Source organism: Seriola lalandi, unplaced genomic scaffold, assembly GCF_002814215.2.
Source record: "Seriola lalandi dorsalis isolate HSWRI2012SDOR001 ecotype SW California unplaced genomic scaffold, Sedor1 jcf7180002054062, whole genome shotgun sequence".
Lineage (NCBI taxonomy): Eukaryota > Metazoa > Chordata > Actinopteri > Carangiformes > Carangidae > Seriola > Seriola lalandi.
The window spans coordinates 1,132,720-1,203,325 of NW_019524615.1; the positions used below are offsets into that span (position 1 = coordinate 1,132,720).

The 70,606-nt window shown below is 39.5% G+C and overlaps 3 protein-coding genes across 4 annotated transcripts; 1 reads left to right on the forward strand and 2 right to left on the reverse strand.

Annotated features, from left to right (window-relative positions):
- Positions 1 to 10,744: 10,744 nt before the first annotated feature.
- On the reverse strand, positions 10,745 to 13,406 carry ino80c (INO80 complex subunit C). Its single transcript, XM_023403072.2, has 5 exons — positions 13,135 to 13,406; positions 12,672 to 12,788; positions 12,467 to 12,578; positions 11,842 to 11,909; positions 10,745 to 11,733 (listed from the first exon to the last, which is right to left on the reverse strand). The coding sequence occupies exons 1-5, from the start codon at positions 13,309 to 13,311 to the stop codon at positions 11,602 to 11,604; spliced, it is 606 nt and encodes a 201-aa protein (XP_023258840.1). The 5' UTR covers positions 13,312 to 13,406; the 3' UTR covers positions 10,745 to 11,601.
- A 361-nt stretch (positions 13,407 to 13,767) lies between these two features.
- On the reverse strand, positions 13,768 to 21,491 carry LOC111652774 (SUN domain-containing protein 2). Its single transcript, XM_087173180.1, has 9 exons — positions 21,413 to 21,491; positions 15,630 to 15,720; positions 15,368 to 15,480; positions 15,158 to 15,246; positions 14,848 to 14,983; positions 14,612 to 14,727; positions 14,307 to 14,477; positions 14,096 to 14,185; positions 13,768 to 13,899 (listed from the first exon to the last, which is right to left on the reverse strand). Exons 1-9 carry the CDS (start codon positions 21,489 to 21,491, stop codon positions 13,786 to 13,788), a joined length of 999 nt encoding a protein of 332 aa, XP_087029306.1. The 3' UTR covers positions 13,768 to 13,785.
- Positions 21,440 to 60,352, forward strand: galnt1 (UDP-N-acetyl-alpha-D-galactosamine:polypeptide N-acetylgalactosaminyltransferase 1). Of its 2 annotated transcripts, XM_087173179.1 has the most exons (15): positions 21,440 to 21,807; positions 37,000 to 37,113; positions 41,573 to 41,728; positions 44,548 to 44,687; positions 44,840 to 45,008; positions 50,238 to 50,404; positions 51,066 to 51,193; positions 51,320 to 51,399; positions 51,900 to 52,070; positions 54,207 to 54,324; positions 54,612 to 54,792; positions 56,417 to 56,556; positions 56,780 to 56,878; positions 57,099 to 57,233; positions 58,027 to 60,352. In XM_087173179.1, the coding sequence occupies exons 4-15, from the start codon at positions 44,549 to 44,551 to the stop codon at positions 58,171 to 58,173; spliced, it is 1,674 nt and encodes a 557-aa protein (XP_087029305.1). In that variant the 5' UTR covers positions 21,440 to 21,807; positions 37,000 to 37,113; positions 41,573 to 41,728; position 44,548; the 3' UTR covers positions 58,174 to 60,352. The 2 variants fall into 2 exon arrangements, with proteins under 2 accessions (XP_087029305.1, XP_023258906.1); XM_023403138.2 differs by lacking the exon at positions 41,573 to 41,728.
- Positions 60,353 to 70,606: the final 10,254 nt, after the last annotated feature.

Genomic DNA, 70,606 nt, shown 5'->3' on the forward strand with positions numbered 1-70,606 from the left:
CATGATAGCCATAAGCTGCTCTCTTCTCTCCTTCATTAAGGGATTTTAAATTATGCATTCTAACATTTAAGCACATTTCATTTTTATTTCTCTTAAAGTTGCTCTAAGCAGTATTTATGTGTTTACAATAAATGAAATAACTAGATGTGATGTGAAAGGATTCAGTCATAGCGACAAACCGACAGATCATTATCACTTGATTCTGTAGTTCCCATCAGATCAACGGAGAGTTTTTGTGTCTTTCACCTCATGTTTTGATTTTCTAAACATAGAGGAGCATTAAGTGCAAATGATTCCTGTAAGGAGTTGGTGGACAGCAAAAGCAGAGATAAAACGAGGGTGTCTCTGTGTCTGTGTGTATGTTGTCATGTTCACCATAAGAACTTTATGAGGTGGTAATATATCAGTGTCATCAATGCAAATTGAACAATATATTTCTAATATTAAATATGTCAAATATTACACTATTTTGTCTCTTCATGCTTCTTAATGTGGCAGTGCATTGGCAGTGCTGTGCTTTACCCTGAAAGCTGATTTTATGTACTGGAAAACACCATTGTGTCAGCTCTCAATCAGCCATTTAGGAATTGTCGACACAAACAGACTTCTATACAATTGATTGCTGTTTAATTCAGATTTGACAGTTTGTCCTCTGACAGAGTCACTGAAGTTAAACTGTCATTCACTTCACTTCTATGCAGGTTAACAAGATGGTTCTATTTCTTAAACAAGCAAGTCAGCAGTCTTTGTGAAAGTCCTCTCCACAACGATGACAACGCTATAATTCACTTCCTGTGTCCCAGAGGGTCAAGCGTGACTCGATCCAATCAGAACCATGCCAATTAGACGCCTCAACTGGCACTTAATTACCACTCCGAAGAGGCTGATGGACCATTAATTAGCAGGACATTAACAGGGCTGATTGTTCATTAACAGCAGAGCATATTAGAGGAGATAAGACCTGATTGTAATGGACTCTGGTGGTGGAGAGAAAGGCTAAAGCTGCTTCCAGTAGAATTAGGTGACCTGCTACAGCAGTCAAGTCTGGGATAATAATGTTAACAATGGCCATTAAAGGGGAATACCACTTACTTTTAATGTAGGAGTATGTCACTCATATGGCTGAGGTCCGATCCCACTGGACAATTCCAGGGTGACTCATTTTTCCCCACTGCACTGCTACACTGGGTCCTAGGGTTCCCGCACCTGCCAAATCACACTTTAACCCCGTGATTCAACCCATAGGAACATCTCCTGAATCAACACCTCAAAATTTGAAAAATAGCCAACTATATAACTAATAATGTGACAGTGCTTTAGTAAAGGTGTGGTTAGGTTTAAGCACAAAAACAACTTTATTAGATTTAGGGAAAGATCATTTGGGTTAAAGTAAATACTTCTATAAGGTTAGAGGATCTTCGGTCCACAGTCAGCGACCAAACAGCAGTCTCTCCCGTGTTTAATTACAGTGTTTTGTCGACCTATCCATTCACCCAACCTTCTTCCTATGTGGACTTTGTCGCTCTATAATGACATTAGCTGACTTCCTCCTTCGCTTCTGTCAATGACACTGGCCTGAATCTCTGGAAATCTGAGGTTATTTTCCCAAGTCCACCCTCATCTGCCTGTCATGTCCAGCACATGACAAGGAAGCCTGCTTTGGCTTTCAGTTGGAGATTCCCAGCTCTCACAATCGTGATTCTGTGTGGTGGTCTGAGACACTTAATTTAGTTAATGGTGCTACAGATGAACTCACTTACCTTCAGCACTTGGTTGTGACACCAGCAATAGTGACTCTCCTGTAGTGCCTTAGGAGAGCTGCCGAGGATATGCCAAAGTGTTCATCTTCCTTGCCACAAGGGACATGTTGGTGCTTCAACCTTGTCCCGACAAAAGAGGTTAGATGGGCTCGACAGAACATCATACCTAGACCGGATGAGAAGTTTGATGTGAAATGGTTCCGTCCTCCACAACTTGGACCATAAAATCTTTCAGTCCATTGCTTGTTCCGATCTTCTCCATGCACCATGTTGCCCCATCTGCTACCATCTGGCTTGCATGTAGCTCCTCAACCCCAGCTCTCACTTGCTTCTGGACTAGATCTCATCTCTCTTTGCCCCTGAATTTGTTGAAGTGGATTGTTGGAATGCTGCCTAAACCTCCTCCGCCAACTGCCCCAGATCCCACCAGTGCTCTGAGACACAGCCGAGAGCCTGCCTAGTCCACTGACTCCTGTAACTTACACTTCCTTCCAGTCCTTTCGTCAGTGCCTGCACCTTATGGGCGGCTGAATTCGCTGTATTGCAGCACCTCCCTTGCTTCGGTAACCGAAATTCCCCAGCAGAGGCTGTTGATTGGGAATTTTACGGACGATGCTGCTCAAGCTTCTTGGTAGTCCCAACCACCTACATAGATGACAGCTTATCCTCCTTTCAAACCTGGACAGCGGGAATTCATACACCAGCAGTGGCCAAAAGCCCCAAAGGACCCATCTGCTTCATAGGACTGACATTGTTGTAACTGTCAGGTCATCCATAAATGCTCTGATGAAGGGATGCTGGACTCCAGACCTGGTTATTGGGCTTCTACACTGCACCCTGGCTGACTTGACCCGCATGTTAATGGCCATGGCAAAAAGGGTCACTGAGATGGTGCATCCATGATGATCCCTTTCAACTGACTGGCACAGATGTCCTTGATGTTACTGGGAACATGATGCCACTCTAATGCCTTCCCCACTAGTTCATGGGTATGGAACCATTGTATTGGTTCAGCTGATTAGGTGTGTTATCCGTCCACCGTGATCTAGGCATCCAAGCAATCCCTGGGATTTCTCCTCCTTTGGAACCTATACACCTTCTGCAAATCTCCATTGTTGGGCTACCTTACCCTTCCTCCAGATCACCCTCAGGATTTTCCAGTCAGTGCATGAGCTTGGGACACCTCTTGTACACCAGGTAAGGCACCCCACAACAGATTGAATTTCTTTCCAACTCCAAAGTCTCCCCCTTGTGCTGAATCACTATAGGTGTTTTGAAGATGGTTGTCTATCTCCCATTTTACTTAGCCCACTTAATCCAAAGGTGGTGCTATGCAATGCATAGTTCTTTGGCTTCTGGAGCTTGTAGGTTCTGGACACTGTGGGGCAATTCATGCCCTGGTTCCTTTTGCATCTCACCAATGTTGCTCCATCTGCATTGCTCCAGCTCCTCCCCCACCAAACATTTCATCTTAGCCTTGTAGATCTTTAGGCTCTGCAGATTTTTTCAGGTCTTGAATGTGGAAAGCAATACTGCACTCGTCATTGATTGTCCAAATACATGGGTCGTTGCCTGTTTGTCTTGGGTTCCTCCTCACAAAAGATGCACAGTTATGCTGCTGGCCCGTCCTTTCCCAATTGTCATCTTTCCAAGCCAGGTTCACATGATAGTTATATGCAACTAGTGATGCACTTGGACATGTCATCAGTGATAGAAATAGCAACCGTTAAGAAGTCACAGTCACAAAGGGTTTTGGAAATTTGGAAAACGTCACACTGTTCCCAATAGGGGGCATGCTGATTCAGTGAGATTGAAGGTTTGGTTTTGGCTGTCCTGATCTATCTTGGCCTGGTCTGTGTCAGTCCGCTGTACAGGTTCCCTGAGGAAGGAACGTTCTCTGACTCTTCATTTCACGCTTCATTTACCATCACACTCTCCCAAAACACTAACTGTGCATCAGAGTGTGAGTTTGTGTATGTGCATGCTCCAGGTCGTTCTTCCTGTTCATATATGTACTCTTTGTCTTGCTTTTCTATTACACATGCACACGCACATATGCATATACAAACAAAAAGCATATACACAGACAGTGATAGTGTGTGAGACCTGCCGGAGTCAATGGATGCTGTATTGTTCTCCAAGGGCAAGCAGAACATAACGCAGAATGGGAATGGACTAGTACTCTTATGCACAGTGATATGGATGGATGAAAGGTTTAAACACACACTGCACAAACACGCACACACTAAGCCTGTAACTGTTGTTTTACTTCTAAAGTCAATCCAATTACCTCTTTACTCTCTCTGAGGTGTATCCAGTGTATGAATATGGCTTAGAAACATGAAAGTGTGTGTGTGTGTGTGTGTGTGTGTGTGTGTGTGTGTGTGTGTCTGTGTGTGTGTCTGTGTGTGTGTGTGTGAGTGAGAAGGGGGAGTAGTTATTGGAGACACTGTAGCTCATAAAGCCTCTGCAGTATCAATATAAACTTTCTCTACAGCTACAGGGTGGAGGAATTTATAGCAAAGCGTTGACTTTTATTTTCATTTTGCAAAACTACTCTTACTTTTGCAATATATAAATAAAAAAGGGGAGTTGTGATGGTCCCGTTTATGTATTGCTGTAATGTGTGGATTCATTTAAAATGTTATGGTTTCAAAATCAGCATTATACACTCCCAGGGGAAACAGAACATTTACAAGTTCATTCAAAGTCATCCAAGATTATTTCTCCAGTCTGCGATTGAAATTCACACAACAACCATCAGACAGTAAATTGACTTTTGGAGCAGAGCTGGTGATAAAACATCAGGTCTTAGACACGGGTCCAAAGATACACACACACACACACTGACACACACACACACACACACACACACACACACACACACACACACACCTGAATGCACACAAATCCAGTCCTGACATGTAATAGCTTTAAGCACAGTGAAGCATTGAGTTGCTTCACCAGCAGCAGTGTGAATGGATGGGCACTATCATTACACACACACCCACACACACACACACACACACAAACACACTATGGTAGGTAGGTATGAATAGATGGTCTGTCTCGGATTGGTGAGATTGGTTCCATCTGACATGGAGAGGGTTGCAGGGTCACATCCCTCCTATTACCTCTCTCTCTGTCCAATGACACTTTATTCACCTGAATGTAGGTCCGCAATGGATGGAGCTAATCTGAGCAACAGAGAGAGACACTGGGGCAAGTAAAAGTAGGAGATCATATAGATAGATAGATAGATAGATAGATAGATAGATAGATAGATAGATAGATAGATAGATAGATAGATAGATAGATAGATAGATAGATAGATAGATAGATAGATGTTTAAAGCACTCCCCTGTTGATATAATGTGTTTGTGTGGAAAAAAAACATATCCAATTTATCATTGTTAGATTTTTTAATACTATCAAATATTGATATATAAGTCAAGTATGAAATATGATGCTGCTCTATTACAAAAAAAAGGCAAACCATGTAGTAGAATTAATCTAACCCAAATACTATACATAAAATAGAATTCAATTCTAACTCAATTCATAAACTTGGCAGTTTAATGTTGCCTTGCTACAGTAGGTGGTAAAATTGCTTTTCTGACCTTTTCTGAAAGATCTGATAAATTTGTCCTATTTAATCCAGTTATCCAGTTCATAAAACTGCTTGTAACAGTCTTTGAACTGGCCATTTAATTGCTGTACATATTTAAAGTGAATGTTGTTTCCTGAGGGTATTAGCCCCAGGCTACATGTGGTTCCAGAAATATAGTATGACTGTGCCAAGGAAAGAACTTTCTGAACCTCAAACAGGCTTAGCTGAAGCTCAATAGATAATTTTTTATATTCACACGGCAGTCACAGTACATGACAGACTTTCACACATAGAAACAGGCCTGATCCAGTACTTCTACTTCTGCTTTCTACAGATATACAGCATGTATGTGAGTGATGGGCAAAGAGAGAGGACAGGGGATGATACAAACATACAAGGTGAGAGATAGATAGACAGGGAGAGATAGACTGACAGAAGACTTATCAATCAAAGACCAAAGCAGAGTGCTAATCCTCTAGCCAGAAGAGACACAAGGAGAGCCAGGTGAGGAGAGAGAAGACAGGAAAGGAGAGGAGGGGAGATAGGAGCGGACAGGACAGGAAACCGAAGAGAAGGACGGAGAGGAGACGGTGAATTTGGCCCGTTGAAGGACAATCATTGTCTATCAACATGAAGAATTACCTTTCTCTCTGTCCCTTATGCCTTCATATGGGCGCACATACACACACAGAGAAACAAGCTGACCTGTGAGGGAACACTGATTGAATCTTCAGTGGGATTAACAGGGATTTAGCCCAGTGTAATGATATCTGAATGAATTGATTAGCTATCTGATGACACTTTGCTGTTTGACCTCTAAAGCGCAATAACAACTGGTAACCCGTCACATTTTCTCGGGCTGCATTTAAACTAGGAGAGAAATAAACTAATATGCAACCTCCTTCAGGCAGCGGTCGGTGTTTTTTCTCAGCGAAATGAACCATGAAACTGTGTGACTGTGTGGGCAGCCACAGCATGATCAGTTATGGTTAAAAATCGGTTTTCACATGGTTTGTTCCTGTTAAGAGAGTGACAAATCTCACAAGCAGTGACAAAGTGCAACCATGAAGGCAATGAAGGGCAAAGGTTTCCCAAGAAGGCAAAAATACGAGAACAAATATAGCTGCAAGCAGCGATTAAAGACACACATGAAGAAATTGTGATGATGTTGAACGAAAAAGAGGCAGGAAAGGAGTTTCGGGAGAAATAGCTGCCTAAGCACCACTGGTGCCTGGCCTCATAATACAGTACAAGGAAGAGAAAACCTTTAAAGGAATAGTTTGACATTTGGGAAATAGACTTGCATCCTTGCTGAGAGTTAAATCAGAAGATCAATACCACGCTCTTAGCAGCTGGTTAGTTTATCTTAGCATAAAGACTGGAAACAGCTAACCTGGCTCTGTCCAAAGGTAACAAAATCTGCCCACAAGTACCTTTAAAGCTCAGTGTGTCTTAAAAGTTTTAGTTTTTGTCAGGGGTCATATACCAGACTGACTTTTGGCTGGGCACCGTAACTCCCCAGAGTCTCTGCTGGTCAACTGGCGACTTCAAGGTGACCAAAGTATTCCTTTAATGGAAGAAGGAAAACATGCTATATTGATAATAAAAAAAACTTAAAGACAGTACAGATTGTGAAAATGGTTATCCACTGCATGCAGTATATTTTGATATGTAGCTTTGCTATGCCTGAGGGGTTAGGGTTAGTTCTGCAGCACGTTAAAATACAGATCACACAAAAACATAACGAAATACATTAAAAGGTGTTATAAATGTCTTAAAAATGCTGAAACCTGTATGTATGTAAAATGACAGCATATAAAACCTGGAGTATATCAAGCCTTCACCATACATATAACACTGACAGCATGAGAGATTAAAGAATGGTTTGCCCTGTTAGACCAGCCTTTAGTATTTTAAATTCACATCCAGAGGGGAGAGGCTGTCCCTGCTGTGTGAAACTTAGAATCAGAGTAAATATAGTCTGAACAAGTTCTAACAAAGTGAATTATAAAGTGGAAGCAGTCCTTGGTACAAGAGATCCATAAACAAAACTACAGAAGTTAAAATATTCATATCACAGGGATAGTCCAGTGGTTGCCGCAGTTCCTGGTGTAGGTTGAAGACCAGCTGTGATTCAAAAACATGGAGTGGGGTTGCCGGGAGGTTCTTTCTGTCGTCTCTAGATAGTTGTTAAGAAGTTGATTCAGATTTCAGCTGTGCTCCTCCCATCTCTAACAGAGAGGTTATGTGAGGACTGTGGAGACTTGAGTTTGAGAGCACTTGGAGATCTGCCCACTTTTCACATCTACCTGCACATTGCCATTTGCTGCAAAAAAGGAATGTGACTGGTGTGGCAGTTGGTTTCAGGAAGTTACAAAAACGTAAGAAGCTGGACTTTTTTTTGTCACTTTCTGACTGTCCCAACTTCAGTGGAAGTGTTGTGCTATAGTTCTCTTTGGTGTCTTTGCCTGGAGAGAAATCAAAGTTCAAAATCTGATCATTCCAAATATGTCTAAAGCTGATCCCTGTCTTTGACTTGGTGTTCAGTGTCATGTTGAAGCTTCTGCAGAACTGGAGTCCATCATAAACATTGTGCCTCAACCGCTGTAGAAAAATAATTCATACAATGAAGTAGCATCCAACAGATTCATAGTGTTATATCTTTGTTAACAGGCAGTAAAGAAGTTCACTGTGCTACTTGTGCTGTTCCAATAGGTCAAAAACATAAATATGAAAGTTCCCCTGCTGGCTCAGCAGGCACTGAAGCTGGTCTATCGATCAGCTTACCAGAGCTGGTGGTGCAGTCCATTTCTCCGACCTGACATTTTAGAGTAGTTCTCATTTTTCTTTTCATGTAAGACATGTCAGATGAGTAATACAAGATGGATTCTGTCAATGGTGTTTCCCCAACGTGTTGTCAAAGTAGCTGCTTCTCCCTGGCTGTGATGGCACACCAAGCCATGTTGGATAATGAAATCATGGATCTGATTTGGTCATTTAGCAAAAACTTTAATCAAAACCGAATGTGCATCCAATATGACCTGCTTGTCCACCAAATACCTCTGCAAAAGTTAAATTTGTCATATTTTCATAAGTCCAGGGACACAGTTGAAAGCAGTCCTGGAAGAACTGCATGTACTGGGAAGTGAGAGAAGCTATATAATTACTGTCTGTAGGCATTATACAGCACAGATGCCATCTCCATCATCACTAAAATGTGTCAGTGACAAAAACCCGAGGGCAGACAGGACCTGAATGAGCACCGAGATGACATTCGTTCACAGAGTGCATCTCCCTGGTGTAGCAGAAACTTGCCAGCAGAAGTTCTGCAAGTATAAACATGAAAACAAAATCAACAGAGGAGCCACTCGTTGATTTCAGCTATTGCTGTGCGCGCCCGCTGAAAACACACATCCTGTGCAATGCTGCAGGTGCCAAATCCTCCATCAAAGGAAAATGAGTCATTTTATGCACACCACAATCAATTTCTTAATGATGGTTATTATATGATTGAGCTGTAGTCCTAAATTGCTTACATCCATTTCCGTGCCCATACTAAAATTAGTAATGATTGTCATCAGCCTGTTTAAATCAGTGTGCTCATGTTTTTATTATTGTTTATTATGAATACTATATTCACTGCTATCAGTATGCACTGTCACTTCTATGAATGTTTAACTGTAGCAGTAATATTCATAATATTTATGATGTCATTTATATTAATCATATTACTATTTGGTGTGCTTACCTGATTTATGGCAGCCTTTCACTTATTGGTAGTATTTGGCAGTCTGACCTGTGATTGAATAAGTATAAATTCTCCTGCATCAGTACATGTTTATAAATCCTAGACTGTGAACAGAAATGGACACACTTGTGTGATCTCACTGACTCATGGTAGGACACCAAACACATTCAGCAAGGCTGGATGGCAGAATGAGCAGAGCTCTGGCGCTCCCAAGTGGTGATAAAGTGTGACTTCAAAAGACATGTGTACCTGCAGGATTTGTTGACTGCATGTTGGCACCAAGTGAAAAACAACTCATATACTGTATGTTCCTCTATTTTTCCATTTCTATTTTCATAGCCCTAAACAAACAGATAAACTGACACTACTACTTTCTTGGGTGGACACAATGCAGAGAGGTCCACAAATGTGAAAGCACATACTGTATACACACATGCTTGCAGACGCTCACACACACACACAAACACTCTATTGGATCGTGTGCTTGGGTAGCAGAAAGCCCTGGTGCTGTTCATTAATCACAATGTTGAGGTTTTGATGCCACAGCAGGAATGGAAATGCTGGTGTGACTCTCATAGATATACTATACTGCCTTCATCAGCTTCACTGAAGTCCAGAGCTGGGAGAAGTTACACTCAGACATGAGTAAGAGTGGTCATTTGTAGAAATGCTAATAATTCTATATTTCTGGAACCATGTGTAACTGTGTCGCTCATTTATGCTTTTGAAAAACAATGGAGGTCTTATGAGGAATAATATATATCAGGCTTCGGCCATACTTGTGAGTATGATCAATTCATTGATAGTTTTTAGCTTACATTTCATGGCATTTGTTGGTATGGAGACAAATATAGAATATTACCAGGCTTATTCTTAAATGCTAACACATTGCCTTATTATCCTTTATTGCAACGTGTATCCAAAGGCCTGTGTAAACTGTCTTAAATTATTATGTAGATTGATGAGTCACTAACTCAACAGGTAAGGACTTATAGCTCAGTGGTTAGAGCAGGGGACTTAAAAGGGTTGCAAGTTTGATTTTCTTCTCAGGGCTTTTGTCATTTTCACAAGCCTTGATCCCCAGTGACTGTGCAGGTGCCTTTATTCTTAGTATTTGCATAATAGGGATCATTCTCATGAGAAATACATTCAACCTCATTTGTCAAGTTTTTGAAAAATAGCATGAAATATATGATCCTGGATACCTGCCATGTGTGATGAATGAGACATTCTCACTCTACCAGTTGGATAGCAAATCATACATCAAATGTAGCTGTGGAATTAAAACCATGTGGAACCAATTCTACATTTACATATGACATATGTTAAATTAGGCCTGCTTGCTGAATCTTGGCTTATGAAAAGACAGTCTTGGCTCTGCTATATTTGCATAGCTTACATACATGCAGGCTGCTGCATAAAACAGAAGAGCCAAGGTGCAGCTAAGTACCATAGCAGGTGTGGATGTTTCAGTTAAGGCTCATTATAAAGAGAAGTGTTTTATATCAATGTCCAACAAGTGTGATTACAGGTTGTCATATAAGCAAAATAGGAAACAACCAAGTTAAGTCGAAAATTTAGTCTATCTCCATTTTCCACTGAAAAATTGTAAATTTACACAAAGAATGATGGAAAAGAGACACACTCACTTTTAATAGGTACATTATAGAAAAGTAACTGACAGTCAGTCTGAAATGGACGAACTCTTTCCAACAGCTGTGCAACATCTTTGTAAACAAGTTTTCTCTACACCAATCAGATTGAACTTCCACTGATAGATATTAACATTTTTTGTGTAGAAGACATAAGAAACTTGCACCACTGGAAACAGATGTTCTACCACAAGGGGGCAGACAGCATCCTAACCAGTAATGCTTTTTATTCAGTACTTGTTCCACAGTGATTTAGAAGGTCCCAAACTTGCTCAAGGGTTTGTAGGAACACTTAATTAGAAAATATATTCCAGGACTCTGAGAAATACAATATTACAAATAAGCAAAATAATAGCCTATTCTCTCTTTTCAGTTATATTTAACTATGTATTAAATTTCTTAACTTTAAGGAATAAAACATATCCAGTTTTGTCCATTTCAGAATTGTCCAGTTCACTGGATGTTCTCTGATAGTGACATTATAACTTCCAGCTATTGATGACAACACTATCCAATAGAAACACGCCTCACAAACAGAGCAATAAGGCAAATCATTTAAAGTTTTTTCTTCTTTCTAAATGGAAAAAAAAAATCACACTTGTTCCATTTATTTTGTCATAGTAACAATTATGATTGAGATCACTGTCTTAATAACAGCAGGGCAGATGTTTTTTTTTTTTTAGAGGTCAGCAAAAATGTTTGCAGTGGTATTCACATCTGGGTTGCCTCTCTGAGCTCTCAGAGTCTCCTGGCCTCCCCAAAAGGCTACTACACTGACATGAGTTCAGTTCTGGTTTGAAACCACCTCTGGTTCCAGGCATCTCTCTGCTGTCAAGGTACGATGCATGTTGCCTTTCGAAGGGCCAAGTAGCCCGTTACAACATCAGTGGGGAGGAGACGGATGTAGGAGAACTCTTCAGAGGATGTGAAGCGTAGTTTTGTCTGAGGGTCTGTGTAGTTTGCCTGAGGAAAGACAACAGAGTATTCAGTGTTTTCAGTGTTTTACACAAGACCTGGCGAAAGTCAGGCTGTTCCTTGTTCGATCACATTTTTAGCAGACTAATTACTCACTGGGAGTCCAGAGATGTCAGAGTATTTCTTAGCTGGCTTCAGGGAGGGAGGGGCGTCGATGTTGTAGTCTGTAAACACAGAAAAATCATGCATTCAAATATTATTAAATATATTATGTATATTAAATACATTATCTAATACTATCAGATATGTTATATTATTAAAACTGTACCATTATGGCTATTTCTTCTGACTTATCACTGCAGGCTTATATTTAATATAATAATATACTACAGCTTAAACATACAGTATACTATAAAGAACAGCAAAGAGAAAAATTTAAGCCTCTTTTTGCACAAACTCAATTTCAAACTCATTTTGAAACTAAACTAACTTTTAAAACTAGCTAACTCTACCTAAGCAAACTAAACACATAAGTCTCTTGACCCAACTTGCTATTAATAAGATTCAGTTTCTAAATGGACCTTGGTAGAATAAAGTCAAATGGCAAGAATACCTTAAAAAATTATAAATGTTAGGTAAAAAGGATTCGTGTCTAAGCCATTATTCTGTATTAATATAAAAATAGAAGTGGTAGAATTTTGAATATACAAATAGGACCCTAATTATTTAGAGCTAAGAAATATACAACATGTACCAGGTAAAATAAGATACAAACACTCACAATTGGGATCATTGAGCTTCCAGGGTAACGTCCGCTCCAATGCCAGAATCTGTTTGAGATTCTTCCAGGTCCGGTTCTTTTTGCCTGCTGCCGCTCCACCAATCCCAGAATGCTGCCAAGATTGAAACAGGGAAAAAAAGACAGAAATTGAGGAAGAAGCAACAGAAGCAGATAAACTTAAACCAAGACAGGCACAGACACTCACCATAAATGAGGGGTCTTTGAATGGTGGAGGCTTTGCTGTGGACTCTGTGGTGGCCGTTGGACCGCTGTCTACTGATCCCGCCGGCTTCACCTCTGACACCGTCTCTACCACTGTCATCTAAAGATACATGAAGCAGTACTCACATTTGATGTCAAGCTACTAGTTTACATGTTTTGAATGTAAACAAAGTTTCAGGTGGGTAGTGTAACCCGAAACCTAAAGATACATTTAAATGGTATCTATACCTAAGATGAAACTTAATTAGCATTTGAAAATTGTTATATAAAAACCATGTGTACAACTCTAATCATGTCATTGTGTGTATTTGCACTAAGAATGCAAACGACACACACTATAGTAGACCTATACACATACTTATACTGCATTGTGTGTGTGTGTGTGTGTGTGTGTGTGTGTGTGTGTGTGTGTGTGTGTGTGTGTGTGTGTGTGTGTCTACCGTCACCTGTGTCTGTGCTGTCGGTGTCGCTGTCTGCGGGGCTTTCTTCTTCTTGCTGCCGCTCCCGGTGGCCTGCTGGACGGCTGACACCGCCGGACTCCCGGCACGTTTCTTCCCCCGGAGAGCGGCAGAGCTGGCGGCTGTCGGTTGAGCCCTGATGGTTATTGGGATCTGAGATGCCATTTGTAGCGATACGGCATCAAGGTCGTTGTGATATACGAAGTAAATGCAACCTTCTCGCTCGACATTAGCCGTCCATCATCCGGCTTGTAAACATCGCTCCACCCGGATGTGGAATTGTTTCACTTCCGGTATATCAATCGTGTGAAATTATTTTATAAAATCTTCGAAATAATATGTATTAATCATATTTATATATTATCTTTATTAAAATGTGTTATAATAATCAAAATAAAAACTCAAAGTCATTTGAAGTCATTTTTGAGTGAAAACCCATATCCAAAACCTTAAAGAAATTGAACTGAGTAGCCTATAATACACACACAGCATGTGTTATGGTTTGATCTATAAACCACTGGAATCAAAGCCACAGGTAAATATTTCATAAATAATTTTTTATGAAAAGCGTGAGCTCTGAAATCAAAACATTGATGCATTATTTACAGTAAGTGCAGTTATCGTTTATTGCATTTCGGCTCACTCTGCCAGCTTTCCATGGACCCTGAAGCCGTACAGACAGGAGTAGACAGGATGGCCCCAGTTGCTCTCAACTTGCAGCTTTATATAGTTAAAGAAACCTTGTTTGTTATCCTGAGGGAAGAGAAGAGAAATGAGCAGAGAGTTAGTTGAGTGGTCAAAAATGAATGTCCCTAAAAAAGATAAAATGCCATCAGGGATATAGTGAATACAGCAAGGAAGGCAAACTGCAACCCCTTGTATTAGCTTGTGGGTGAAATTTAAAAATACATGTGCATATGTTTGGTGGTGGTCATGGTGTAATACTCACAGATGTTTTGAAAGTCTGAACTGGATCCCCATTCTGATCATAAAGAAAAGTTCCAAGATGGGTTCCCTTGTCATCTAAATTCTCCATTCCCTGATAGAAAGAATGAAATAGACATCCAGTTGAACACTTTGTTGTTCTCTATGTATGTAACAGTTTTAAATCAAATCGAGTGGATTTCTTTATTGTAACAATGATAATTTTGTGAACTTACATAGATGGTAAACTCCTTGGGGGCACTGGTGATGGTGCCAGTTGGGGTCACATTCTTTGAAATGTGTTCCAGTGTCACATGACTGATGGTGACTCGGTGGGAGAGTGCGATGAGCAAGTGACCCTTCCCACCTGCAAATGCCCAGCAGCGACCTGGAAGAGGTGAGTGTCCCTGAGGAGAGAAAGCGTGAAAAGCAGTGTGTTGCATGTATGAAAAAGAACAGGCAGTAAAAAAAATAAAATAATCACAATTATAACATCATAGTCATACTGTATAGCATTCTGTTTCGTGTGTGTATGTTCCACCTGAATAACAGTCCTTTGGTGAACGGGTGGTCGCATCAAAGGTATTCCGAGGATTGTTGTGAATGTCTCTTTAGTCTGGTGCGCTTCAGATGAGAGATGGAGTACAACTTTTGCTCCTGCACACAACAACACACACACACAAAGAGAATAAGACAGCAGTCTCAATTTTTTTTTAAGTACATTCGTGAATTACAATCTGGCAAATGAAGATAATGAAGATGGTTTAGATGTCTCACCTAGCGATTGTAGAGCAAAGTTGGGTAATCTGTCTGCTGTTAGAAAATGAGAATTAATCTCCTGCTTTAACCTCAGCAGTTCGTTCTGCAGCTCTCTCACTCGCTCCTCCATCTCCTTGCATCGTGCAGTTGGGTCCTGTTGGTGAGAATAGATTAATTTAACATTGCATGTAGACAGATTTGGGATATTGAAATGCCTACATCAATATGTGTTTTGCACAAAGACAAGAATATCTTTGGTTGTGTGCAGGAAGAATAAAATGAAGTTTCTATTCAAAAGAGAAAGTCAAGCAGCTTTTGTGGGTCAGACCGTCGTATTGATTATAGGTGAGATGGGTGATTCCAAAACTCCTGGATTCAGGAAGTTGCTGTTCAGTGTAATAATTGAGTATGCTAATCCTGATGGATGGAGAAAGACAATCAGCAGGTCAGGGTTGTTTTATCCAAAAGATAGACACTCTACAAAACCCACAAGCTTCTGTACTAGGTTTAGTTGTTTATGGAAGAAGAGGTCACTTACCAAAACACAGGGGGAGTATGAGGAATATAAAGTGTCTGTTGCCATTCCTATTGTTGCTAGTCTCTATTGCTTCAGGCTGAATATGGCGATTAATCTTACGCCTTCTGAAAATCCTGGATGTTATGAAAATGCGAAAAGAGCTTTGAGGATGTATGAAGAACAGGTCACTGTGTTAAACACATACATACTGTGGTTACCATGTGTGCATATACAGCATGACAGTGACAAACACACAAATACACACACATACACTCCAACGTACCTGTGCAGGGTTTCCCTATAAGAAATTAACGGTTCTCTGTCAATGCCGTAGTATCCTGAGTCCTCCAGCCGAGGGCTTCGTCGTGACATGACTGTTAACCAAAAGAGAAATGAGGTCGGTCATTTTCTGACACAAGGCATGTCATGCACTTATTCTAACTGTTACTATAACTAACCTGTTAATATTTAAGGGCTTGCATTCCTTTATCTTTATCCCTGTCATTCCAGTGGCAGTTTACAAAACGAGTTCTGACTCTTGTGTCAACAGTATAGTTTTGCGCTGAATTCACTGTGCGTTCAGGTAATGAAGCCAGAAGTGAGATCTAAACCACACTTGATGTGATTGTTGCGTTAACGTTCTATTCGCGTCATGACTGTAGAGCAAGAGGCCGAATGTTAGACACACACCCACGTGCACGCGCGCACACACACACACACAAGCACACGCAAACACACACACACACAAAGCCTGATTTATGGCTTTAAGGTGAATCGAAAGTGCTTTACATAAGGCACAGAGATGTACTAAAACAGCATTAAAGAGAAAAATCAATGAATAAAATAATAAAACAAAATTGTGTACATGAAAAAATATAAAAATCAACACTAAAAGTGATAATACAGTAACCGTAATCTTCAAGCTCAGTATGACACAGAAACACATTCCTATCAGTGGAGTGTTGCTGCCACCATGTGTTTGAGAACGGTTTCTGCACACAGAAATCTGTGAACACTCTGCTGTTCAAATAAACAAAACAGGAGGGGGAGGGGGTCATATAATGGATGAGCTCTCAAACTGGAGACAATTAGCTCCTTAGTGGACTTAAATGATAAAGCTGCTAACATTCCTCTAAAGATACATAGTGCACTTGAGTTTTTAATTACCTGATTGCATTTTGCTTTGCATGCCTGTTATTGATCGCCTATATAACTTATTAAAGAAATAACTAAGGAGAAAATTTCTTTCCAATTCTCTTCAGTCCAAGTTTTATCCTTAAAATTTATAGCTAAATATAGCAGCTACAGGCACTTAGCCGCTTCTGAGGCCTTATTGGATTGATGGTAGCCTATTTTTGTAAGTAGTGACCCATAAAACGGGCTACAGTTATGGCCCTCTGTTCCAGTTCCAGTTGTGCGTTGGGATTTATACATGCTGTATATCAACACAATATTTCCAATTATCTTAAATTAATAACTTGTAACTAACCACAACCTTATACACAAAAATGAAGTATACTGTCAGAAATTCATTTTTTGTTCTGTCTGTATGATATGGTTTTGTTACAAAGATTTCTGTCAGACGACTGATTTAACTCTATTTCCACAAATAAAAGATGTATAATCAGAACTATGTTCTCCTTGTTGCTTTAGTCACGAAAGAAAAATAACATAAAAACAAATAAAGCTGTAAGAAGTGCATTTAAACCAAACACACAATATATACAATTCAACATACAATACAATATTGACTTGTCTAAACACCAAAGGCCAATTTGGAGAAAATATTTCAGAGATACATCCCACCTCCTGTTTCCTGCAACCTTCATTTCAGCCTAATCTTCTTTGACAAATGATGATAGAAGTGAAATGCTCAAACTATTCACTCACTTCTGTAAGAGCTTCTTCAGATGACTTGCACTGCGACTCAGAAGCAGGTCAGTTATTGTAAACTCTCCCTTCAGAGTACAATGAAAATTATCCACCATGTAGATACAGTCTTTTTAACCAAAATCAGATTTTCCCCTGTTAACCTTTTTTTTTTTTTATCTTAATTTGAAAGTGTTAGAGCCCTAAAGAGAGAAAAAAAACTATCTGGTATTTTATCCAGTTCAGAGAGTTTTCAATTGCAGGGCCAAAACCCCCAGGTGAGGAAGCACTGCAGTAGAACATTAGTTAGCCTGTATGTGATCATGACCAAATACTTATAAAAGTCCTATTTCAGCGAGCAAAGAAACTTAGTTGGTCCTGACGTGAAAGAGTGGAAGTGAAAAACCTTCCCTTACAGGAGCCTGTAAAGTAGTTCAGGTAAAATTAAACAAGCTTAGGTGTCAGAATAACTCTGCAGGCTGAAGTGGCCTGCAGTTATCTGATGGCTGATTAGAGTAGGATGCCATGCCCTGGGAGGTACATGGTTATTCTCTTGTCCCTAAGTCACAGTGTTTCGCACAAACACCTTTGAGGGGAGAGTGCCTCCAGCATATCCATCAATCTATGCGGGCCCACCAGGGAGGGCCCTGTCAGCATCCACACATCTCCACACAACAAAGACATATCATATCCAAATTCAACACACTGCCCTCTGAGCTGCCGCGGAGACCGTGATGAACTGAGGGATGCTGATGTAATACTTGTATGTGTGGAGATGTATTTGAGACACACACAGGAAAGCTTTACTGCTACTTTTCTGTCCTTGTCTCGTCTTATAGTGACTAGAGGACCACACTCGCAGGGGAAATGCTGATTCAGAGGAAGGTCTTTCCAAATGTCTCATTCATATTTCAGCACCAGCATACTGCTGCTGCCAGCTACATGAATAAAGTATATCTAGAGACTCTGTGTGAGCTCAATTGCAAACAGATATGAATGTTTTATGGGTGAAGTTAAACTATGAGCTGTAACTGTGGGGCATTGGACCCACACACCCCATTTCTTATGAACACATCACCTATACTGTATGAGCCAGACAGCAGGCTGGAGCAGCATGCTGGAACCAGCAACATCAAAGTAAAAGATTTTGCACCAGCTGGACTCAAACTTATAGTCTAAACACACCTGTGCTACACAGAGCTCTTCTGTCAAACAAGAGAAGCTGTTCTCAGCTGTCTTTTACGCTCTTGAAACTGTCCTGTTGCTACAAAAACCATAGAAAAAGCATTTTCACCATGAAGTTGATTTTCAAGTTGACACACAGATATACAGTATGAATATATGCTCCTAGGGATCTAATTTAAAAGCGTATTGCGTAAGCTGTTTTCTGCTCTAGTGATTCTGGGTGGTATATGGAAGCCAAACATGTAAGCCACAGCCTGAAGCACCACTTATTGATCAGCAGGCCATTGACTGGTGCTGGATATGTGACAATGTTTGTAATGGGAATGGATAGCTCTCACGTGTGTGAATGCATGCATGTGTGTGTAGGCATATCCTGCCTAGTTTGAGGACATTTGTATACATGGAAAGATTGTTTGAATATGTATGAGTCTGTGTGGTGAATAAGAGAAAATGTACACGAGAAACAGTGTGCTTGTAATCTTTTGGCTGTAGTAACATTTGAAATACATACTTCAAGCATATGCAAACTATATATTTGCATATGTAAAGACAGTTATCAACAGAAAGATAAGTGGTATTTTTCAGTTTAGCCTTACATCACAGTTAAACACATTTGTATGGCTCTGATAAATTATGGGATGTCTAGTGCCTTGCTCAAGGACGTATCAGTGGTGGTTTGGCCAGGAGGACAGAGCCCTCCTTTTTTCCTACCTGATCTGTGTTTAAAACTACTACTTTTCAATCCCAAGCCTGTGTCTTTAATCTGTATTCATTCAAAAGATAAATATTTATTTTGAAAGAATAACAGAAATCAAACTGCTTTATCAAATTAAAGCCCTCGCAGCTTTAAAGAGGATTTGATGCAGCTGACAGTAGGTTTTCTCTTCCAAATGAAAGACATAATTAGAGATGACAAAAAAAAAACCCAGGTTGTGAATGCCTTTTGCAGATGTATAATGACTAATACAAGATGGCAAACTTGTTGAGGGAGAATGCAAATAAGCTGGGTGTATCACATATTTAATCATTCACTGCACTGAAGCTCGCTTCCCGAATACATTCTGCATGACCTGACCTAGAAGTGAAGCTGTATTGCTATTCACATCTCATCAAGTCCAAGCAGAGTGTTTTGTGTCTGTGCAGGTAGAACGTTGAGTCATAAAAATGAGACACGGCTCCTCACTGACTTCATTATGTGCAACAAGAGTTTGGCGGCGATGCTGACGCAAACCAATTTGCACATGTAACTCTGAGAAAGTGGGCCGACACCATATCTTGCCCATCATATCTTGGCCACTCAGAATTACATCTTTCTCAGAATTACACCCAGGACTGCATTGCCAATCAGAAACAGAATTTACCATCCCTGTGAAAGAGCAGTCCATAAATTGGTATCAACTGAAGAAAATGAACTCACTGAGTCAGGCTGCTAGCTCTGCCTGGCACTGGCAACTGTCTGAGCACTCCCAAGTGCTTCTCTTATTCTGGTAATAAATTGTGACGAAAAAAAGGTTACGCCTGCAGTGAAGACATTTAAACACTCCCTTGATGGAACAGGTAATAGTGAGCAATACTGTTGACATCTTATTTATAGCGTCTTGTAACCCAGAGTATCCCATTTGCCATAAACAGTTCTCCTTTCCCTTGTAGAGGAAAACAGGTGACAGTTTTCTTTTTCTACTCTCTTTTCTCTGTTTTTTTTTTCTTTTTCAGATAGTAGTATGACAAGCCCTTAACTGCATCAAAGGTCTTACTGGATTTATTGTATGTTTGCAAGTAGGGGGCAAAAATTGTAGTGTTTATTATTTTGACATATTCCACCACACAGATCAGCCTATATTTTAAATGAATCATAAATGCTTATAGGAACATGCATACATCTTCCTGTTGGAGCTAACAGGCAAATGTTTCTGTAAACAATGTTGAAGTCTCCCAAGTAATTAAGATGTAAAACTTTTCACCTCTACCAAGGTTGTATCATCTAATGATGTGATAAGGATTTGGGGTTTTATTAAAACAGTTATAAGTTCAGGAGATGGATAGCTGGATCACTAAGAGTAGAAAAAAAATAGGACTAGGATGTTGGATACAAGAGCCACTTTTTCATATCCTGTATTTGTAGGCAGTGGAATATTCCACTTTCTCCAAAATGTGAGTTGCCATGACCTCAAATTTAGAAAGAACCCTCCATTTCAAAAACAGACATTTAACGCATACATTTTTGGATAAAACAGGATAAAATAGGCCTTCTAGCCACTATATAATCCAATGGAGGTCTTTACTAATACTTACTACTGACTGACTCATGCAAAAAGGTGGATGACAAGGATCTTTGTTTCACTCGGATATAGCTATGCTTTGCTCACCACTTAGGCCGGATCACTATCATTTTGAACAGTGATTCTGTCTACGCTTTCTTTCTTTTTCTCATATCTGAAAATGCTAGTTGAAATTCCTATCTTGTAAATGTGGAGCAGCAGCTTCCCTGAGGGTCATATGGTATGGCTGCAACTGAAGCTGTTCCCACTTTGCATCAAACAAGATAAACTGTGAGGTTTACCCTCTGATGAATTATAATGTCTGATTTATAAGTAGGCCTACATATATTCTGACTTGGCCCTTGGTATGATTTGTGTTCTGTTATTAGCCCATATATTACTGTTACTCGTGCAGTCCATCTGCAGCTGCATCACTATCCTGTTGTACAGCTTTTCTGTCAAATAGTCTAATGAATCAAATAATGTATAAATACATATGTTTATTGTGCTCTGTGGCTCCTTCGAGATCCTGGATATCAGTTTTGCCAAAACCGCTGGCCAAGAGTAATTTATCTTGGAGCACGATGCAGCTCTAGACACATTTGAATACAGTTGTAACACTTCTAGACTATGTATGGGATCAGTTATAGTATTTCTTCCGGGTTGAGGTAGTGACGGGAGGGATGAGCAGTGATGCTGCCTGTGTTTGCGCCGCACATCAGCAGCCAACCTCCTCTCCCTCAGTCAGACATACCGAGGCAGAGGCAGCACGTCCGTCGGTAGAGAGGGAGCTCAAACGGCATAGCGTTGCTGCCGACTGAACCGACAGGCATATTCACGGTCTTTCCAAATGGATGACTCCTCTCACACAGCCTTTTGACACTGGACAATGCTCTTGTAGCCGCGTTCAACGTGAGAAAAACCTCATTCCCGTCTGGGTTTTTAAGGTAACTGGTTTGTTTCGACGACACGGAGAGGACCACACTCCCCCACCACCACCACCACCACCATCACCGTTAGCTCGCTAAGCTAGCTAGCCTGCTAACTTAGCTGTGACACTTTGAACCGTTCGGCGTCAGTTTTCTGCCTCGCAGCTAGCCTGCGGTCTCTTGCGCCACAGCGGCGGATTGAGGTGACCTGTCTCTCTAGGTAAGCGAACAATATGTGAAAAACCTTGTATCATCGTTGTTTTTTTTTTTGGCCACATTTTCAACCGCAGGCTTGTTTCTGGCCGGTGAAGCAGTAACGTTATCTAGGAGCAGCGGACTGGCGCTATGGCAGAGTGGTTCTTGTTGACAGAAGCAGCCAAGCAACGGAGATGTGATGCGACTCTGTTAAACACACAAATTGTCACTTTACGTCGCAGCTAACTGGCCGGCAATTGCTGTTTCACAACCACTCTGCAACACGCTTGAGGAAAGAATAGCTGTTTTTTCGATAAGAAAGCTCTTAAATACTTTTCACCAAATGTTAGCGTTCACTCTTGACTGTCGATTTGTGGTGAATGGGCCACTGCCAGATTAACATTATCTTACACTTGCCGCATTTGACTGCAGCCAGTTTTCCTAATGGTTTATCTAAATTGAGAGTGTGTTGAGACAGTTAACAGATAGCCTGCCTTGACTTAACGGTCAGGATATCACCAATGCAAAGAAGTATAAAGCAATTGATGTTTAAAGTTGGACGTAATTTTCTTAAGGGACTGTAGATGTAGACTTCCTCATTTCTCTCCACATATTTCACAACCTGGAAAGATGAGATGTACACTAGGAATTTAACCCCTGGTTCGTACTTGTTATGTCTCCTGTGTCCTGATAGAGGTCAGATGATTTAGTTTAGCTTGATACAAACAGGGAGAAAAAAAGGCTGGTGACCACAATTAACCCCTTCCCTTCCTCTGGTGGACTGCAGATTTTTAGTCTCCCCCCCGTTTAACACAGGATAATCACGTTTCACCTAATTCGATCAATAAGAGACATTTTATAGGGTTTGTTTGAAGCATGTGGTGCCTGACCTGTGTGTGTCTGTCTGCAGAGGAGGAGAGACTGAGTGAGTGAAAGAAGAGAGAATGAGCATGCATGAGTGAGCATGCATTAACAATGCTGTAATTATCTCCAGTGATAAGAAAATGGATTCACTATCAATCCTGCAAGAGGCAGCAGTTGCTGAGCAGAGCAGATGAAGACGTAGGATCGACAGAGAACCAGTTCAATTTATCTGTCATGTTCCTTAAAGGGAGAGAAAAGAGGAGCATGTACTATTTATCCTGTGTGTGTGTGTGTGTGTGTGTGTGTGTGTGTGTGTGTGTGTGTGTGTGTGTGTGTGTGTGTGTGTGGCGTTGCTTGTGTGTTTGCAGTAGGAGAATAAGTTGCTGTACCTTTGTGCTACCTGTAGCATTGGTTCTTCGGTGCCTGAACCTGAGTTGATGACCTTGATCATGTTTCGAGCATGAATATCTGTGGTACAGCTGAACCACATAAAAGGAGAACTGACATGACCATTAGGACAGTATGGCAAAATATGTATAATATAATATTTGCATTCAGTACATGTGGCTTCTCAGCACATACAGTTTTCTGACCTGTGTTGTATGTGTCATGTTTAGGACCTTGCCTCAAAGCTATATTTCTGAACTCAGCCTTGTGTTAAGGCATGACTGTCTACCACTGAAAGGAAATGAATCATGTTCCTCATTTCAAGGCTGTGGATTTGGCATGATGTATTTCCTGACCTGTGTGTGTTGAATGTGTGTTCAGGCCTCAGCAGATGTGCCTGCTTTTGTGAATGTGTACCTCATTTTCTATATTTGTGAGGGCTGATTTAAGATATTAAACTTGAAACATTTTGGCCACTCTTCAGGATCATTTTATTAGTGTTGAATATTTGGACTATGATAAAATTAGGTTATTTGTCTAAGAAGTGAATGACATCAATCATGGCTGTCAACATATATAATGATAAAAATTTGCATGTGTGTGTATTGGTAATACAGGTGGTAATAATCATAATAATAGCATGCTTTGGAATGTAATTAGTCTAATATTTACAAAACTCCAATTTATTAAGCATGTGCACAAACGCAACCAAACAGTTTTTTTTTTCGCTTGATTTTGCTGATCACTGTGAAATTGAAAGTGAAAGATATTCACTCTGTTTGTAAGTGTATTGGTATTTGTGAGTGTCTGTGTTTGTCATCGAGGGTGGCTGTGGTGCATTTATTGCTCTGAGCTGGTCTGGAACAATAGCGCTATTCTGGCCCATGTCTCCGGAGGGAGGCAGCAGCATTCGGCGTTCCCGGCACTCTGTGTGCCAGCAAGGCTTGGTTTGGGATTGGGTTTCCACAGCCACCTGGAGCTCAGAGCACAGGAATGCCATTGTTCCTCTTTCCAGACTACGGCCAGATCAGGCACACATGCAGACACACATTCACGTAAACAGACACATGCATGTACACACATTAATTACACAATATGCAAGAGGAGCTCATACCAGCTTTCCTGTCCCCCAAAACTTAGATCACCCTGATTTCTTACATTGTCATTGCTTACATGACTAGACAGTGACCTGTGCCAGCACACCCTCTGAGAGCTGATATTAGCAGCAGAGCAATATGCTTGTCTGCATGGCTGGTTAGTATTTTTAGCTGCAAAGCACAGTAAATATGAGCTGAACATATTGTAGTTCCACTTTTTGTTCTGTTGATTTAATCACCTGATAATCTACACCCTGCTTAAGACTTATCACAGGCATGTGAAGTGAGTGAGTTGCTGAAAATGTCACTTGTGTTAATTAATTAATCAACAGCAAAGATGAAAAGAAGTTAATTGGTTTAGTACTTTATCAAGCTAAAATGGCAAACCTAATTTGAAAACCTCACCTTGGGTGATGTAAATTTTTAATGAACAATTTTCACTTTTTTCTACACCAAACATTTAACTGATTAATCAAAAAGATCATGAAAAAAAAAAAAATTGATCATGAAAATAATAATTGCTTGCAGACAAAATGCAACCAAACATGAAGAACTGTGACCTTGAAATTAAATTTTAACTTGGTAATCTGGATACATATTGTCATAGAGCCTAGAGCAAACTTGGCGACACCTCTGCTGTTCTAGATGGTGAAATGTCAATTTGACTTTATTTACTTCAAAGTCATCTCTTTAATCAAATCCCCCTCTCTCAAGAAAACATTGATGAGTGATTACTTTCCAGGCACATCAGACAGACTTATTTCCACACTTTGCATCAATTTGGTGTTATAATGTGGCAGTGTAGAAGAAAGCAGAATTGCTTCTCACAGATCCACCCATTACAAAGTTTCTTTCTCACTAATTATAATAATCTCAACAATCAAGAGCCACATTAACATAAATATACTCTGTTTGTGTAGAGTAGTGGAACAAGCATCTTGTGTGAGTGGTCTCATTTTTAGTTAAAATTTCATGTCTTAACAAAATCGTAAAGTATTTTTGGTGCAAGAAAGCTTTTGGTGGACTCGAACCAGGGACACTGTTATTAATTAAATTTATAAGCCCCGTTTTTCTTCTTTGTTTTAAATTGAAATGGCTTGTAGGTGCTACCTGTTTATCTTGCTTTTAATGTTATTAAATCAACTTAAAATCAAACATACAGAAAATCACTCTAGATGTTGTAGCTACTTTTGCAAGATCAGATAGTGGTTACCCTAAATGGTTGATCTTCAGACAAAGTGAGAGTAAAAGAAAACAAAGAAGGATGAGAAGGAGAGAGATAGCCATCAGAAGCATTTAGCGTTTTTTTCTTTCTGACTCTCAGTTCTCTAGGGTTTGGAGCCAGGCAGTTTCAGTTGTATGTGTGTGTGTGTGTGTGTGTGTGTGTGTGTGTGTGTGTGTGTATGTGTGTGTGTGTATGTGTGTGTGCGTGTCCTCTGGCTTTCCAACGGGTCACATTAGGGATAGAGTTGCACAGAAGTGGGTCAGCCAGTGCCACCAGGGAGTCTTGCCAGCTCCCTGCTCGCTCTCAGGCTGGAACCAACTAGAGGCCAACACAAACATGTGAACCTTAGTTGTGTGCATGTGTGTTCAGTATATGTGTATGCATTGTTTGCGAGTAATAATTATTGGTGTGTGTTTATATGCAGAGTCGCAGAGTATGTGAAAGAGAGAGTGGTCTTCACAGAGTGGTTTGTCATTCATTGACATAACATGTTCCTGCCTAGTCCACTGTACTTTGACTCCTCATAAACAGCTTTGCTGGAAAAGGAAATATCGTAAAGCTCTGAAGGCAAAAAGAACAGCAAGCCTAAGCTATGGCGCAGTATGTTTAGACTGCATACAGGGCCTCTACAGATGATTCAGAGCCTGTCACAATCAGTGTGTCTCAGCTGGATGGACACAGTGTTTCTGTCGCCATAATTATAAGAAAATAGGATTAAGCCCAGTATTCAGAATTAGTTTTTGCGACGTGTGCAACACTGTGTTGATGAAAAGTCGACCTTCTCAGAGAAGGGGAAGACACAGTATTGTTTAAATATTGGGATAGAATTAGTTCTAGCTAAAAGGAGTGTGAATGTTTGACATAATGATGTTGATCAGTGATAACTACACACATTAAAAAGATCAGATGCAGCTGAAATACTGTGACACCGTACATGTGAGATGAGTGCCTATTTTGGAGATATTATTATCATGAGTGTGAGTAAAATGCATGTAAATCCTGCCTTTTGTGAGGGAAAAGAAAGGAGTTTTAAATGTGTATACAGAACACATGTCGCTGTTGAACACTGCTGTCATTCGTATCATCAGGATAACATGCAAATCCCATTCTTTCACTTTTCAATTACACCTGGACATGTCAGTGCAACTTCGTTAGCTTGAACAAAATCCAAATGGATGTGCAATTGCAACTAACTTGTTGTTGCAAGTCTAGTTGGCTTTGGCATACTGTTGTACTCCCATGGTTTACTTCATAATCAGATCTTGTCCTTGAGTAGTACAGAGCTTCCAGAGTCACCTTCAACACCTGAATAGAGTGAAATAATATGGATGTCAACAGCTCACCTGGAAGCTTTAAGTAACACTGTACACTGTGTTTAGCTTAGCTCCAACAATTACCTTCTTTGTAAGAGTGTGCTGTTGATGCGTCTGTATGTTGCTCACAGCATCTGTTTAAGTCTGAGATATGACCTGACAGGAAAAGACATAGTTTCCATGGAGACAGCCGTGCTCCTTGCCCACCTCCCCACACACCCGCCATCGGAGGAAGTGGAATATGTCCAATTTCTGCTGACTCATGGAGAAACAATTGTGTGACACACACTTACACACAGATGTCTCTCCTCACTCTGGCCTGGAGTAATTGTTTGTGTGCCTCTTTTACGTGTTTCACAGTTTGCTAGTGTATGTTGGCTTCTCCGTCCAGCTCGAATGCTGGCTTCAATGTCGGGAATTATAAAATACTATTTTCCTGACTCTTTGTTTTTGTACAGTAAATAGCAAAAAGAATAGTACTTTTTCGAGTAGCTGTGAGTAAAAGGAAGGCTATTTTGTGTGTGCAAGGTGGTTTACCTAAATTACACTTCATTTATGCAGGGATACTACTCTGCATTTGAGTCAATCTTACTGTCCAGGAGCAGCAGGCAGCCACAGTACAGTGCATAAGCATTACGTCCAGTTCTGAATCCATTGCCTTGTACTAGGAGTACTACTGTACTACTGTACTGTACTACTGTAGCATGCTTGTCACCACTGGCCAGCCCTAGTAGTTGGCTAGTAGAAGGGTTCAAACCTATGCTCTTTTTGATTTCAGGCAACACTACTAGACGCTGAGCCACTGTATCCACAGAGCTGTCAAATCTGTAAAAGCCCAGAGAGGATTTATAGAGATTTAAGACTCAATTCTCTCTGCTTTCATCCAAAAAAGAGTACCTGGATGACAGCTCTTAATGGGTCTTTGTTCACAGTACTTTCACATGGAGGCCTTTACTACTTAAAGCACTGTTACAAGAAGTACCTTGAGTCTTGCATGATGCTTATTAGTGGTAGTGTCCTTGATAAAGATTTTTAAGCCAAACCCATAATCAGCTGATAAAAAACAAATATTACTTACCAGATACGCAGTCTAGGTAAGGGATGAAGTGAAAGGACTTTGAAGGTCATCGAAGAAAGTACCATATGGATAACAGATGACACCCAGGGCTTATATGATAAGTGAATGACAAACAAGTGCATGTGATTTATGGTGAGCTTATGTATTATGCTGTAGAAATCAACATTGATGAAAATTGACTGTCAAATATGATTTCTATGTTGGTGCTGCACACTCTATCACTTATGTCAATCTATATGGAATATGGTAATACATACCATGAGGCAATATAACCCTCAGAGATTTTCACTACTGTTTATACTTTGGTATCTATCCCTTCAACATTTCTTCGCATATAAGGGCATTGTGATTACTGTATTGTACTACTGAGCAGGACTGTTAAATGGAAAGAAAACTTAATGGTACAAAAATGGTTGAATGGCTTAGATAACCTTTGAAAAAACTTTCAGCATATTAAGTTTTGTTTGAATGAATTTCAGATCAAATAGTTAAATAGTTAATATGTTTGCCTTTTTAACTTCTTCTAAGAATGATACAACTCACTTGTTGTCTCTGTTTTCAGATTGTGGTTGCATAAAAAATGACTATAAACAAAGTTGATCAAATACTGATATTCATTTTCAGCTTTTTCTTCATGCGTTCTTGGCACCAATGAAAGTAAATTGTGGTGAAGACCAAAACCAAATTGGCAACCAGTTCAGTTTTAATTTGATCTCACCCTATCAAAACAGATAATGATGAGATTATGAAGTTTTTGTTTACTTGTCCAGGGTTTCTTCTAATTCTGAACCCAAACTGTGAACCCAAAAAATTCAGTAGTGTAAGATGTTTCCACAAAGAAAAGAAATCAGAATGTGACCACACTATCAATTGATAATTGATAATTAAATGTTCTGAACATGGCTGTAGTATGTGTCTGTAACTTTTTTATACAGAGGAGAAAGAGCACTAGAGTAGGGCAGAAAGGACAGTCCCCTACTGTGGCAGTTCTGTGCTCAATCTTAGTTGTGTGACAGAGCAACCTATCTGCCCCAGGCTCACCCTGACCAAGGTACAGCTCTCCCCTCTGGGCTTACATACACACAACCATCCATCTCTGGCTCTTATCAGCTACCGGGCTGCTACTCTGAGTGCCTGTGTGCAAGCGTGTGGGTCTGAGGACTCTTTGAGTGGAGTTGTTCTAGCCTCGTCACACTGATAGCCATATCAACAGTTACTCCTAGCTGATGAACTGCAGAACAAAAGGCCTATTGTTTATCTGAGTGTGTGTGCATGTGTGTATATCGTAAGCCACCAGAAATTGCATTTCTACAAGACACAAATATCAAGCACACTGCGCTCATGTTTCGTGTGTGTGTGCATGTGCGTGCGTGTGCATGTGTGTGTGTTGTATGTGTGTTGTATGTGCTGCAGTGTAATCTGCCAGAGGCTGAGATGTGGGTCAGTGTGGTTTCAGCTCTGCGGGGAGAGACAGCAGCAGGATACTGCCTCTATACTTACTGTAGGGGGACTTGCCTGGCGAAACAAGTGCTTCACAACAATTCCAAGTGAAGCAGGGGCTACTCTGCGCTTGAGATTTGACCTTTTAATTTGTGCATTTTCTGTGAATGTTCATATATATGCATAGGCTTTGGATATTTTAGTAATTCTAGCCTTTTTCTGTGTGCTTAGATAGATGTGCTCACAGTATGAAACATGGGCATTTGAAACTGTGTGGAACTGGCCTTATTAGCATAAGATCTACAGAGGCATAGGGATAGAAATACAGATGAAAATCTGTGTGACTTCTTAATAAGGCTAGATTGGAAAGAGGATGGACAGATTAGTCATGCCTGGGGCTCATAGTGGATTTTACCTGCAGTCATTAAGCCAAAATTATTGCTGAACATTTCGAACCCACAATGAAGCTTATTGGAGGTTATGTAGTGTGTGTGTGTGTGTGTGTGTGTGTGTGCGTGTGCGTGTGCGCGTGCGCGTGTGTGTGTGTGTGTGTGTGTGCGTGCGCGTGCGTCTAGAGGCTATTGACCTCATGGCGGAGTTGCTTAAATGAAATATTCATAGCATTAGCTTGCTTAGGAAATGTGTGTGTATATGCAAGTAAGTTATATGCATATTTAGAGCTTTGGCCAGTGATTGAGTGTCCATTTGTAGGGAAAAAAATGGTCACATAGACCAAACCACTTGAACTGGTCCAGTAGTGTTAAATAGCAGGATTAATGAGGACAGAGCGTGCAGACAGACAGGTATAGGTCTGTTACATGATACTGCTGACTGCCAATGACAAATAGCAGCTAATGGAGGGTGTCTTCATTTGTTGATAAGTTGCTTTTAGTGGCACTGTGTGAACAGTGAAAAGAAAAATGTCTCTCTCACACTTGAAAGAACAATAGATTTGCTTTTTATTAGAGGCTGAAGAAATGGATACCATACATACCTGCAGTGACTCAGCACACTTAGCTTGCCAGTTATATTATATGGGGTCTCAAGATGCCTGCTACACATGTATCATGTCGTCCAAGCTTTGCGCCTTGTGACAGTGTATTACATGCAGCCAGTTCACTTCCTGTGGGACTAATTCCATTGAAGTATCAGTCAGAGCTTATTTTCAGTTTCTGTGTTTCTCCCAACAATCTCCATTAAACAATTGAAAATTAAAAATTTGCCACAGATTTCCAGCTTTTAAAAATGACATCAATTTCTTTCTTGCAAAGTAAAAAGGTGCTAAGCGCATGACGGTTCCTCAGAAAAGCCACTGGATAGTCAGTAAATTCTAGTCACAGGCTTCACAGAAGAACAGTGCAAAATCCTGGTTGAACTGATTAAGGAGGTAAGTTTCTCTCTAGTAAGGAGATGAGATGATTTTGAATGCAAGCTCTCCTTTTTATGTTGTCATTGTCTGAGCACTTAGAAATGTTTTCTGCTGTTAAAATCTAATCCAATCCCCTGAGTCCTGCATTTGGGTCTAACTCCATGTTACAGTTTGCGATCTTCCTGATTTTATTTATTTATTTTTGAAAGGGAAAAAAATTCCAGTGTTTTCCCTGTGGTATAGCTATAAACTGACTTTTAAAAAGGTTTAAGGGGAGAAAAACTTATTATTTTATGGTATGAGCGATATCTGTCATACCTGCCTCTTGCATTCAGTGGTCTTGAATTTATGTAATTACTTCCGCCGAGGAGATTTATGTTTTCACCCATGCCCATTTGTTGTTTTGTTTGTTTGTCAGCAGGATTATGCCAAAACTACTGAACCAATTTCCACCGAACTTGGTGGAGGGATGAGACATGAGCCAGGGAAGAACCCATGCAATTGGCCAGATCCAAATTATTTACTATGAATTTGAATTTTTTTCTCTGATGTCTTGTGTATGTTGTTTGATATTTGCTTTGGCAGAGGTCTGCACTTCTAGTTGTTTTGATTTTACTCCCCTTTTGCCTTTATTTTTGTTTGTGTTCTATGTGTTCACTTCTTTTTAAATGGGTTCTGAAGATGTTTTTGTAGAAATCGTCTCCTTATATGTACAATGGGGTCCAAAAGTCTGAGACTATTTAAACTGGTCTCACACTTTTTATGCATTTTCTTCACTCCTTTGTTTTATGTAGATTTTAAAGCTTTTACATACCCTGCTTTTTGTTAAGTGCTACATGGAAAATTAACTTTAAGATCATTAATGTTATTGCAGCTAAAATAGCTTCTCTTTTACACAGAATGTGTTGAATCCACTCTTTGCCACAACACCAAAAGAGAGGGGGATTGCATGCTGCGTAGAATTGCTAGGAAGTCTATCCTGGATTGGGAATGTTGCCGGGAGCGTTTGAACACACAGCTGGGGGCATGCACGCACTTAAGCTTGATCCTGTTAACACGGCTGCTGGCCAGAGCAGCGACAGCAGGAAGACATGGAACCAAGAACAAATTTCAAATCTCCAGATGTCGCCAGGACACACAGAGATAGATGGGAAAGTTTTGAGCTAAATCTGTGCGATGTAATCACTCAGGACACAGAAGAGGGAAGGTAGTGAGTATGTGCGTGTCTGTGTGGTGTGTGTATTGTCATCACTGTCATTCCCGTTAACAGGGGACTAGCGGCCTGCTGTTCTGTTTCCTGTGCTCTCTACTCTCCATAAACAGGAAGCAGATCTCTCTCTGTGGCTCTCTCCTTTTATCTGTCGTTTTCTGTCTGTTCTCTGGTCCCTCTTTCTTCCTCTTCCTACCCCTGCCTCCCTCTGTGAATACATACAGTGTATCTAGAAAGTGACAGGCTCCAAGAGCATGTCCTTATTATGGAAAGCAAAACACGATGTTGTGGGGGCTGTTTCATCCAGGACAAGTGTGACATAGTGGCGTGTCCAGGGACGTTGCACCAGCTGCTTCTTACCTATTTTCTCCTTACTCTATTCCTGGCATTCCTGTTTTTCCTCCCTGTGCTTCCCCTGGAAAGCTGTCAAAAATGGTGAGCTACGGCCACAGATGCTTGTGATACTGTTGTTGTCATCTTTTGTTGCCTTTCCTCTAGTCTGTATTTAGCATGGATTTGGTGTTTGTGTGTGCACAAGTTGCTGCAGGCCCTTCAGGGCCTTCCTTTCCCACACCACTGGAGACATGAGCAGGAGGTCGAAGAGAGGGCTTGAAGGAGGTGAATGGGAGGTGCAGTTGGCACAGGATTGGCACAGCACTGTTTGTTGTTGCTATGACCAAAGATGTCATCTTTGGACCCCCTCTGGTACAACATACGCTACAAACAGACTCACATAACACATACCGAAACTCTGGCAAGTAACCAAACACACACACACATTGCACACACATGCTTATAGCAAGCTATCACATCGTCTCATGAAAAGAGACCTTTCTTCCTGTCTTACCCAGTTTCAGTTCTTTTTAGTGTCTTTCTCTGGCAGTCTTTAGAGAGAGAGCGGAACAGTTAGGTTTAATGCTTGGCCATGGCTGGTTGGTCACAGTGTGTTCTCTCTGAGCTTGGGGAATTGTGAAGGACTGATTTGACTGTCTGTTAGTCTTAGCTCAGCCCACACCACCCTCTAAATTGTCTGGAACAAAGGTCGTTTCAGAGCTCCTCAACCTTGTTTGGCTCCAGTCCTGCTTTGAAGCCTCAGAGCCCTCAGGTTTTATCAAAACAACTTTAGCTCGGAAGGTGTTATGTGGGTGCAGACATGCATAAACCACAGGCTGTGTGTTAAGTGATTTATACTCGATGAAAGACTTGTGTTTGCTAGCAGAGATTTCTTCATCAGTCCACCCATGAGCTCATCATAACCTCTGCATTTGTTAGACTGGCTCAGTCACTGGACTTTTGGATTTATGACAGGAATTACCTCGACCCAGACTGAATGGAAAGAGGTCTGTGTGGGAGAAGACAGTAAGACTTTGCAGATTATTCACAGGGAGTGTTCAGTAAGGTCGGAGATACAGGCAAAAGTAGAGTGGGATGATGAGGACCCAGCCTTTTGGCTGCCGTGCTGCATTCTCTGCGTTGATTCTCGGCTGGTCACAGCTGGAACGAAGACAAGTAGCTAAGGAGGGATAGCAAGGACTGTAAGAAGCAGAAAACTTTTTTTCTCCCTGATAGCTAAACTCAGGGTATTAAAATCACCATATCACTGCCTCACTGTCTTACTGGAAGTGTGGATGTCCATTTTTTGTGCATGTTTTAATTGGGGGCGGGAAAGTCACAATACGTTCCCCACGATACTGATGGTATCACAATACAGCGATTCTGTGACACTCGATATATTGCCAGAAAATACGTCACAATATCTGTGTAAGTGAAGAAGAAAAATACCCCTAAAAAGGCAAAAAGCAGGAATCATGTATTTATTCACTTCATTATGGTGTCAGTTTCACAGAATTTGACAACTGAGATGAAACAATGTACAACAAACTGCACAGTCTTAGTGCCTCTTTAACACACACACACACAAACACACACACAAACACACACACACACACACTGACTGCAACTTGTCCATGTCCATGTGTGCCCTCACTCTAATGTGAAATAGCCTTTGACTGGAAAAAGGCCTAATTGCCAGAAAACACACATAAACACACATAAAAATACACATTCAGTGCTTGAAAAGCATAATCAGCTTGTTTTATGTAAAGCTGGAAACATTTCTATCACATTGCAGTATTCAAACTTGCAGACTGCAGTCTCTCACTTTCCAGCTATAATTTAGATGACAGAAAAATGGCTAGTGTGTAGGTGTTTGTGTATCTGTGTGCACATTCAGTCTCATTAACATCAGACTGCTGACCAGTCCACTGCTCATCATGATGCCTGCGTGTGTTTATGCCCAGGTGTGTGTCGGTGTGTGAGAGTGGCTGTTGACACAGTGCTGAGTAGTTAAAGTGTATGTATGTGTGTTTGTGTCTAGGACAGCGGCTCTTGTCTGGCAGTGTGCATGTGTGAGGGGGGCATTAATGTCACATTGTCTTTATCGACGTTATTTTTGCAATGAGTGTTGTAAATGCCAAAATGGGCCCAGACTTTCAACTTGAAAGAATACAGTATCCCTGTGATTTGTTTTCTCCAGCTGTCCGTGCTGTCTGTCTAGTGAGTTTCTTTTTCTTCTTCACCTCAATTTTACTGTCATTCGTTTGACAGGCACGACCATGAGGAGGCATGAAGTAGTGACTGATAAGTCAAATTAAATCTGTAGTATCAAAGTATAGGTATTCCCGGATCGATATTTGGTCCCACCCCTAGTTTTAATAATATTCTTCCAGACTGCGTATGAGATTTTATACTTACTATGCATCAACACAAGTTAAATTTGACCACATTGTGACTTGAGGGCATAAAGCATCAAAATGAGCTCACTGCAGCAAATAAATGGAGCAGACAGAAAATATTTAATGTGGATCAGTCACGTCTGGCTAATATCTGATCCCCTTAATAAGGTTAGTATTGGTACACACTAATACCTAATTCCTGCAGAGAACGGGTGTTTTGGGATTGAAGAAGAGAGAACTGTAAGAACTGGTAAGAGTGGTGATCATCATAGGACTGATTCAGGTGTTTTTTGGTGTCATTTGAGAGTTACTGGCCCTCACAGCAACACCTGTCCTCTTAAACTGCATCAAAGTGGACACACATGGAGTAGATTTCTGTCTCTGGTAAATGGACACTTGTGTCAGTGTGGTGTTGGCCGACATAATGTCATGTTCCACTAGCACAGCTCACTGTTTGGACAGGTCCACCTCTGCTCACTTGCTCTGCATTACACATCTGACTAAGTGTCCATCTGTTAGCCTAACCACTGAGACATCACATCTTGATGTACTAGGGGCATGAGCTGTGTGCGTCTTTGGGTTTGACAGCCAGCAAACTTGCGAAATCAGGTCTGTCTCAGAGCAGCAGTAGCTATTATAGCATGTTTTTGTGTTTTTAACAGTATGAGGTCAGGGTTTACATTTTATAAGAGAACAATTCATGCCCAGGTGTAGGAAAAGCTGAGGTAGCTGCATATGTTGGAAGACCTCCCAACTTTGCTGCACTGCTGGACAGGAGCCCAGTTACACAAAGACATTCAGTCTCTCTCATTCAAACTTTCAAATTCAAATTTGGTTCAATAGCACAGCAATAATTAAGTACAATATTGTCAAACCATGTTGTGCAGTGTTCACTTACTCATTCTCCAGAGACAGACAATAGAGATTGCCTCTATTGTCAAGATAGAGACTGCCTGTCTTGTTCTTTGTGGTTGTTCTCTTGGTCTGTTTCTTTCTCAACATACGCCACTCATGGAAGGACTAGGACACAAAATGGGCAGAGGAAGAGGTTTGCTCTGCAGTCACATGGAGAGATGGGTTACTATTTGCACTGAAGTGTGTGTGTGTGTGTGTGTGTGTCTGTCTGTCTGTCTGTCTGTCTGTCTGTCTGTCTGTCTGTCTGTCTGTCTGTCTGTCTGTGTTAGGTCTGTAGGTTTATTTTGTGATTGTCAGGGGAATCTGATGAGTATTTATAGAAGCTCTTGCTTGTCCTGATACCAATTTGCAGATGGATTACATTCCACTCAAACTGAGGAATTGCATGATTGATAAAGGGACAGAAAAGAGAGATGGCCCAAAAAGCAATTTGCAACATCATTGTGTAAGAGAAGAAGAGAAGGAGAGAGAGAGCAAGAGTAAGAAAAGCAGGGAGGAGATGAGGAATGATGACTCACCCAGGAGGAGACAGAAAGACACCTTTGGTGGCCACGACCCTTCACATACTGAAGCATACCTGCACTGCAGTACAGCTCCTAACACTCACTAACGCAGGATTGTGTGGGCTGGCAGGAAGAGATTTATGGTATAGCTTCTCTTGTAATACAAAACTCTTAATACACACACATACACTGGCTGGCAATATGAAGTCCCACTGGACCAGAATGATGACTTGGCTTTAAAGTAGGCCAAGGACCGGATTGAAGGACACACAGACACACAAACACATACACATACACCCACACTGAGTCATATTCAGTCTCATCTTCATTCTCTGCGGATTTTTCAAAAATAGCAGATTAATCCAGTGAAATGAGCAGTTCTGAGAATCCGTCAGTTGTCCATCCCTATTTCTCTTCCCCCTTCATCCCTCTGTCTTCTCCCTCCCTCTCTTTTTATCCTGCTCCAAGGCTGGCAGAGTGCCTTTAGCTATGTTTAACCTTTGGGTGGGTGTGGAAGGCAGTAGGATGATGGATTTATAACACAATACAGAGAGATACACAGCTATGCCGACAACTTTGTAAGTGAGTGACAGCTTTCCCAAGTCCGCTTTTCAGACACGTTTGATGATGCATTTCCACTAATGCCAGGAAGTGTTGGCACAACTGGAAACCTGCCTGGTGACATTGTGACTCTGACTGTGATTATATGAGAGGGATGACTGTTGTTATTGTGCGTGCACAGCCAGGAAGTGTGTTTGAGTCAGTTGAGTGACAGCTTCTCTCTCGTCTTCCTGTGGTTGTGTTTTCAGGTTTTGGTCCCCAAGGTGTGATAAGAACGCTCTGTGTCCTTTCCAAGCAGTTTGGAAAAATCACAATCCACGCCCGATTTAATGTAACTGGAATATATGAGAGAGAAATAAACAAAGAGACACCTTTCATGTAGAGTGTTCTTGACTTAGATCTTTCAGATGACACAAGAGTGATGCATATCTCTCCGACTGGTTAGTGCGCATGCTGCTTTTTGACATCTGTAGTTAAACAAATGTTTTTTTTCTGTTTGTTTCTCTGTTGTCTCTTCAAGGAGCATGTGTGAGTGACAAGCGAAGGAGGAAGTGGGATCTCTGACGCTCCGCCCCCTCTGCTGGTGGAGCACCTTGTACATCTGAGCAGAGACCCCCATTTGTCACTTGGACAGGTATGTGTCCAGGAATGAAATGAATATTATTTGCATCAGCTGTTCTGCTATCAGTTGTGTCTCTCATGCCTCAGTATCAGTAGCTCATTGATGCACCAGATAAACAGCTTACATACAAGTATAGAGGGCAACCTTTATGAGTTGAGCTGAGTCAAAAGATAGGTTCATGTCTCTTTGAAGTCTATCTTAAAACAATGCTCACATGCCCATATGTACAATGAAAGAGTCATGGTTAATATGAGGTTTCAGCAGTGACATGAACCAAAGGAGTATTTTCTGAAGCGCTGCATGATAATGGCCAAAATGATAATCCCAATTATTTTGATCAATATTGAGATCACGATTATGTGTGTTACTTTGCGGTACAGACACAAGACTCATGCACTCTGTGCATATGATTTGTTCTTGTATAACATCACTTGACCTTAATCTGAAATACACCAGATAATGATCCATTGCGAAGGACTAGTTCTGTTGTTACTCTTCTACTTTAAACTGCCGCTTCAGGGTGCGTGCACAGCAGCACTATCCCAAACTTCTCCGTTTGTGTTGGAGATTTTATTATTGTTGAAATAGCTGATATTGTTTATGTATGTTTAAAGCCATCTCTGAATTCTATATGGTTCACGTGTTGTTAGGTGGTGGGTGGGGATTACTTCTCTCAGCAGAGTCATCACTACTGTTCAGATGCTTTATTGGCTCCCTTACAGAGCAGATGTTCTTTGATTACTAATGGTTCATTGCATGGAAGATAGACTCAGTGTAATCATTGTTAATGCTGTGGCTGGATTTTCAAAATGATTAAGATGTGATATACAGTGCAAACCAAATCCATAGTTGGTGATTGGTTTTGCTCCAGCACATTGCAGGTGCTTGCTGACCAATGTCCTGAATGTGGGGCCTTTAGTTTAAGGATGATCTCTGTTCCCATTTTGCTGCCCTGCTAGTTGAGAATGAAACTCTTGATGATGTCCGGCTTGCACCAGCCTGTCTGGTTAGGGTTTATAGATTACTCAATAGTTGCAGTTGTTGGACTGTGTTTATCAGGTGTGTTCTTTTAGTTCTTACAGTAGGTAAGTAAGTGTACACAACAAATACTATGGTTTTTGGATATTGTTTAGAAGGCCCAAACAAGGAGTTCGAGAAATGTTCAAGAAACAGATATTCATTGGTGAGAGTAGATGAAATAACATTGCCAGGGTCAGGGTTCGATTTTCAAAGAACCACCAATGTAAAACATGACTGTATTAAGACAGATTTGGATAAAATCCGATGTGGGTGGTTGTGGGTGGCATACTTATATAAACTCATTGTTCTGTTATGATTTATCATTGTATAATGATGCAGATTAACAACAGTGTAAGAAAACTTGGCTCCTGAACAGTCACAATTTTAATGCAAGGAACTGTCGAAACCATATTATCCTTTTAGTAATGTCCATGGTTTGGTTATTGTGCAGTTTTCCTGGGTTTAGGTGTTAAAGGGTCTTGCGTAACGTTCATACTGTATTAAAATTAATGTTAACCAATGGCTGCCTGGAAAGCAAAAAATGTTTTCTAGTGGCCCATAGCTGTTTATTTGTTCTCTCCTCGAAGCATTTCCAGTACAAGTAATGCTAAACAATTCATGACGAAAACTTTTTAAAATAAAATTACTTGAGATTTTACAAAATACTGCATTTAGAGAGATGAACATTGCCCTTATTTGCTCATGGTACTGTAAAAAGATTAATTTGAATAGCCACAAAACACTGTGGTTTTATGTTTAGAAAAAAAAAATCAAAGTAGACTGTTTAAGTGGTTAGTAGGCAGGGAAACCCTGCTGTGATGCCAGAGCCTCGTAAATCCTGCCTGGTTGGCATGAGCAGTTGCAGAAGGAGCAAAGCTGAAATACAGCAGAGGCCAGACACAGAAACCTGCTCTGTCAAACAGCTCAGACTGTACGTATTGTGATTTTAACTGCATGTGCACACACAGACCAAGGCAGATGATGCTGTGTTTTGAGCGTTCTTATGTCTTATTTTATTTTTACACATATGTTGTGTACCTGTGTGAGTATCTGGTGTAGCCAGGCAGCTGTGCTCTCTCCACCCGTCAAAGGAACACCCTCTTTGACAGTAATGTGTATTGATTTTGGCTGAAAATGCAGAGTGATTGGAGATTGAAGTGTTTAATTCCACTTTGTGCCTGTGCCAAATTTTGCATTGGTAATCAATTTCAACTGGGACTTTTACGCTGCCATGGGCAGTCCTATCTGTTTTACTCTTTGCCTTTTTTTATACTGTTTTCTCCTTCTCCACCTGTCTCTCTCTTTCTGATAGAAAATGGAATTAACATGGTAGCAAAGAGAGTACAAGTGTATCAAGTCCAACCAATACTTGATGTTTGAGGCCATTACCAATATCTGTGTTTAAGAGTTTAAAAAATATGATTATGATATATAAATTGACCGACATTCACTTTTTTAACATAAAGACAAAGCACTTTCGAGAAGCATCCCTTAAGTTTTAAAATATATGTTAGTCAGTTAGTAAAAATGCAGCCAATAAAACTTTGGTTCATCATTGACCTTGGAAAATTACTTTGTCAAGTGAGTAATTTACACAAATCAGGGGTTTCCCCCATGAAGATATTTCGCCAAGATGGTAAGCCACAGAGATCCTGGCTTGTGGTTTACTGCCTTGGCTTGGGATTGATTTAGTCACAGATTACATCTTAAACAATAGGCAGACTCATGACATATATGTTTATGGCATTTGCCGTGAGTAATAAAGCCTCTTCTCTTGCACTCACTAAAAGTTAATGTGTTAAATTATAATAACTTTTGTGATGTTAGTGGGGGGGGGGGCGAAGTGACCCACCTGTGCTCTAAAACACTGCATTTGGATGCATTACATAATTATGTTAGGTTTTTCTCTCTGTCTTTCTCTGTCGAGTCCTTGTCTCAATGTCCTCCTCTATGGGACCAGTCTATGTTCTGCAGTCGAGGTTATGACCTGGAAATGAAGTGACCCAAGCCTTTTTGCCAGGAGCAACTGTGTACCTCAGCTACTCCGCAGAGAGCAACGGAGATGGGGCTTCAGGCCACCTTGTTCTGTTTCGCTTCCCTAATATTAGCCTGTGCCTTGTTCTGCTCCAGTTGAGAGAGGCATTACAACTGTTCAGACCCCCCCCCCCATCAGCAATGTCATGCAAACTGTTGAGCTTATCAAGCCCACATAACCCAAGGACACCATGATGGTTTTTCCCATTGCAGATGTGTCAAGCAGCAACGTGCATTTTTAGACACTTGTTTATGACGGAGGAAGTGGTCAGAGGAAAAGCCATCTTGTTTTGTAGAATAAAGAACGAGGCTGTACAGAGAGCGAACAAATAGACTATGATAGTAGTTTATTATATGAATTAGCAGCACAAACTTTGTGTTGATTAACGACACGCAAATCCTTCTCTCTCATTGGCACTCTCTCACATAAATACTATCTCCCTCTCTTCCTCTTAATTTTCTTTCACAGACATAAACATAAAATCCCCAGAAGGGAGGCTCCTCGCTCTCAGTTATAAATTGTGAAGCGAGTGAAGCCCTGGATCCTCTTCCTTTGCGGAGTTTTTCCAAGTGGTTGTGAGAAACACTGGTTGTGCAATCTCTAAAGGGGGATTAAGCCTGTGGAGAAGAGGAGAGGAGGGGATATGAAGAGAGACACAGAGAAGGATGTGAAGGGGGAAATTGTGTTCTTGTAGAGAAGTAGTGATGGCAACCGCTCTTGAAAGGAGACGACATCCCTAAGAGACGAACAGGGGAGTGGGGGTTGGGTGGCTGAGAGAAAAAGAATGAGATGGATGGAGATATAAAAGAAAGATGGAGGGAACGTGATATGTTAATGGATTAGGGAGAGAGCACAGAGATGTAGGGATGGAGAACTGTGTCTGTTTAATGTCATAGGCAGCCAGGCTGTTTAAAAGAGACTTCAAAGAGACTAGCGACCAACATAAACTAAGCTGACGCACACTCACACATATGCAACACACACAGAGAAGCAGTGCCTGGGGCTGCTGTGAGCACAGAGGAGACCTGAGGTGTCCTCTGCCATGCCCGATTAGAAATACAGTGAGTGGAGAGGCATGGCTGAAAGACAGCAGTGGGAAGGTGTGTATGTTTGCATTTAGTCAATGTACATGCATATAAATCTTCTCAGCTGCTGCTGGGAGCGCTGCTGTCTACTTCTTTTACGTTCACTGTGATCAAATTGCATTCGGGAAAACCAGTTGACATCCCTCTGACAGCATTTTAACACGACTTTGTGAGCAAGAATATGTGTGTGTCTCTCTGACAGAGTGCTTCCATGTCGGTGTCTGTCTCTGTCTTAGTGCGCTGTTATATGTTTGGCATATGTGCCTAGCTCTGTCTGTGCACCAGGAAAGATGAAAAGAGAGATGTATACAAGCTTCTGCTGTGTTATCAGGTTGTGTCATGTTACTGTGTGGAGGTCAAACGAGGCCAGTACAATCCTGCAGCGGTCAGAAAAACAGAGAGGAGAGGGATTGGAGAGCGAGGACTGAATATCAGGCTTCCCACTGGTCCTGGAATTTCAAGAATTTTGAGAGGAGTGATACAAACAGTGAGTCAAGCAATTTGATTAAATCTTTGAGGATATCTTGGAGGATCTTTTCTTCTCTTTTCCAAACAGTTACCTTACAGGAATATATGAAAGTGGGTTTTGTAACTACTCTGTTGTGTTGATTCTGTTTTATATTGGTTTTCGGCTGTTTTCCTGGCTGTCTTTGAATTTCAAGCATGTCAGGGATGAGGTGGGAACCCTGAAAAATGGATAAACCTTGGTGCTTTACTGAGGCTTCCAAGAAAATACAGAGGTTATCAAAGAAAGTAGATGTAGAAAAAAGCAAGGGTGAGAGCTATGAAGAGATACAGTACCATTCAGCATAGCCTGGCATTTTGTTACAGCACTCAGACATCACCCATGTGCTCTCTCTACACTTACTGCACTAGGAGTAACACCTGTGTGTGTGAACCATAACCACAGAAGGTGGTGTGAAGAGGCTGCACAGATAACACCATAGACAACAACAACACTGCAGAACCTAGGGAACCATTTCCTCTCCCACACACAACTATAAACAGGATGCCAAGTGTCGAAATCATCACCAATTCAAAATGAAATTCTCGTGAAATGATAAATAAATGCATGTTACGTATTTACAACTGCTTAAAACTAACCTTTATTGTAGTGATTTGATTAATCTGATGGTAACTCAAACAAATGAACTATTTTTTTGAAGAAAAAAGGACGATTTTTTACAACATGAATACAACCACAACAACTTCATTTAAAAATCAAAATATGCTACAAATATGACAGTGATAGAGATAAAATAACATTGATATGAATGCAAAACATGTATTGATATGAAGTTGTACATTAGAAAGTGCATTGTGTATCATAAGAGCATCTTAAATTTGTAGTTGATGAAATAAGTTTGACTCAAGATCCACTTGCCATCTTTTTCTCTGTGTTTTCATTTCCAGTTTCTCTGAACCAAATTCCCCATTTTTTTTCAACTGGTAGTAAACAGGTTTAATTTGCTTTTTGAACCATTTTGCGTTTCAGTGTGTCAGAGATTGTTTAGGAGGTAGTTCCAGAGGTTAAATACTGATAAAGTGAAAGAGGTCAGTGTCTAATGATCTGTCATGGATGGTTCCTCATGTAGATGCCAGATCACCAAGAGACTTCTTAACCAATGGTCAGATGTTAAATTCCATTCAATCTACTGCTTGCTACTTACCACGGTGGGGATTTGTAAACTGATATTACATAATGCACTTGCATGCTTACACCCCTCATTGCATGTTACTATAGTTTAATTAATTTGATTATTTTCTTCCAAGGAGGGACTGGAGATCACAGTAGTGACACAGTTGAGGTCAGCTTTGCATTTGAGACCAGAAGTTTCTTTTCTTTTTTTTATCAAACTGCAGCTGCTGTAACTTAGTTACATAACAGTGTTCATTGTTATTGGCTGTTTTCTTGCAGCATTCACCTGTCATTAAAAGTAGCATGATTATTAGCAATTTGTGGTAGATCCCCGTTAAGTATGTTTGCCTATTTTTTTTAAAAATATCTCTGCCCAGAGATAACGCATAACTGTATAAACATAACTGCTGGTGTGGCCTTCATGCTCTGCTGCAAACTAGATGCGTAAAGTACATAGATTTAATTAGTCAAACTACCGTATTGTCAGGATATTGAAACTATTTGGCTCTGCAGGCACAAAAGTCTGAAAAAAGACAAACTTTGAGAGAACAGACAGATCCTCACTCTTGTTTTCTGCTGCTCACGGCACTTTATGCTACCAGAATCCTATCAGGTGGAATTTAGAAATGCTGCTCTGCCGTTCTCCCTCCTGCGTGGCTGCTAAGCAAAGCTAAGCTAAGCTAAGCTAAGCTAAACTGGCTATGCACAAGCACCTTTTTTTTCCTCCCAGGGGCACGAGAGAAATCACCATGGCCAAATTAATTTTCTCCCTTCTGCTGCTGCAACCTGAGGGATCATTGAGGCAGAGAATCGGAGGGAGAGAGGAGAGACAGTGCTGGAGGAGAGAAGGAAAGGGGAGCAGAGGAATTTTAATGTGTCTGTCTCTCGCTGCCTGCCAAAGAAAAGCAATTACTATCACAGCTCCTCTTGCTACTCTGTGTGTGTGTGTGTGTGTGTGTTGTGTGTGTGTGTGTGTGTGTGTGTGTGTGTGGGCGCACACTTACCTGCGGGGGGGGGGTGTGTGTGACTGCACTTAAGCACACAGGGATTTGGTATGTTAAATGTACAAAGGGCAGATTGGTTTGTACACTGCAGGGTATTTGGGAACTCTGATACAGTAGATGTCTGTTTCTGCCGTGTAACTTTGCTTGTCACTTGAAAGCAGCTAAAGCACTGCTTAGATACCATAAAACATCCATTCCAAAGCACAGATGTTCAATGTTTTTATAATGGCGCCAGACGCTAACCAACTGATAAACTTTTACAAATGCCATCATAGATTTACTGTTTTTCTTCTGGAGAGATGTAACACAGAAAATCAACAATGCACAGTGTCCATTTTGAGGCTCTCTCTGAGTGTGGAGGTGACCATTTGGAGAGGCGCTGACAAACAGCCGACAGATAAGAGCCAAGAGTCAGACAGACAGAAAGACAGGCAGGCGGAAGGACAGATGGAGGTGTTGAGAAGATGCTCAGGCACAGAGCTGTGGGAGGGGTGGAGGTTGAATGGAGTGAGGAAAAAAGGAAGGGAGATATGAGAAGAAATGGAGAGTGATCTCTGCAGAGCTTTCGAAAAGGCTGTGATTGCGTGTGCAGCTCACCATCACTCCTCACCTCAGGCAGAGCTTTAATATTTTTGTCCTCCTTTCCTTTCGTTACATTTTTAGGATGCGGAGGTTTGCCTACTGTAAGGTGGTTTTGGCCACCTCTCTGGTGTGGGTGATGCTGGACATGTTCATTCTGCTCTACTTTAGCGAGTGCAACAAGTGTGACGACAAGAAGGAGAGAGGACTTCCTGGGAGAGACGGTGAGTGTATATTGACACACACATACATGTGATCACAGAGCCACACTCTCACATCCTATAGCACCCTCCCTGATCAACTGTGTGTGTGTGTGTGTGTGTGTGTGTGTGTGTGTGTGTGTGTGTGTGTGTGTGTGTGTGTTTTTCTACTGTAGATGCCCTCACCAGGCCGCGGGACGGGCCCGGTGAAGGGGGAAAGCCTGTGGTGATACCCAAGGAGAACCAGGAGAAAATGAAGGAGATGTTTAAGATCAACCAGTTCAACCTCATGGCCTCTGAGATGATTGCTCTCAATCGTTCACTGCCTGATGTCCGCCTGGAAGGGTAGGCAGCATCCCTACAGCTAATCATCTGTCCTATCACTCAAAAGGCTGTCACACTGGCCCAAAGCCTACAACCAGTCACACAGTGTATGTGTACATGTATGGATACATAAGTCAGGATAGAGAGTATTACCAACAATAACAATTATAATTACATTTTATACCTATATAAATCTGTGACTGATTTATTAAAGGACATGAAATATATACAGTATATAGAAATAGGATTAGGAAACGTTCAGATTTACAACATAAATGTGCATCTTTAAAAATGGCACTATTGGTAAGACTATAGAAATGAAACAAGTATATTTTAAGAAGTGATTAAACTGTCATACTCGGTAGACAGTGAATTAGACAGGATGTGGTGGCCTTGAACTTACTGAAAAATAAGTCTTAACTCTACACTACGTATATACTAATTGTACACAGTATGTACAAAATACTGTTAGTATACTAATAAAGATATCTTTACACTTTTTTTACTCTACTAACATGAAATAATACAATGCATGCGTATCAGTCTAGCTTCAATTTTGATATACCCACTGCCAATTAAACTTCACACATAGACAGCATAATCTTTTCCAAAGATTTAATAGATTTTGGTGTGTTTTCTGTTGCCTTTCACGCAGCTGTCTCACTATCATCCCCGATTTGTTTTAATTTTTTCCAGCTATGAGCAGCTCCTCCATTTCCTTTATGCAATGCATTTTTGGACTGTACAGTCCATGAACAGCACATTTTTTGGGTGCTTTCATACTGGTTAAAAAGAACTCTGGTGCATTTGCCCTTTTAAGTGCAATTTGTTCGGGCTGGTGTGAAAGCTGTCAATTACACTCTGGTGTGGACTGAACTACCTGACCTAGACACCTGCAAAGGAGGGCCTGGTGTGCTCTGTGGACTCTGGTACAGTTTGTTTGTGGTCTGAAAGAAAACCACTCAACCACAAGATTAGTACATGTAGTTGTAGTGTGATTTCAAAAACTAAAAAGATACTAACAAAAAAGATACTATTAAATGCACTTGCTGTTTGAGAAATGTTCATTTCTTATGTTCTTATAATAAGCAACCTGTATATGCAGTATATATATAAATGTAAATCATTTGGTAAATATGGCAACACATACTCATCAGGGATTTCCCTGATTAGTCAGACAGACTAAATGTATCCTGCTTACATCCTACTCTGTGTACTCTAGTAGTTCATTAAGTCCATTTAAATAGTGTGACTTATGCATCCATAGTAAGTACTGTTCTCTGTGACACCAGAAAACATAAATTAACACATAAGAACATTAAAGTGAATTTCCCCATATGGCTCCATATAGCTCTGATAATTACCCGTCAGTCTGTATAACTTCAGTTAATAGCTCTTCGTTCATTTTGAAAATCAGTTTGAACACAAAGCACACCAGAACCGAAAGGCAACCAAGCATCATTTTTATCCCTTGTTCTGGACCAAATGAACAAAACTACAGGTGTGAAAGTCCCCTTTGTATGCATATTGATTGTTATTAATATGTCATCACTTAGTATTAGTATATGCTATGGAACTGGGACACAGCTAGCTGGTACATTTATATGTGGTGACCTCATGCTGCATCAGTGGGTGTTGTAAAAAGGTCTTGAGGCTAACAACACACATTGACCTCTGGTATTCCATGCCTTAGGCTAACTGCAGTTTTATGACGTTTTAAGACGTAAAGAAAATTGAAATCAAAATGTAAGAAAGTAGTTTATTTTGTTTTAATAATACTAGGTTATATATGCAATTAAGAGGTCCTTCTTGTCTATAATGAGGATTCTAGTGTTACTTAAGTGTCTGTCAGTACCAGTGGTTGCAGGTTGTTCAGTCTTAAGGCAGGGTGGCAGTTGGTGCAGCAGATAGACATGCATCTGGCCAGCAGCATGGAAGACATGTCAAGGTTAGTTCAAGCAGGTGGAAACCAGCTCAGCCTTCCATCCTCCTTTGCCCCTTTTTTCGCTTCAGTTGAGGAACATGCAAAGATCAGTAACGAAGGTTTTGAGAGAGACGGACAGAAAGACTGACTGACTGACTGACTGACTGACAGATGCAAGACTGACAGGCAGGGGCACATGCACACTAGACGGGCAGGAAAGAAAGGACATTGATCCGTGAAATGGGTTTTAGTCTTTGAGCGAGAGTTGATTACTAGGTGTGTTTTCACTCAGCCTTCCCTCCGTCTATCTGCTTTTCCAATTAGGAGATAAGAAAGAGTCAATATCGAGCAAGGGAATGTGTGCCTGTTTGCGGAGGCACACATACGTTTGTGTTTATTTCTGTGTATGCATGTTTGTGTGTGTGTCTGTGTCTGTGTCTGTGTCTGTGTGTGTGTGTGTGTGTGTGTGTGTGTGTGTGTGTGTGCTGCAGGTTTTTAGGGAAACTATGAATGAATTCATCATAGCCAAGCAGGTTGCCACTAGCTGGAACTTTGAAGCGGAAACTCAGTGATGGTTTATTTTCATCATTGTTAGCAGTAAAGCTGTTGAGTGTAAACGTGTGTTTTTTGTGTGTGTGTGTGTGTGTGTGTGTGTGTGTGTGTGTGTGTGTGTGTGTGTGTGTGTGTACATGTGGTTGGGCGGATCTGCAGTATATGAAAACACTTTATAGGACCACACCTTTCAGAAAACTTGACATTTTCTCCTTTTTTTAGATCCTGACTTCAGCATTATTAGAACATGCTGTATATGTAGACGCATGTGTCTGTGCATGTTTGTAATGTTGCAAAAGTGACGCTGTTTAATCAGAACCAGTCTGCCCGCCCATCCCAAATATCCCCACAATCCACTGGCTGTAGACACCAGGGCTTTAGCTCATTACCCTGTTTTGCTGTTGCCAAATGTTGATCCACCACCCCGAATGTTTGGATACACAGGACTCACAACAAGTCCTCAGTTTTTAAAATCCACATCATGTGACATACTGTGTGTGTGTGCTTGTGTTAACACATGTTGGTTTGGTGGAAACACAGAGGTCTTGTTTTCCATCAGCTGCACAGCAAAGATCATGTGCAGAGACTGGAAAGTCTTGGTTGGTTTTTTTGTGCTTGTGAAACAGAGGAGCGAGTAATAATGAACTGACGTGAATACATTTTGAAAGACTCCAAGGGTGTCTCTGTTTTTACAGTGAATCATCTTGTGTGTTCATCAACCTCCCTTCCTTACAGAGGGTATTAGCATGCACACCGCAGCCTGTGAATCACTGTGTGTGTTATTTAACATGCTCCAGAAGCAGCTGCAGGATGGAGTATAAGCTTGACCTCCTCTACTCTGTCGCTGTTACATTCCTTCTGTCAGAGTCAGCAGCAGAAAAAGAGGAAGCGTTCTAGTGCTCTGGAAGATCACGGGGAGGGAGGGCGTTATGAGGATGGAGGAAGAGAGATCATATTCCATTTGGCTATTGTGTGAGAGTCAGAGGGAGGAAGTCACAGGCTGGTTTCAGTTTTGTCATCAAGAGATAACAGGTTGTCTGTGAGGCAATGAAATATGAGACAGCTTGAATGCAGGTATCATTGCAGGCTGCAGTGCCTCTTGAACAACAGAGGTGATCCTCTGTCTCCTGTCACAATGTGTAATCTCCAGTAAAATTTAGTTTTTTTTTGTTTGTTTTTCTTTTAAGAATAACATTTAACATTCATTTGGATGTGTCCATATTTTGTGCCATCTGTTGTGCAAATAAATTCATCTGTAATATCTGTGTTATTCTCAATGATTAGAGCATGCTTTTGAAGCTGTTTCCTAAAAAATTAATTGTTTATTTTGGTTGATGAGATGACTCATATACCTTAAGGTGGATATGATGTGACAAACTTTTGCAATTGGTTGCTTTAAGCAATTGGAGTATAGCAGTGTATTATATGAATGTGCACTAATCTCTACAGCATCTACTGTAGTCTGTATAACACTGAAATAAAACTACCCATAATGTCATCATCTTTAGAAGGAAGCCACAAATTGAAAGATTGTCTTTGTAACCTCAGCCTACTAATAAAAGTGTTTACAAGCAGCAAGCTAGGGAAGGGCATCAAGGATAAAATCTTCTGTTACAGTGTATGATGATTCCCAAATGCAGTAAATGTTATAAAATACAGATGCAGATTTTCTGGAAATTCCCCTCACTAATGCATTTATAGATAAAACAACCAGACTGGGATGAGCACTGCATTATCGTAAGAAAGTGACAGACCTCTCTTGAAAAAATAAAGCCAAGGACTGTGAAGGTTAACTATGCTAGGCCAGCTACGTCAAGCAAGTTTCACGCTGATTTTCCTGCTAAAATAAAATAAACATTAATCAATGGCTATCTCAAAGGTAGAAAATGAACCTTAAAGCCCTAACTATGCCCGAGGAAGTGGTCAGGTGCAAGCCAAACTACTTAAACTTTGTGCTTAATGGCCTAAGTGATGTGAAATTACTAGTTTACTTTAAATGATCATTTAAAACAAAGTATTTCTCAGGGAATAGTTTGGAGAACTATTAAATATGTCTGTGACCCACTCTTCATTTCATAATATCCTTCTTCTCTTGTCTCTCCACTCATGCCTGCTCTCCTCTGTGAGACATTTACATCCTTCTCTGTCTCTCAATAACAGAGTTTGATATGTGTGCTCTACACTGCTTTCATAATGACTCACACTCTAATTAGCATCACTATTCAACTGTCATCATGCTGACCCGCTATTTCTGTGTATGTTTCTAAATTTGGGGATTTTTGCTCAGTTGCTCACTCATTATTCACCCTCAGTTTTCTTTGTTGGAAGTTGATAAAAAATATGACTTTTCACGAGGCCATAAATGATGAGTTAATTAACGCAGTGATTCCATGACTGACTAATGAGGTTTATTTGATATTAAAGTCCCAACAGTTTCCCTCCTGTTCAGCTCTCTCTTGTGTAGACTCACTTAAGCTGCAGCTCTGTCTGTAGCAGTCTCTTATAATCAGACAGAGGCTGGATTGTGATGTCTCTACTAGAGTGTTTTTCTCTTTTCTCCCTCTGTCTCTGTCAGCTCAGTTTTGTCTGTGTTCAAAGTCTACATCTTTACTTATTGCCAGTGTGGCTGTCTTTTTCTAACCAGTTTCTTGCTGTACCTTGTGTTGACACCATCAGATATACAGTTGCATTTGATATCTTTGTATCATTCTGCATTGAAAGCTGGTTTTTGTCATTAAAGACTTTATTCTGATTGTTATATATTCTCCCCATAGGTGCAAGAACAAGTTATACCCTGATAATCTCCCTCGTACCAGCGTGGTGATTGTATTTCACAATGAGGCGTGGAGCACACTGCTGCGAACCGTCCACTCCGTCATCGACCGCTCTCCACACACACTGCTAGAGGAAATTGTCCTGGTGGATGATGCCAGTGAGAGAGGTTTGTATACACACACACACACACACACACACACACACACACACACACACACACACACACACAAACACAAACTGCAGATAATTCCTCCAGTGCCTCTTGTTTGAGGCTTAGCCTATTTTTGTTTAGAGAGCTGCTGTATGATTTTGGTGTGTGTGTGTGTGTGTGTGTGTGTGTGTGTGTGTGTGCGCGCACAACAGCCAGTCAGTATATATATGTGGTGTGTGTGCCACTCTACCCTGTGCAATGCTGTTAATCCCTGTTTGGGGGAGATTAGGTCTTTAATTTGCCAGCCGCAGGGATTACACTCTGTTATTACCCTCAATCTCCCCCCAGCCGCCACCACACAGCACCATTACACCCAATGAGACCTCAGGTTTGATGGTGCAAGTCAGAGTGTGTGTCTGTGTGTATGTTGGTGAGTGTAGGGAGGGGAGCTCTCTGCAGGTAGAAGGGATGTTGGCAAGCATGCTAAGGCACCTGCACACAAGCAAAATTATAAGCACACACTTACCTTTGATCTCTGCTGGTACAAAATGAATAGGTTGGAGGAACGGCTTGTAAACCAGCCACTGCTGTGTGTGTTTTTGTCGGTCTAGTGTGTGGGTTTATGTGTATGTATTTTATCCTTTTTAATACATCTGTGGTTGTTTGTATGTTTCAGATTTCCTAAAGCGGCCATTGGAGCAGTACGTCAGACGGCTTGAAGTCCCCGTCAGAGTCGTGAGGATGGAGCAGCGGTCCGGACTTATCCGTGCTCGTCTCAAAGGAGCATCCATCTCCACTGGCCAGGTGTGTGTGTGGGCATATGTTTGTGTGTGTACATGCAAATACGTGACATCCAATACCCAGTGACCTGTTCTCCATATGGTGTGTTCACTGTGGGGTTTGTCTAATGTTTTCCCTCCATGTTTCTAGGTTATAACCTTTCTGGATGCTCATTGTGAATGCACAACGGGGTGGCTGGAGCCTCTACTCGCTCGCATCAAGCAAGACAAGTGAGACACACACAAACGCAAAAGACGCACACACCATTGGCAAGCATAAAAAAAATCAATAAACTATTGTTGAGCCTGCAGGGGGCTTGTCCTTGTGTTTATTTGATGCTTAATTACTCATTCTCTGATTACTGCTTCCCACAAGCAGGTACACACACACACACACACACACACACACACACACACACAAACATACACACATACACACAGAGAAAACATAAGGTTTAAGAAGGTGTAATGAGTAATGAATGATGGCTGATGGAAAGTCACAGCATGCACTGTAGTTTAAATGCATTGGATTTTGGAGATGCCACACCTTGCAGATGAGCACTTAGTCATGATTGATGACCACCCAAGGTTATGAACTACGAACAGCAGGCTGATGTACTCTGTGTGTGTGTGTGTGTGTGTGTGTGTGTGTGTGTGTGTGTGTGTGTGTGTGTGTGTGTGTGTGTGTGTGTACGTTTGTATGTCTGTGCTGTTGTTTGTGTTTGCTTTAGGAAAACTGTGGTGTGCCCCATTATCGACGTGATTAGCGATGATACGTTCGAGTACATGGCAGGATCCGACATGACTTACGGAGGCTTCAACTGGAAGCTCAATTTCCGCTGGTACCCTGTACCCCAGAGAGAGATGGACCGCCGCAAAGGAGATCGCACACTGCCTGTCAGGTGGGTGATGCAGCGGGACAAACTAGAAATTGAATCATCTTGGTTTGACCTGCAGTATTTAACTTCATCAAGTTGTTCAATCTCTACCAGCTCAAGGGCTGCTGTTGCTCAGCTAACCCTGACCTTTGACCTCTCTTCTGGGTCCACCAAAAAGAGGATTTCACTACAGGGGCCAGGCCTGAGTCATATCAGTATTATAACCAACTACCTTTGTCAGTGAGCAACTATATGTAGAAGAACCTATGCTTCGAGCTTTAGCAGCACTGATAGGCATTCACAATTGATATATGCAGCGTAATCGTACTTCACCATTTAATTTTCAACAGTTAATAATCATAAAATGTTCTGGAGGCAGGAATACTGAAAGAATACAGTGAACTTTCATCTGTTGTTAAAGTCAAGATGTTTATGTAAGACTGTGTAATTCTGTTTCCTTGTACCGTTTCTCATGACCCAGGCCTTGGAAGTAAAATCAAGATCTTTTCTGCCTGTCTATCATCTCTTCTTCCTGCTCTTGTTTCGAAGCATGCTTGACGCCATTATCCAAGGTCACACACATAATATATCTTATGTAACACTCTTTGCCCCTGTTTTCAGTTGTTTTTCACAGCTCTGAGTGACAAAATTTTCCTAAGGGTGTCTTGTGAGTGGCCTAAAAAACAAAAAGTGGGTTGTAGTGGTAGTGCAGGAAATTAAGAAGTACTTTACACTAATGACACAATTTACATAAACGCTGTCCTGTTACAAAGCAGTCACACATTTGGAGAACTTGAAAGCTATTGCACATAAACAACAAAGATTTAATTGGTTACCGGCTTTCAATCGAGCACCAATATAGCTCACATAGAAGAGGATGTGGCAGCGGGAAATCATTATACTACACTGTGTGATTTCAACTTGTCAAATTGCATTTGGTGTTAAATGGCTGTTAATATGGTTATCAATGGGATTGCTCTTCAGTAGCCAGTGCATCGCAAGCTGCGGGCCTGTGCTGTCACACACTGAGAGGCCTCAAAGAGTGACCGTATACGAGCAAACCTCAGCAGCTAAACCGGTTGTTACGGACTCATCTACCTTGTAATTTACTGTACTGTACAAAAGTCTGAGGTCACTTAGAAAGGTTCTCTTTACAGCTATAGGACAGAAAAAACACACCAAAATTATCCAAGGTCAAAGGAAGGCTTAAGAAAAATCCTCTGAACATATTAAATGACGTTGTGTCAGTTAGACGCTCTAAATCCTCCAGAAAAAAAGGGGAGAGAATTTACCACAGGACCAGCTGAACAAAAAACACAGTAGACTATGATGGAAAACTCCTCCTCATGTTCTCAGTACAAATTACTAGTCTTTTATTCATAGTTTTTCTTCCTTTCTTTATTTATTGTAGCAGTTTTAGTCTTTATTTCAATGTCATGTTGTGTTTTTAGATAATAAACAGTGTTTTAAGTGGTAAACACTCACTGTTTATATAAATGGCTTTAATTAGAAATTGTTTTTGCTACACTGCACATGTCAAAGATTCACTGTAAATTAGTAGGTTTTGTTTGCTTTACTGCAATGTTTTTGAGTCTGAGCTGAGTTAGAGAGCTTTGATATCTTACAGTAAAAAGAAAAACATGCACACATTTATAATTAATATCGCCATAATTTGCTACTTTTAGTTCTATTGTTGTTATCTGTGTTGCTTAGCAAGGGGGTATTTGTTTATCTTTACTTCTGCGTTGCTTATTATTTCCCGCTTTCAGCTAAATGCTGCAAACAAACCCGTGCCCCATGTGCTCTCAGATGTTTTGTGTTGATAAGTGAACTTGCATGTTAATTGAAAGCAATAACAGACAGCAAGAAAAATAAGCCTGATTTACAAAGGAGGAAGCCATTCTGTGAGGGGGAGAAATAGGAGCCAAGCCTTGAGGCCATTAAACACTGACATGGCCATCACAACAACAGAGAAGTGAGCAGAAAAGCAGAAAATGGGCAAACAGGAAAATGGCAAAGAACGGGGTTAGAACAGTGAAATATAAAACTCTGATGGGATCAGTAGATACTGTGTGACCTTTAGAAAGCAGGCCTTAAGTGGATTAAGTGGCACTGACTTACCTCACTCTTAATTTACCCTGTTCTCCTGCCTCTGTCTAGGACTCCCACCATGGCAGGCGGCTTGTTCTCCATAGACAGAGATTATTTCCAGGAGATCGGCACATATGACGCAGGCATGGACATCTGGGGTGGAGAGAACCTGGAAATCTCTTTCAGGGTGAGTGCACACACCCACAGCCAATCGACATGACTGTATTCTTCCATCCGACATGACTGTATTCTTCTATCGACTTGACTTATACTTTGTCAGGCTTCATCCTGACTGACTTTCAATCAAACTTATTCAGTCACAACACAGACATGACCAATCTGCATCATGTATCTCCCAGCAGAGTTTGCTCATTCAGTGATGAGGCAGTGTGTGTCTTCTTCATAGTATACTGTGTGTGTGTGTGTGTGTGTGTGTGTGTGTGTGTGTGTGTGTGTGTGTATTGGTCTTCACAGATCTGGCAGTGCGGTGGGACTCTAGAAATTGTCACATGCTCTCATGTGGGTCACGTGTTCAGAAAGGCAACGCCTTACACGTTCCCCGGAGGAACGGGACAGATCATCAACAAAAACAACCGACGCCTGGCAGAAGTGTGGATGGATGAATTCAAAAACTTCTTCTATATCATCTCTCCTGGTGAGTTGGACCATGTGTGTTTGTGTTTCTGTGTGTATTTGTGTGTGTGAGCATTTGTATTTGTGTGTGTGTATGTGTACGCTCACGCAAGTATACATGTATGTGCTCATGTGTGGAGGTTAATCTCTGTGGCAGGTGTGATCTATCCATTAACCCAGTGACAGTGTGATATTGCAGTTGCGACCCAGCAGTGCAGGACAGGGGGGGCGGCTAGTAATTTCACGCTACGAAGCCCTTATTAACTCGCACAAACACACGCGCGTGCGCGCACACACAGACTCACACACACTCGCACACGCAAGCTGGCAAAGGAGAGACAACCAAAAGTAAAGCAAAACTCCCTTAACAATACTAATATTTTTAGATGTTAGTAATTACTTCTCAAACTCATTTTACACCTGCAAATGTAAATATGTTGATATTGCCACCTCCAGGCAAAAAAAAGTAACAGCTGCTGCAATTTTAACACTTAACCACCTGCTTACAGTGACTTTTACAGTTACAGCATGTAGTGTGATAGTTTGACTGAACTGTCATTTCCTTATTACATTATTATTTGGTGTGATGGCGTTAGAGTGGTAAAGTGTTTCTTTGCCGTTTTCAGTTTGACAGGGATATCATTTTGTTAGTAGTAACTGATTTATCCGTTCTGTCACTTTATTGTCAGTTGACACAGAAGAAGCTATTGGAGTTAACAAATCAAGTAAAGAGGCTGCGTCACTTACCGATTTTAAAGCAAAACTTATCTTTTAGAAATTGCTTTTACCCAGAAACTTTGATAATAAACTTTGAATATTTGAATAACCTTACTTACAATATTAATTGTCATATTATTTATTATTAATTTTGTTTTTAAATCTCTTAGCTTTGTCTCAAGAGAAAATCATCTTGCATCTGTCTTTTTAATGCGTTTGGGGGTTTTTTTTTCGTATTTTGTGAAGCACATTTTATTGCATCTTTTTGCATGAAATAAGCTGTATAAATAAAGTTTTATTATGCTATTATTATCATTCATGTGAGTGGACTTATAATGTGTATAGCTTGTGGCCATTTTTATCCGTTTCTCTGAATCTGGCGAGGACAAATTATGTCGTCAATCTTAATCACACTACAAAGCTCTGCTTGGCTTTGTTGCTTTTCCAAACAGGCAAAACAGTCATCAGTGAGGACAACACCAGACAAATTTGAAATGTGGAAAAAAATTAGAGACAGCAAATCAGAGGTCTTGAAGTGCCTGTTTCTCACTCAGTGGCTTGTAAGACTGGTTTGAAACATTCAGACTTTATTGTCTTTACTGGAATCTTTTGTAATCCCCCACTGCTGTCCGCAAAGGAACCATGTCCACCTAATCTAAAGGTGATTTGATACTCAACAAATACATTTTTGTTGGAGTGGCCTTTCAACATTAGGCTTTTTTCAAGCAGTGAAAAGTGAGCTCTGCAATTCAATGATACTGGGTGTGTGTTTGGGTGTGGCCTTGTTCTACTTTACCAATGACACCATTAAAATTATGCGTGGATGGAAAAATGCGTTTAAAAGCCGTTCAACAACAAACCCAGGACTATGTGAATGTAGTTTGGTGCCATAGTTACTGACCTTTACGTTAATGTCTGTCTGTGTCCAGGTGTGACCAAAGTTGACTACGGTGACATCACGTCTCGCACTGCTCTGAGACAAAAGCTTCAATGTAAACCCTTCAGTTGGTACTTGGAGAACGTCTACCCTGACTCCCAGATCCCCAGGCACTATTACTCCCTGGGAGAGGTACGCACACACACACACACACACACACACACACACACCTCACTATCTGAGTCACAACATTTTAGAGACCATCAGTCACGAGACAGACAGGCCCAGATGCATCTGTGATTCACTGTGTTTCATTTGAAATCTAAGAGGATATAAAGCATCTAAATGAAAAGGTGTAGTTTTACGTTCAGGGAACAGTGTTGCTTACTGTGGTTTCTGTGTGTATTTGACTCAGATACGCAATGTGGAGACCAACCAGTGCCTGGACAACATGGCCCGCAAGGAGAATGAGAAGGTCGGCATTTTCAACTGCCACGGCATGGGAGGCAACCAGGTAACAGAAGACTGAGACAGAGCAAAAGACATCATAAAGCAACGTATACTGAGACTAAATGAGAAATGAACTAAGTTTATGTAAACAGTGAACACTTAGCTGCAGTCACATTGTAGTCATTCTTGGAAGTAATCAATCAAGTGCTAGTGAAAATGTTAAGTAGGAAAAAAATGAAAACGATTTGTTTTAAAAGCTGGAATCTGTCCATGTGACATGGCAGGTTTTCTCCTACACGGCCAATAAGGAGATCAGGACAGACGACTTGTGTCTAGATGTGTCCAAGCTAAACGGACCCGTCATGATGCTCAAGTGCCACCACCTGAAAGGCAACCAGCTCTGGGAGTACGACCCTGTGGTGAGTGGCAGATATTATGAAAATATACATGTAATGGTGTATGGGAGGAAATAATAAACGTACAGATTTATTGGTAGAGGAAATGTACGGATGATAAGATGCACAGCAGGTTCTCATGGTGGTCTTGACAGGTAGGGAAAATGCAGTTGTTAATTTACCCCATGAAAGTCTGGAAAGTTATAAAAAAAAAACAAAAAAACAATAACACTGGTGAAATGAAAACAATAAAGGAGAAAATGCAAAAAAAAAAAGTCAAAACAAAAGAACAAACAAACAAAAAAAGCAGGTTTTTGTCAGTATAAGTAAAAGTTCTTCCTGCAAGGGGCACAGCTCTTTTTTTTTTCTTTTTTTTTTTTTTTAAGTTTTCAAATGTTCCTTCATAAATAAAAAGGAAAACAAATTAATTCCCAGATTTCTTTTTAAACTGAAAATAATGAGCCCTGTGTATTCCCAGTACACAAACAGAATGACAGCACATATTTCAGACCAGCTGTCATTTCAGTCAGTGGGATATTTATTGTGCTCAGTTTTAGGGTAATATATCCTAGTTGACACATTACCCAGCCCAGCCACAGCATGCCTCACACTGAGAGCCAAAACTAAATTGTGCCTCAAAATTAAGGTCTAAAAAAAAGTATTTTGAGATAGAAAATTAAACTATGAAACTTGTGTGCAGATGTAGTATTTGAATAAAGATTTATGTACATGTGGATGTGAATTCTAATGAATCAGTTGAAAATCAGATGCATCCTCTCAAACACACACACCCACTCTGTGTTTCTCTGCTGTGCAGAAGCTGACTCTGGTCCACGTCAACAGTAACCAGTGTCTGGACAAGGCCAGCGAGGAGGACAGCCAGGTGCCCAGCGTCAGGGACTGCACACACACACGCTCTCAACAGTGGCTGCTCCGCAACGTCACACTACCAGAGGTCTTCTGACCACACTCCGCACACTCACAAACACACACACTCACACACACAGCGGCCCAGAGTAAGCAATGAGGGGAATGGACGTGTTTATGACGATTGGGCAACGGGAAAGGAAAGACTTCCCGTGAAGGGACTCGGGAAGAGAGTAGGACGGATTGGACGGTACTACCTCTGCCAGAGATCAGAGGAAGGAGTGTGTTCGACCCTCCTCAGAGCGGGAAGAGAGAAAAGACTCCCTCTGGGGGACGATGGCTGTTGTTTAATGTTTGTTTTGTTTTTTTAAAAAGAGATTTTAACCACGCCGAGTGACTCGCTCTTGGGCGTGAATATGAGACTGGCTGGTGGAGTCGAGGTTCTGCACTCACAGCTTCCCTGGACTAAGCAGTCCACCCCTCAGCTCTGTATTAAGGTTTACTGACTGCCTCTTATGAGAGAGTGTGTGCACTTACGTGTCTATGTGTGTGTGTGTGTGTGTGTGTGTATGTATGTGTGTGTGTTCTGAGATGAATGTATGCTTTGAGAAGGGGGCTGAATTCCTTGTTGATTTCTTTTTCTTTTCTTTTTTTTTTATTTAATTTTGTAATGGATTTTGAAAATGAACTCTGGTGAACTCTATGAAGAAGGGTGCATGAGTATGTGAGAGAGTGTGTGTATGTGTGAGACTGTCATGTATGCATGTGTCAGAGCCCCTCCTACAGTCTTGCAGCAGTATATGTCTCCCTCTAGTGTTACTCCTCGGCATTTCATCCTACAGACTGAAGTCTCCTCGCTGAGGGATTTTGCAAGGGACTGCACATAAAAAAAACAAGAGGACCGAACACGAGGACCCTACATCTGCCGTCAGCAGAGATCTAGTGATAGAGAAAAATGATGTTTGTGATATCTTGAGATTTCTATGTCCAGTTTTTACATGGCTTTGTCTGTTTCTACAGTCCTGTGAGAGTGCCACAGAGCAGTAACCCTAGTCTCTATGTCTGTCTCTGTTGTCTTTAAAGATGTTTAACATAGAGCTAACACACACACACACACGCACACACCAACACACACACACGCACAGACACACACACACACAGGATTCTGCATATGTAACTGATGTTCACTGCCTAATGTAGTGTTCAACCATAGGGAACTCTCCCATAAGGCACTGCATAGTCACACGCACACATCCTGTATACATATAGGAAAAAGGCTGCAATAGCCTGATACTTAAATCCATTTTGGCATATCTTCTTCTCAATGACCTCTTAAAAAATACACTCCAAGGGCTTCTTTCCTCCAGTGGAGTGTGTGGATGGATGCGTTAGTGTGGGTGTGAGCGTGTGTCTTCAGTACTAATCCCAGTTCATAAGTTCCCTGTTTACTAGAACAAACAGCTCTCAGAATCCTCCTGTTGGACAACCAAGAGCCCGTAGCATAGACTGACAGCAGATCAGCGTATACCTGCTTCCGTTGTACAAAAAGAGCAAAAGCTGCTTTTATTTGCTGAACAGAGCCGAGCCTCCGCACTCTCCTGAGGACATATCTACAGTAGGAAACGATGCCTGGAAAGTGTTTGTTAGAATATCAAAGAGACACCGCTGAGGTGTGTTTTGGAGAATTAATCAGGGACAGAACAATAATTGTAGAGAGCAGAAGGGGGAGGGAAAAGGGTTGAACTGTGGATTACAAAGAGCACAGCAGCAGCAGATGACATATCTTAATCCATAACCACATATCTCACTTTACAAGCTCACCTGCAATATTTCACTATTCGTATCTCAGTGAGCGAAACAGGCTGAACAGTTACATCAGTGTCTCATTTCCACAATCATGCTTTCTTTATACTTTTTTTGTATCACTCCTGTGGCTGCGAGTCAGGGCAGGAGAGGTGATTTCATAAAGGTTTTAACCATTTCAGCTTCCTCCAGTGGAGGAAGGGTTTACACATAGGACACGTCATTGGTTCATCTTTGTTGTGGACACAGTAGTGGGAGGAGGCCGTCGACTTTTTATTTTTATTTTTTCATGTCTGAGCGAGTGACTGTGTTGAGGATGTGAACGTTTTTTGATTGTGAGACAGAGGGGGTGTATCGATTGTTCTGATTTTGGGGGAGCGGGGGTTTGCAGTTGACTGACATGTCCAGGCTTCCACACTGAGCTGATCCAAATGTAGAAAATAAAGGTGAAAAAGTTTACAGAACAATATAAAGTTAGTGTTGATTTCTGCCTCTGTCTGCACACATGCTCACAAAACACACTTTCTCTTCAGTCACAAACAGTAACAGTGTACGAAGGTCACTGACGGTCGCTCTAATGTAGGAAGATAATTATATGAGTTAACTTTGATTTTAACTTGATGACTAAATACTTACCTCAACCAATATCAGTATTTGAGATTTTAATAAATATTAAATGAGGACTGTATATCTGCTGACATTCTACATAAACAAATGGGAATTGTTGAATTTGAGGTTAGGGTTGGTTTCTTGAAAACAGCAGTTGACCACTTAAACTCTATGGCATTCTCTTGTAAACAAACAAAAATTGTGTTCAGATTAGATTAGATAGCCTCTAGTCAAAAGGAACTATGTTTGTCCTTGAGACCTGACAAATAAATGCTTGTTTACTTGCTTGCAGTCCTGTTTTCCACTGCCTTGTCAGTGGCTTAGTGTGAAAGTTTTTTGAGAGCATGGAACATACAAGGACCCACTTGTAAAAACATTAATTCATTATCAACTACTGTTACCACAGGGTACCTTTAACGTCCACTTACTTGATTCATTGTGTGTAAGTGAACCTTCAGGGGAGATTTTCTTTTTTTTGTCAACTGCTGCTTCAAAGGTTGAAAATAAAACTTCAAGCTCAATTTTTAAGCCAACATGGAAAAGAAGTCGTAAAAGTGCCCCCATCACAACTGAGCAAAACTTTATCTGTTGACGAGAAGAGTGCTAGACTCAAAAGCTCCAGAACAAACAAGTAAGTAGACCTTGAGTCGACATTGTTTTTCTCATTTCTTAAATTTGTTGTTTTAAGAATGGTGATTTACACTGACCAGGAGATTTTATAGTTGATGTTGCTGCTTGAAGAGTTAAGCTTTTAAAACAAAGAGCAAGATTGATACTGAGTGGTAACCGCACAGTCATGAGGTGTGAACTGTGACCACTTCTGCATGAGGCAACCATGGGTGTAAAAAAGATTAATCTCTCTCTTATCTCCCCACAGTGAGAGGCACAGTGCTGCAGAAGAGTCTGGGCAGAATCAAGATAAGTCTTGTGGGGAACTGGGACTGTTCTGTGTTTTTAATCATCAGCAGTCTGAAGGTAGTGGAGTTGGGCTGCACTCTGAGTACATGTTTTGTGGAGAGTGGATTATTCAAACTCCTTGACTTGATCTGTTGAATTATTCATTTGTCAGGATTAGGCCCACAGAGAGCCATCAGGAAGACATATTAGACAACATCGTTTTGCATACAGATCTTTGATATTACATATTGATGTGTCTGCATTTGTTTTCTGAAACCATCTCCTGTATGGTAAATTGGGATGTTTATATACTAACACAGCTTCTCACTGCACATTACCAATGATTCCAGCTGAAATAAGACTAAAAACTGATGTGTCCGGCTCTCTTGCTTAGTCATACTGAGGAGTCAGAAAGGCAGAGAGCTCAGATGTCAAAGTGTAAATCTGTGTGAACTTGATCCTATAAATCACAGAAAGGTGAAACACCTGTGTGTGTCTCAGCAGAGAAAGACATCAACGCTCAGCTCGTGGTACGACTTAAAGACGCTACTGATATGGATTAAATGAACATTATCAACCAGAAGCAATGCATTTAGTTTAGGTGTAGACGTGTTAAATAATTTTGATAAATATGAAATGATTGATCTGTTATGTTGAGCAGCATGTAGTCTATGGCATAGTTTGATTCGATTAATTTCTGGATGTTTGTTGCTCTTACTTGATTATGGGGATGTGAATATTATTTAAAATGATTTAAGCATAATGCTGCAAACAAAAAATGTGAATGTATGGTTAATTGTTCATGAAATAAAAACGAATGTAGTGAAAAAAAAAATTAGTTAAGTAAGAGATGAATAATAGGTAAATGAGGAAATTTAAAGAGAGGATGTGTTTTATATTGAGAATAATAGATTTTGTGTACAATTTTCTTTTGTTTCTTAGAGGTTTCTTATCAAATTAAAAAACAACTCAGTATCAAAACAAACTGGACTGAGAATAAAAGTAAGAAAAGTAAAGTGAGTTGTCCTGTGTGTCCATGTAACCAAGCCATTTTCAAGATTGGGCAGGAGCTGAACAAAAATCTTGTATAACTTGACACTCAGGAAAGGCAGATTGTGACATTTCCTGCAACGTGGCTGTTTGGCAGAGGCATAAAACTAATTCTAGTTTTATTAGACATTTAACAGGAAAAGATGGCTGGCTTCACCAGCAGCCGCGCTGTAGATTTCCATGGATTTGATATATATTCTGTCCATCTGTCCAGAGCCTTGCTGACACATTAACAATCTGTAAAGCCTTCACAGAACAGATGATGCCATCTGACTCAACTCACACAAACATAGAGGGAGGGTTTAACTTGAATTCATCCAGGGAAAGTAAGATTTTGAATGCTTGATTTTTCTTAATTTTCTGGCCTGCTTTATATTAACACAGGTCAACAATATCTGCCTGGTGAGCTGCTTGCTGCTCCTTACTCGCTCGCCCACCGCAGGCCACTTAGTGGTTTCAGAAGGGTTTACAATAATACTTTTCCATTTGTAAACCCTTTCTCTTTATTCCAGAGCCAGAACTGAGTCATTACCCATGATAAGCTCTCATGTTCATTTGACACAGTACAATATTCTGCTCTGTGATTCTAATCTTATACATCACTTTAAAGTCTACTGAAATATATTAGCAGTTTAGCAGCAGTTGAGATGTTTTGCTTGTCAACTTTTTTCCTTCGTATCACTGAGTAAACACTCAAATCTCCAGACCAACCTGTTCAGGGTATACATGGACTAACTGATTTTGTAGCTTTTTTAAAAAAAGGAGTTACACAACAAATCATCTGTATTTCAAATAATAATGTTTATTGTGTCAGTGCATAATCAGTAAATGAAAAAAACAGCAAAAATACGAAATTAAAACAATTTTAGTTAAACACTGAAACAATTGCTAAATTACACGCTTGTTCCAACCCAGACCACATCACCACTCTCTCACCCTCCGGTGGTTTACACAGTAGCCATGAATGATCAGTGTGTCACATTACATACACAGTTCACCTGTACAGCCGTTTTATTAAAGCTTCAAGCAATGTAAACTACTTCATATTCTCCTTTCAGAAAAGTGCTCTGACTATAAAGTATGGGGTGGACAAGTGCAAGAACGGAGGAGGTGAGTAAAAATTATATGCATACAAGACATTGCTAAGGGATGTGAGGTGTTTGAGGTCTGAACTGCTGATAAAATCATGTGATGGGGATGTAAGTCACAGCCATACCAAAAGTTGAAAAGTGCTCACAAAAATATTCAGTCAGACTTGTCAAGGTCCTCTGAGTATAAACATCCTTCAATACTGGCAGATCAGCTAAGTGGGTTAAAAATGAAAAGCTTGGTTGTAGTTGCACTCACAGTGTGTTACATAAATAAATTAAAAATGTAGAAAACAGAATCTGTCAGATTTCAGACTCAGACCAGATTCCCTGAACGCACAGAGCGCAGGGCTAAAACCTGAGTCTAAACCTTTAGCCATTAACAAAATACTAAAAAGCCTGGTTCAGGCCAGCAGGAGTATACATCTTTGTTAAAGCAGAGAACTAGTGATGCAGACTCACAGCTACTACCACTGAAATGTGAATAACACATTAAGTGAAACTACAGACAGTCAATGACTCGTTCTTTTGAGCCAGGCGTGAGGACTTTTGTGGCCAGCTTTCACTACAAGCTCTACTTGAGCCTCCATGAGGAGAGAGGTAGGGAGTACAATACTAAACAACACAACAATATACTGTTGCTTAACCATAGGGTGTGCAGGGTATACTAGGGGGCTGTGTAGAAAAAATATATCATCTTACAATTCACAAATCACATGAAAATTTTAGTTGTTTGTCAGCATCACAAAATCAATTTAAGCACTGAGTTCTGAAAGATGATTTGATTAGAAGGAATGTATCCATCCATATATGTGACTTTTTATGCCTTACTAAACAATGTTTTTATGGCTTTTAATGTCCTACAATATTATTATGTTTTTACAATGACATTAAATGATTTTTTGTGATTTACAATACAATACTATGTCCTTTTTTTGAATTTTTTGCCTGACTATTCTATGTCCTTTTTTTTACTTTTGATGCCTTGCTATATTATGTCATTTTTCTGACTTTTTATATCTTACTGTACTGTGTCGTTTTTATAGATTTTTATGCCTTAATATGCTATGTCATTTTTATGACGTTTTATACCATACTATAGTGTGTCCTTTTTATGAATTTTTAAGCCTTACTTTACTGTGACATTTTTATGACTTTTTGTGGTTTACAATACTATGTCCTTTTTTTTACTTTTTATGCCCGACTATATTTTGAGGTTTGAGTTTTTATGCCTTACTAGACTATGTTATTTTTATGATGTTATTGCCTTACTATACTATATCATTTTTATGACTTTTTATGCCTTACTATACTATATCGTTTTTATGACTTTTTGTCCCCTAATATACTGTGTTCTTTTTATGACTTTGTATGCCTTACTATACTATCACATTTTTATGCCTCATTATTCTATGTGGTTTTGGTGACTTTTTGTGTCTTACTATACTATGTAGTTTTTATGACTTTTTGTGCCTTTCATACTATGTCGTTTTTATGACATTTTATGCCTTACGATACTATAACTTTTTATACCACACTATACTGTATCCTTTTTATGAGTTTTTATGCCTTACTGTACTATGTCGTTTTTAGGACGTTTTCTACCTTACTGATGATTATATGAGTCGTCGTTTTTATGACTTTGTAAGCCTATGACGTTTTATACCCTGAGGATTTTGAGTTTTTATAACTTACTATACTTGAATTTGAATGAATTTTTATGCCTTACTGTACTATTTTTTTGACTTTTTATGCCTCACTATACTATGTGTTTTGACTTTTTATGCCTTATTGTACTAGCATGTTTTATGAATTTTTATGCCTTACTCAACAATGATATTTTTGAATTTTTATGGCTTTTTATGATTTAAAATGATAAAATGTTTTATGTCATACTATGCTGTGTCGTTTTAATTACTTTTTGTGCTTTACTGTAATATGAAGTTTGTATGACTTTTAATAAACTATGACATTTTTATGCCATCCAATACTTCGTTTTTTAATATTTTTTATGTCTTAATATTTTATATTGTTTTTAGTACATTTTATGCCTTACTATACTATATTGTTTTCGTGATTTTTTATACCTTACCATAGTATTTTGTTTGTATAATTTTTTATGGCTTACTATAGTATGTCATTTTTGTAATTTTTATGCCTTACGCCTTACTATACTTAAATGTTTTTAAAAATTTTTATGCCTTATTGTATTAAGTCGTTTTCATGTTTTTTTATGCCTTACTATACTAAGTAATTTTTATGTCTTTTTGCCTTACTTTACTATGTCGGTTTTTTGCCTTGCTATACTATGGCGTTTTTGTGACTTTTTATGCCTAAGTATACACTGTCGTTTTTATGACTTTTTAAGCTGAATTATGACGTTTTTGTGCCCGAATATATTTCATGACTTTTTAGTGCCTTACTATGCTATGTCGTTCTTATGACTTTTTGTGCCTTACTATACTATGTCGTTTTTATGAAGTTTTATGCCTTATGATACTATGATGTTTTTATGACTTTTTATTCTATGTCATTTTTGTAACTTTTTATACTTGCCTATAATTAATCGTTTTTATGACTTTTTAGGCCTCATTATACTATGTCGGTTTTTTGGCTTACTATAATATGGCGTTTTTGTGACGTTTTATGCCTTACTATACTATGTTGTTTTTATGCCTTACTATTCTTTGATGGTTTTAGGAGTTTTTATGCCTTACTAAACTATGTGGTTTTGGTAACTTTTTATGCCTTACTATACTATGTCGTTTTTATGATGTTTTATGCCTTACGATACTATGATGTTTTTATGATATTTTATGACTTTTTATAGCATACTATACTGTGTCCTTTTCATGATTTTTTATGCCTTACTATACTGTCTTTTTTACGACTTTTTATAACTTACTTTACTATGTCTGTTTATAGCTTACGGTATTTTTATGTTTTTGAGTTTTTTAACTTGAAAATACTGTTTTGTTTTATGACTTTTTGTGCATTATTATACTATGTTGTTCTTATGAATTTTTATGCCTTACTGTATTATGTGGTTTTTGTGACTTTTTATGCTTTATTATACTATGTTGGTTTTTTGCCTTATTATACTTTGATAATTATATAACTTTTAATGCTTTCCTATATGCTCTTGTTTTCATGACTTTTTATACCGTAATATACTTTGATGTTTTTATGAGTTTTTATGCCTTACTATACTATGTCATTTTTGTGACTTTATATGCCTTACTATATTATGTCGTTCTTATGCCTTATTGTACTATGACGATTTCACAAGTTTTTATGCCTTATTGTAATATGACATTTTCATTTAATTTAACTATACTATGTGGTTTTGGTGACTTTTTATGCCTTACTTTACTTTGTTGTTTTTATGACTTTTTGTGGCTTAATAGATTGTGTTGTTTTTATTACTTTTTATACCTTACTTATACTAGTAAGTTTTTATGCCTTATTATTTTATGTGGTTTTGGTGACTTTTTATGCCTACCTATACTATGTCATTTTTATTACTTTTTATGCCTAACTATACTGTGTCCTTTCTTTGACTTTTTGTGTGTTATTGTACTAGCATGTTTTAATGACTTTATATGCATTACTCAACGATTATATTTTTGAATTTTTATGAGTTTTCATGATTTACAATGATATGTTTTTGTACAATATTATGTTTTGTTTTTTTATGACTTTGAATGCTTCCTATCCTTTTTCATTTTCGTGAGTTTTTATGCCGTACTATACTGAGATGGTTTTACGCCTTACAATACTGTTTCGTATTCATGTCTTTTTGTGCTTTACTGTGATATGAAGTTTATATGACTTTTAATAAACTATGACAAGTTTATACCTTCCTATACGTTGTCAATTTTATTAATTTTTATGCCTTAATATTTTATATTGTTTTAAGTATATGTTATGCCTATCTATACTATGTTTTGTTTTTGTGTCTTACTATACTTTGATGTTTTTATGAGTTTTTATGCCTTACTATACTACATCGTTTCTATGAATTTTTATTCCTTACTATACTATGTCATTTTCATGACTTTTTGTACCTTATTGTACTATGACAGTTACATGACTTTTTATGCCGTACCATAGTATGTCTTTTTTATGACATTTTATGCCATACTATACTATGATGTTTTTATGTCTTACTATACTATGATGTTTTAATGCTTTAGTATACTATCACGTTTGTATGACTTTTTATGCCTTACTATACTATGACGTCTTAATGCCTTACTATAATATCACGTTTTTGTGACTTTTTATGCCTTACTATACTATGACATTTTTATGACTTTTTATGTCTTACTATACTATGATGTTTTTATGCCTTACTTATACTATGATGTTTTTATGACTTTTTTTGCCTTACTATACTATGCTATTTTTATGACTTTTTATGCCTTACTATACTATGTCATTTTCATGTTTTTATGCCTTACTATACTATGACGTTTTTATGACTTTTTTTGCCTTACTATACTATGCTATTTTTATGACTTTTTATGCCTTACTATACTATGTCATCATCTTTTTTGCCTTACTATACTATGTCGTTTCTATGAGTTTTTATGGCTTACTATACTATGACATTTTTATGACTTTTTATGCCTTATTATACTATATCGTCTTAATTCCTTACTATACTATTACGTTTTTATGACTTTTTATGCCTTTCTATACTATGTTGTTTTTATGACTTTTCATGCCTTACTATACTATGTCTTTTTTATGACTTTTTATGCCTTACTATACTATGACGTTTTTATGACTTTTTATGCCTTACTATACTATGACGTTTTTATGACTTATTATACTATGAGGTTTTTATTCCTTACTATACTATGAGGTTTTTATGACTTTTTATGCTTTACTATACTATGACCTTTTTATTACTTTTAATGCCTTATTATACTATGAGGTTTTTATGCCTTACTATACTATGACGTTTTTATGACTTTTTATGCCTTACTATACTATATCGTTTTAAAGCCTTACTATACTATGAGCTTGTTATGACTTTTTATGCCTTACTATACTATGAAGTTTTTATGGCTTTTTATGCCTTACTATACTATGATGTTTTTAGGCCTTACTATACTATGACGTTTTTATGAATTTTCATGCATTACTATACTATGACGTTTTTATGGCTTTTTATGCTTTACTATACTATGAGGATTTTATGACTTTTTATGCCTTACTATACTATATCGTCTTAATGCCCTACTATACTATGACGTTTTTATAAATTTTTATGCCTTGCTATACTATGACGTTTTTATGGCTTTTTATGCCTTACTATACTATGACATTTTTATGACTTTTTATGCCTTACTATACTATATCGTCTTAATGCCTTGCTATACTATGACGTTTTTATTACTTTTAATGCCTTATTATACTATGATATTTTTATGCCTTACTATACTATATCGTCTTAATGCCTAACTATACTATGTCGTTTTTATGACTTTTAATGCCTTACTACACTATGTCATTTTTAAGACTTTTTTTGCCTTACTATACTATGACGTTTTTATGACTTTTCATGCACTATTATACTATGTCGTTTTTATGACTTTTCGTGCCTTATTACACTGTCGTTTATATGACTTTTTATGCCTACTATACTATGATATTTTTATGCCTTAGTGTACTATGATGTTTTTATGACTTTTCATGCGTTACTATACTATGTTGTCATTATGCCTTACTATACTATGACGTTTTTATGACTTTTTTTGCATTACTATACTATGTCGTTTGTATGACTTTTAATGCCTAATATACTATGATGTTTTTATGCCTTACTATACTATGATGTTTTTACAACATTTTATGCCTTACTATACTATGTTGTTTTCATGACTTTTCATGCATTACTATACTATGTCATTTGTATGACTTTTAATGCCTTACTATACTATGAGGTTTTTATGCCTTAGTATACTGTGATGTTTTTATGACTTTTTATGCCTTACTATACTGTATCGTCTTAATGCCTTACTATATTATGAAGTTTTTATGACTTTTTATGCCTTACTATACTATGATGTTTTTATGCCTTACTATACTATGCTATTTTCTTGACTTTTTATGCCTTACTATACTATGACGTTTTTATGACTTTTCATGCCTTACTATACTATGTTGTTTTTATTACTTTTAATGCCTTATTATACTATGATGTTTTTATGCCTTAATATACTATGTCGTTTTTATGAATTTTCATGCATTACTATACTATGTCGTTTTTATGACTTTTTATGCCTTACTATACTATGTTGTTTTTAAGACTTTTAATGCCTTATTATACTATGATGTTTTTATGCCTTACTATACTATGTCGTTTTTATTACTTTTAAAGCCTTATTATACTATGATGTTTTTATGCCTTACTATACTATGTCGTTTTTATGACTTTTTATGCCTTACTATACTATATCGTCTTAATGCCTTACTATACTATGACGTTTTTATGACTTTTCATGCCTTACTATACTATGTCGTTTTTATTACTTTTAATGCCTTATTATACTATGATGTTTTTATGCCTTAATATACTATGTTGTTTTTATGAATTTTCATGCATTACTATACTATGACGTTTTTATGACTTTTTATGCCATACTATATTATGTCGTTTTTATTACTTTTAATGCCTTATTATACTAGATGTTTTCATGCATTACTATACTATGTCGTTTTTATGACTTTTTATGCATTACTATACTATGACGTTTTTATGACTTTTTATGCCGTACTATACTATGACGTTTTTATGACTTTTCATGCCTTACTATACTGTCGTTTTTATTACTTTTAATGCCTTATTATACTATGATGTTTTTATGCCTTAGTGTACTATGATGTTTTTATGACTTTTCATGCGTTACTATACTATGTTGTCATTATGCCTTACTATACTATGACGTTTTTATGACTTTTTATGCCTTACTATACTATGTTGTTTTCATGACTTTTCATGCATTACTATACTATGTCGTTTGTATGACTTTTAATGCCTAATATACTATGATGTTTTTATGCCTTACTATA

What these genes read in the sequence shown, in the direction of transcription:
- ino80c (XM_023403072.2), bottom strand. Translation starts at nt 13,311, where the DNA reads ATGGCATCTCAGATCCCAATAACCATCAGGGCTCAACCGACAGCCGCC. An exon ending in GAAGCTCAATGATCCCAATT is followed by an intron (nt 11,910 to 12,466) that starts GTGAGTGTTTGT and finishes CTGTGTTTACAG; the next exon opens with ACTACAACATCGACGCCCCT. An exon ending in CTGACATCTCTGGACTCCCA is followed by an intron (nt 11,734 to 11,841) that starts GTGAGTAATTAG and finishes GTCTTTCCTCAG; the next exon opens with GCAAACTACACAGACCCTCA.
- LOC111652774 (XM_087173180.1), bottom strand. Translation starts at nt 21,491, where the DNA reads ATGCCTGTCGGTTCAGTCGGCAGCAACGCTATGCCGTTTGAGCTCCCT. An exon ending in TATAGGGAAACCCTGCACAG is followed by an intron (nt 15,481 to 15,629) that starts GTACGTTGGAGT and finishes CATAACATCCAG; the next exon opens with GATTTTCAGAAGGCGTAAGA. An exon ending in ACCAAAGGACTGTTATTCAG is followed by an intron (nt 14,478 to 14,611) that starts GTGGAACATACA and finishes TTCTCTCCTCAG; the next exon opens with GGACACTCACCTCTTCCAGG.
- galnt1 (XM_087173179.1), top strand. Translation starts at nt 44,549, where the DNA reads ATGCGGAGGTTTGCCTACTGTAAGGTGGTTTTGGCCACCTCTCTGGTG. An exon ending in ACTATTACTCCCTGGGAGAG is followed by an intron (nt 56,557 to 56,779) that starts GTACGCACACAC and finishes TATTTGACTCAG; the next exon opens with ATACGCAATGTGGAGACCAA. An exon ending in ACGGCATGGGAGGCAACCAG is followed by an intron (nt 56,879 to 57,098) that starts GTAACAGAAGAC and finishes GTGACATGGCAG; the next exon opens with GTTTTCTCCTACACGGCCAA.